A 72,089-nucleotide genomic window follows, 5' to 3' on the forward strand; every position below is an offset into this window, starting at 1 on the left:
CCTTCTCAGAAACTTGTTTATCTCAAATTCCACATGTTCAGAGTTCTATCATTTCACTTCTTGCCTAATCAGCTACAGTAAAAAAAAAAAAAAAAAAAAGGTAATTAAAATAAAAACATCCTGCATCCAGTTTTTAGGCTAAAAGTATATTTCTTTTGAGAGTTCGCAAGCAGGTGGGGCCTCCCTAAAAAGTCAGAAAGCATGTGGCCCTAGGATCTGAAGAGCAAAGCAACCTCAGAGCGTCTCCAGGTTGAAGGAGAGGGAGCACAGCGCCTGCAGAGCTCTGAGGCCAGGGCCTGACTCCCTGGGCAGAGCTGAGCTGTTCGGCCACCTGCGAAGAGGGAGCTGCTGCTCCGGGACACATCCCAAAGGGGAACAAGATGGATCAGGCTGCACGGATGTGCTTTAAACTCAAAACTGCAGTCGTTCTACGATCTGCGAGTCTTAGCTTTGAAAAGACCTTGGAAGTGCGAGTGGCTTCAAAGAGAATCTGAGTGCACTCCCTTCTTTTCACGTTTGGGGCCAAAAGACTTAGAGAGGGGTTGGGGCTGACCAACGCTCACACGGCAGACTAGTGACAGAGCCGGCGGGGCAGCCATGGCGAAGCCTGTTTCGTGCCAGTTTCGTGCCTGTGAGCTTGGGCCGCCGTGCACTTGCTCCCTGTCTCCTCGGCCCACCTCCTTTCCAGCAGAAGCCTCTGCGAGGTCTCTCTGCTTGTTCACTTCCCTCGTGACCCTCCAAGAAAGCTCATTCTCTTCCGCTCTCAGAGAAGCTCTCAAAAAATCGTTTCTTAGAATAAACTAGGAGCTGCTTCTCCTTGGGCAAAACGCTTCAGATCGGCCCTGAGAATGGCTCCCTCTGTCCCAGAGCAGCTCAGAGCTTTGCGCAGCATCCACACGGCCGCCACGAGCCCCCATCTCTACATCACACGTCCTGCTTTCTTGCAATTCTGTTTTTGTGTGTTTGTTTGTTTTGGGCCTGCTTTAGAAGCTGGGAGGAATGTTAGATTCTATATACAATTAACTAGTTAAGGTTTCCTTAAGTCTTCGGTGGCCAGAAGGGAACGCAAATGTGATGGTTAATTTTATGTGTCAACTTAGCGGGGCTATGGTAACGAGGTACTGGGTCAAACATTTCTGGGTGTTGCTGTGAAGATATGTTTTCAATGAGATTGACTTTTTTTTCCTTTTTTTTTTTTTTGGCCAAGCCTGTGGCACACAGAAATTCCTGGGCCAGGGATCAAATCCATGCCACAGCAGTGACAATGCTGGATCTTCAACCGTGAGACCGGGGGGGGGGGGACTCCTGAGATGGACATTTTAATAAGTAGACTCCGTAAAGCAGATAACCCTCCACAATGTGGTGGGCCTTACACAATCAGTTGAAGGCCTTAAGAGCAAGACTATCTCTGAGGAAGAAGAAATTCCACCAGCAGAGGGACTTTAGGTTTGAGCTGAACCATCTACACTTCCCTGAGCCTCTAGCCTGCTGGTAGATTCTTTGCTTGTTTGATTTTTTGCTTTTTAGGGCCACACCCCTGGCATGTGGAGTTTCCCAGGCTCGGGGCTGAATCCGAGCTGTAGCTGTCAGCCTACACCTCAGCTCAAGGCAACGCCAGATTCCCAACCCACTGAGCAGGCCAGGGATAGAGCCCACATCCTCATGGATACTAGCCAGGTTCGTTACCACTGAGCCACGACAGGAACTCCCTGGCAGGTTCTGAACATGTCAGCCTCCACAGTTATGTGAGCCAACTCCTCCAAATCAATCGGTCTCCCTCCCCCATCTCTTCTCAGCACACACGGACCCCGGAGAGTCCTGAATAATGCAGTGCTATCAGGTGTGACCTTTAGGCACAACACAGACCTGGAAAGACAAGTCTTGGTCGACCTCTTGGCGTCCATCGTCCAACAGAGGAAGCGTTACTCTGCCCCGGGTGCTGGTGATAGAAAGGCGAACAGGGCAGTGAGAGCTGTGAACCCAAGGCCTTAATACAATCAGACCCTCGCCAAGCCTTCTACAGGTTCGCATCTGGTTTTACAGAGTTGTAAGATGCCTGGACCCTAATTCGCAGTGAATAGCACATCGACATTATATATTTCTAGGGAATCAGGATCTTCAGGTGGGTTTGTCAAGTCACGCTCTCTTGTGATGCTGACAAGACATCTAGTTATCCTTTTGGCTTCGTTCTGGGTAAGCTTTCTTATCAGCACACCTCTGATCACAAACTTCAAAAACTACCGATGATCTTGAAAATGGCTGATTTCATTGTATATTGGGGTTATTTGACCTGATTCGTTTGCACAGAAGCCTCGTTGTTGTCTGGTCAGCAAATCCAGAGCACCTGGTGCGTGCTGAAGAGCTACTACAGCCAGAGGATTCCTTTATGTCTGGAGATTTCGCAAGGAGCTAGGATGGAATGTTCATTTCCCACTATAATTCTGAAGTTGTCTTGGATAATTTGGTTGAGATGTAATTCGCATATCATGCGATCCATTCCTTCAAAGAGCGCAACCCATGGTTGCTCAGCATGTTCACAGAGCTGTGCCACTGTTGCGACCTCAACTTTAGAAGATTTTCATCATCCCCGAAAGAAATCCCTGCTCTTGAGACGTTGCCCCCAATCTCCTTTCTACCCCCAGCCCTGGGAAACCATGAGTCTTTTCAACTCTCCTGATTTGCCTTGTTTTGATAGTTTATGTAAATGGAATCATATCATGTATGATCCTTTGCGGCTTCTTCCATCCAGCGTGAAAGTTCCGAGTGCACGCTCAAGTCTTGCTGAGTCATAGTCCACCGCATGGGCGTGAAGATTCACTCCTAGGACGGCCTCTCGGAGCTTTACGGTTTTCACTCTTGCGTTAGTGTCTTTGATCCATCTTGAATTTCTGTTTCTATGTGTCGTGAGCTAGGAATCCACCTTTATTCTCTGGCACTTGGATAACCAGTTGTCCCACCGCTGTTTGTTGAAGGGACTCTTCTTTCCCCACTCAATTGTTTGGACACCGTTGTAATCAATTGACCATAAATGTGAGGATTTGGTTCTGGACTGAGTTTCATTCCACTGTTCTATGCCTCCGCTCATTCCAGGGCTGCAATGTCTGGACTCTTGTATCTTTGTATGCTTTGAAATTGGAAAGTGAGACTATTCCAACTTTGTTTCTCTTTTTAAAGACTGTTTTGGCTACTTTAAGTCCCACACATTTTCATGTGAATTTAATTTATGAGTTTGTCCATTTCTGCCCAAAAAGGCACAGGGTTTTGACAGAAATTGCATCAGATCTGTGTCTGTTGAGATGATCAAGTTATTTTTGTCCTTTACTCTCCCAATGTGGCATATTACATTGACTTTTGGATGTCAAACAGCCTTGCATTCCTGGGGTAGGTCCCACTTGGTCATGCTGTGTGTGTGGCCTTGTTGCTAGATTCACATATGTTCATAATTTCCTGATCCACTGACCCATTATAAAACATGCCTCTTTATAATAGTTAGGTTTATAGCTGCTATTTCTTTTTTGTTTTTTATATATCTCATATGTATTTTTTTGTTCTTTTATCTCCTCTAGTGTCTTTTTTTTTTTTTGTCTTTTTGCCATTTCTTGGGCCCCTCCTGTGGCATACGGAGGTTCCCAGGCTAAAGGTCGAATCGGAGCTGTAGCTGCTGGCCTTCACCACAGCAACGCGAGATCTGAGCCTCGTCTGCAACCTACACCACAGCTCACAGCAACGCTGGATCCTTAACCCACTGAGCAAGGCCAGGGATCGAACCTGCAACCTCATGGTTCCTAGTCGGATTCGTTAACCACTGAGCCATGACGGGAACTCCTGTCTTCTTTTGTATCAAGTAATATTTTATAGGGTTCCTATTTCAGTCATTTAAGGATTGATATTTTAAAACTGTTCTTCTTTGCTCATCTATTCCAGTACAAGGAAACCAAAGCTAAGAAATTAACTTCCATCAGGCTTTATATGCAGTCTCTAAAAGTAAGTGGCTTCACTTTTCCTCAAGGTTCCCAACATTTGCTGAGGTTGCTGACCTGCCAGCAGCTGCCATTCTTCTTGTCTCCCTGGCACCATGCTGGGCCCTGTAAGCTGGAGAACATGCTAACCAGACAAGACTCCCCGCAGGGTTTCATAGCTTTACCAGGATGGACAACTTTGTTCCTTAGCAGTATTGATCATATTTTCTCAAATATAAAAAAAAAAAAACTCTTTGGATGTATTTGTTTGTATAATATACTTGTCCAAGTGCATCCCGATGAAGCTTAAGAGTAATTTCTTTGAATCGTGGCAATTACTCTTTGCAAATAATTACATTGCTGGGGGCTCCGTGAAAGTATGTGTTCAAATTCCGAAGGATCATTGGGAACAAAATGTCATTTAAAAATATTTCCTTTTAGGAGTTCTCTTGTGGCGCAGCGGGTTAAGGATCAGCTTTGTCACTGCAGGGGCTTGGGTCACTGCCGTGGCAGGGGTGTCATCCCTAGCCCAGGAATTTTCACGGGCTGTGGGTGGAGCCTCCAGACAAATTCCTGTTAGTCTGCATAAGCACAGCTTGCTAAACTAGAGCTAGATCAAGAAGAAGGCAGAAGAGAATAAAAGCACATCCTCGGAGGCACAGCAAATATAAAACCGTGAACAGAACAATAGTCTCAACAAATAACCAGAGTCCACAACCACGTTCCCTCACTAGCATACTCGCTGGTGCAATTTACCCCCGACTCGCACATCCCAGGTCCGTAACGTCCTCCCGTAAAGCGTCCTGGCAATCCTGACTCCGTACTCCGGAGAGTGATGCCTGGATTCCGGGTCAGCTTGAGCAGCCCAGCCCCAGGCGACCGTGCCAGGTAAAGCCACTCGGGGGGGGGGGGGGCCTTCCCAAGTCCCTGGGACTGTCCTTTGTTGGGGCCTTGAGGCGAGCACGCCGCCAAGTAAAACTACCTGATGCTGATGAGAAAGAAGCCTCTGCTAATTTACTAAACAACTACATCAGAATAAAGGAGAATGAAATCCTATCGGGTTGTGGGTTTTGTCAGCGTGGCCTCAAGGCTAAGAATATGCTGTGGACATGGAGATACTGACAAGGCTATGTTAAAAGAGGAACATAGGGAAGATGGAACTTGTTATTTTTTGATAGGACAGCGTATCCTATTTTGTGAGCTTAATATAAATGCATATCTTACAATACTATTAAGCCAATTAAGAAATACGGAGCATGGCAGACACACCAAATCAATCTACTGTCCCTCCTGAATTTGAAGGACAATGGGTAATCAGGTAAGAAGGCAAACCTTTGGTATTTTAGGCATCCAGGAAGCAATAAAGATGGTTTGACGTTTAACCGCACAGTAACAGTCACATTTTTAGAAACCACAGACAGATCTGGAAGGTGGTATCAAAAAAAAGTTTTTGAAAAACCATCAGTAGTTTAAGAAGAAAGCACCGCTCTTTGCTGCATCTCCTGCGAGGAGCAAGAGCACTTGGAAAATGCTGACCCGGCTCTGAAAGGACAGGGCCCAGAGGCACCGAGGAGGGACCTCAGCCACGTCACGCAGAACTCAGTCTCCTTGGCAAGGAGGAGAAGGGCTGCGCTGGACGAGAGGCGGGAAACAAAGGAACGGGCTCCGCTTGGCACCGTCTGAGGCCAGGAGCAGAGCCGGATGGAGGCGCCGCAGGGCTCCGCTCTGGGGGAGGCTCTGTGCGCTCACTTCCCCATCAACGGCGTCCCTCAGGAGAATGGCTCTCTGATTGAAATCCGAATTTTGGGGGGTGAAAATACACCCACAGGGTTCGGATGAGGCCAGGGGTTTCTTGTTGGGCATCTCAAGGCCAGAAAGAGGAGCTGATTTGAGAAGGAAGCGGCACTGAACTTGTATCAAATCAACTGCTTTGATTCAGCAAACCACAACAGTTAAGAACAAGGATATCAGAAAAATTTTGGATGGTATCTGTTTCTGAAAAAGGAACAGTTCAGCAGGCTGATGAGTAAGATCGGAGTGGTCCCAGCTACAGAAACAGCAAGAAGCCAGATGATTCTTCAGCTTCATTCATGATGTTTTGCGATACAATAAAAAGTCTATTGACTTAGGAAAAAAACCCCAAAAACAAAACCCAAAAAACAACAAAAAAAGAAGCAAGCACAGATGCCTGGGAACAATGAATGGTTATAGCTCAGCTACCTATTAACGACAAGCGGTAACACACTATACTAAATAAACATAACTATAGGTATAATTATAAGGAACTTCAGCTATTTAAGAAATGAGGAACTTTTGCTATTGTTTTGTTTTGAAATAATCAAAAGCATGACAAAATCAGCAGAAAGTACAGACAGTTCTTCTGCTCAGATGTATAATATCTGCTGTTTGGGCAAATTACACAGAGGTTAAGAATAACTTTACTCGCTCCTGCTAAAGAACAAATTGAATATTCCAAGACTAGTTTGTCATTTTAGCATTAAAAAAAAACCCCAAATTCTACTCTTGCATTAATACAACACGTGGCAGCAAAGACCTTTTTAACAAGTCTTATGAGTAAGCCCATAGAAGCAGAGCTAACTTTGTCAGATTTTTATTTTATTTTATTTTTTGCTTTTTTAGGGCCACACATGTGGCAGATGGAAGTTCCCAGGCTAGGGGTCGAAGTGGAGCTATAGCTGCTGGCTTACACCACGGCCACAGCAATGCCAGATCCAAGCCGGGCCTGTGACCGACACCACAGCTCATGGCAATGCCGGATCTTAAACCCACTGAGCGAGGCCAGGGACGGAACCTGTGTCCTCATGGATACTAGTCGGGTTTGTTAGCGCTGAGCCACAATGGGGACTCCCAATTTTGCCCAAAACTTTAACACATTTCATTGCGTCTTTAAGGCCTATTATTTTGTAGGATTGTAAGTCAAAGAAGACAAAGTTTTGTTTTCTGCAACCTTCTACAACCTACGCGCTCAAATTTTGCCTCTTTCTAATCTCTCACGTTCTGGCACGGTCAGTCATTTATTTTACTTCCAGATAAAACTGCTCTTTTTACCTTGACGACAAAACCACACTCATAATCCTACATACGCATTTATGTTTCTTTGCTACTTCAATTCTTAGCATAGTCTCCAAGGCCCATGCAAAGTAAAACTCTTTAAAGTGTACACATTTATTGGAAGAGAATTGGCACTGTCACTAGATTTTTCTTCTAGGAAAGATATAGGTCCACGCATTTGTTCATATCTTATTTCACGTAGCTCAAAAAGATTTTTCTAGTTTACATCTTACTGAACAAAGTCGAGAACCCAGAAACCCACACACACACACCTACGATCAAGTGCTGTTTGGCAAAGGAGGCGGAAGACGCCACGGAGACAAGGCCGGCTCTTCAGCAAGTGGTGTCGGGGGGCTGGACGGCCTCTTGTAAACCAGTGAAAGTAGACCACTCCTCACCCCAGACACAAAAGTAAACTTAAAATGGCTTGAAGACTTAAACATAAGCCGCGACACCACAGCACTCCTAGAAGAGAACACAGGCCAAATATTCTCCAACACAAATCGTAGCAATGTTTTTTTTAGGTTGGCCTCCAGAAGCAATAGAAACAAAAGCAAAAATACACACACGGGACCTAATCAAACTTTAAGGCTTTGGCACAGCAAAGGAAACCTTCAACAAAATGAAAAGATAACCTACAGAAATGGAAAAAAATATTTGCAAATGACGTGACAATTAAGGGCTGCATTTCTAAAATATACAAACAGCTCATACAACTGAATATAAAAAAAAAACCAATCAAAAAATGGGCAGAAAATCTAAATAGACATTTCTCCAAAGAAGACATACAGATGGCAAAAAAGCACAAGAAGAGATGCTCAACATTGCTAATTATTAGAGAAAGGCAAATCGGAACCACAATTAGGTATCACCTCACACTGGTCAGAATGGCCATCATTTAAATTTCTACAGATAACAGGGACTTCCTGTTGTGGCTCGGCCGTAGTGAACCCAACTAGTATCCATGAGGATGAGGGTTCAAGCCCTGACCCCGCGCACTGCGTCAAGGATCTGACGTTGCGGTGAGCTGTGGTGTAGGTCGAAGACGCGGCTCGGATCCTGCGTTGCTGTGGCCGTGGTGTAGGCCCGCAGCTGTGGCAACGATTTGACCCCTGGCCTGGGAACTTCCTTATGCCGCAGGCGCAGCCCTGAAACACAAACAAACAACAAAGTCTGCAAATAACAAATGCTGGAGGGGGTGCCCAGGAAAGAGAACCCTCTCACCCTGTTGATGAGAATGTAAACTGGAGCAACCACTACGGAAAGCAGTGTGGAGGTTCCTCAGAAAACTAAACATAGAACGACCCCATGACCCAGCTGGATCCAACCCAATATGCCACATTCTTTCCCACAACTAAGTAAATGGACATGTGCAAATGAAACATATACGACAGGAAACATATCGAAGAGGAAAACTCTTCCGCAGATGTGATTCACAGAGAGGGCACCTGAGACCGGGCGCATCCTAGTGGGGGCCGTTTAGACGGTGATTTAGCCTGGAAGCCACATGTCGTTAGACTTAGGACCCCTTTGATTCGACTTCCCCCGCTCTCGGGGGAATCGCGCAGTAAATATTCCTCATTTCTTTCAGTGTCTCAGTGTTCCCTTTGGCATACTTGTAATGGAGGAGCAAGAAACTGAACTGTGAATTGGGCCCTGATTTTTTTTTTTTTTTTGCCCTTTCTTGGGCCGCTCCCTCGGCATATGGAGGTTCCCAGGCTAAAGGTCGAATCGGAGCTGTAGCTGCTGGCCTTCACCACAGCAACGCGGGATCCAAGCCGCGTCTGCAACCTACACCACAGCTCACAGCAACGCCGGATCCTTAACCCACTGAGCAAGGCCAGGGATCGAACCCACAACCTCATGGTTCCTCGTCAGATTTGTTAACCACTGAGCCACGATGGGAACTCCTTGTGCCCTGATTTTTGTTCTAACAAAAGCTTGTTGCTGAAATTGGCTATTTGCCTCCTCCTGCTGCCCGACAGCATCCGCTATTCTTCCTGCCCAAAGCCCTCTTGGCCAAGTCAGCCCAGCTGGGACACCAGACCTGAGTGGGACCTCTCCCACAGGCTATTCAAATTTCCTCTTCGGCCTTGCTTTTGGGGTGCCAGGGCAAGCTGGTGCTAAAGAGAGACAGAGAGCCTCTCAGTGGGAAAGCCAGCTGGCTCCACCCAGGGCCTCGGCGATCCTGCCGAAGGAAGCCAGTGTTCACAGGACACGTGGCGTTGATGTGATGCATTTGTAAACTGTAAAATGATTACACCACACGGAGAGGTAGGCCTGGGTCTTGCTGTACCTGCCTGGTGGGCAAAGGAGAAAACCGAGGCACGAATGGTCTCCCCAAGGCTGCACTGACCCTCAGGGCCACGCTCCTGTATTTCCCAGTCGTTGAAAGAACACTGGGCCATTGAATACATTTTGCAGGGGCCAAGACGGGGCCAGGAGTGGTGGGTCACAGAGGTGCGCAGGGGACTGCAGAGCAGGCACTGACCTGTGGAAACTGGGCTGGGGACTAGCAGGGCCTGGGAGGCCTCTCCCAGGCGGGCCTCCGATGGGCCTTCGACTGGGTCTTTTCACCGCCATCGCGAAACCAACGGGAGGCTTAGAAGAGGCGCGTTACAGCCAAGCAGCTGCAACTTCACGCGGGCCCTCAGGACAGGACGTGGAGGCAGGAGTCAGGGTCTGCAGAGAGTGCGCGCGGCCAGCAAGGCCAAGCCTCTGGAGAAGCATCCAGGGCCCCGGGCACCACCAAGCCGGAGCTTTGCGTGTGTCGGGCTCCTCCGTTTGAGCCTCCTTCCAAACCAAACTCCATCCTAACGAAAGGCCGGACTCTCCCACGTGCAGGGCTGCCTCTGGGAAGCATCGCAGAGGGCACACTTTAGGTCACCTCTCTCGGTCTGCTAACACAGGAAGGTGGGGACCCTGGACTGGGGCAGGGGTGGCTCCAGGGTCACCGGGCGAGCGCGTGAGGACCCGCCCGCCCGGGGATTCCAGGACTCGGTGTCTTCTTTCCGCCGGAGGCTCCTGCCCCCGCGGCCCGGGGGAGGGGGCGGGGAGGAGCCCAGCGGGGCTGGGCGGCCGGGCCGGCGTCCCGGTGGCGGTGCCTGGCGGCTGCGCCCTCCAGAGCCACCCGTGTGGAGCCGCGCGTCCCGGCCGCTGCGGGCGCTCCCTCCCGCCTCCGGCCCCAGGGGCCCGGCACGTTCCGGGCCGCGATCTCCGGTTTGCCGGCCGTCCCGCCGCCGGACCCGTGCCATCCCGGACCCGAGGACGCACTCCGGCCGCCGCCGCCGCCGCCCGCGGGAACTTTCCGCAGACCCGACACGAGCCCGCGGCGGTGCGGACCCAGGGTGAGTGGGGTCTTCGGGCGTCGCCGGCTTACGCGCTGCCGCTGCCCAGAGCCCTCCCAGCTGCCCTGCCTTCATCCCCTCTCCTTCCTCCTTTCCCCGCCTCCAGCGCTTGGGCATCTCGCTCTTCTCCCTCCGGCCGCCCCTGGGCTCCGGGGGCCTCCGGCGCTCGGTCTGGGGCCGCGGGGAAGCCGGAGCTCGGAGGACGGGGCTTCTCGCCGCGTCCCTGCTCGCGCCGTCGGCCTCTGCCGCCCCTCCGCTCTCCAGGGCAGCGGCCGGGCCCGGGGCCGGGCCACCGCGCCCCGCCGCGCGGGAGCAGCGTGTTATCTGTCCAACTTGGCAAAGCCTCGCGGGGAAGACCGCCAGGAGCTGGAGTCGGGGGGTGGGGGTGGGTCCAGCCTGGTCTGTCACCAGCAGTTTCTCCAACTGTGAAGACAAACAACCTTTGCCTACACATCAAATGGAAAAAGGCATCTGCCCAGAGTAGCCCGGAGCCAGGCCGCCCTTCCAGGCTCCCTCCTCCTCCTTCTGAGGACTTGGAGGTTTCAAAGGCCAGTCCTCTTGCACCCCTCGCTCCCTCCACAAGCCCCTTCCGGTTAGAGGTTGTCCCTCACCCTCGGCGCCTGGCTCCGCTTACTGAGCCCAAGAGGGAGCCGTTTGAACCATAAAAACCCCAACCCCGACGACTCTGGAGGTTGTTTTCGGATCGAGTGGCCAGGATGGGCTCTTGTTCGTTTGGATCCCCTGGTTCCTTCCTGATTCTTTCTCGTCCTGGTGGCGCCTGGGGGCGCTTCAGTCTCCCGTTTGTTTATATAGTCCCTTAGAGCTCTAGGCTGCAGGGCTGAGAGCCCTCAGTCCCTCAGGCATGGCAGAGGCCCCGGTCATCTGCTGGGATCCCTGGTCCCACACGGTAGGTAAGTGGGCTGCAGGCCTGAAGGAGGTGAGCGCCTGAATGGTGAGTTACCTTGAGGATTTCGCTAATGGACCCTGCCTTCCCTGCCAGCAAAATGAGGAGGTGGCGGCGGAACATTTGGGTGTCTGAGCTTGAGTGAGAAGTGCTTTTGGGGTCATTCAGGCCACCCAGCAATCCTCTGAGCACATGGGAGCCGGGCCAGCTGAGCATCAGGACATCATGTGCTTCCGTAGAAACAACCCAAAAAAAAAAAAAAAAAAGCAAGAAAACGTGCTTCTCAACTGCAGCCAGGGCCTCCTGTTCCCAGCTGTCTTGGGGTTTAGGGTTCTGAGTCACGCCGGCAAAGTTGCAAGTCATACCCTGTTAGCCACACTGACCTCTCAGAGCGTCAGCACTGCGGGCTCCGCTGCACAAAGGGTCTGGGGACTCCCCGCCTCTGGCCCAGCCCGAGAGTCACTGAGCTGCAGGGAGGTGTTTGGGATGTAGCACAAACCAGAGACTCCGCAGGCTGAGCGTGGGGCGCCAGGCCAAGGGGGTAAAGAGAAGCTACAGCCTCAGAGCTTCCCAGCCATATCCTGATCCTTCTAAGAAAAGTGCTCCAGCTTCCTCTCCAGGGATTAAACATACAAACACAAGAGCTACTTCCACGGAAAGAGGCTCCCGGCCTTGACTGGTCTTACACTGCCTCCACTAGCAGTGGTGTGAAAGACACACATGTGCACTTACACGCGAGCTGCTAGGAGCAAATGCTGGTGCTGCCGCATCCCGCTGCCCCCGCGCTGATGGGCTGGTGCCTGAATGATGCCATAACAAGCGCACCTGACACTGACTGAGCGCTCGCTCTTAGCCAGGCGTTATTCTAAGCATTTTACATGTATTAACTCATTTAGCCTTTACCACAGTCCTTTGAGGTAGGGACCATCATTGCACCCGTTTTATAGATGAGGAAACTGAGGTCTGGACCAAGTAAGTCACACAGGATCACACAGGGAGTGGCAGAGCTGCCATGTGAACCCAGGCCATGTGGCTGCAGGGCCTATGCTCTGAACCTCGCAGGATTTGAGGGGATCTGGGTTCAGATCTGGCCTCTGTCACCTACTTAGTGACCTGATGGCGTTCGATGAGAATTTGCCAGCCACTGAACTAGTGAATCACCAGGGTCCCTAGCACCTTCCAGCTCAAAGGAAACCAGCGAGGATGGAGCAGAGCCAGGAAGAGGCTAAGCCTTAGGGAGTCTGGAAGGGCAGCAGACCAGAAGCACAGGTGTCTGGTATATTAAACAACAGACAGACTCAGTGGCTAAATCGTGTCCTCTCAACGGCTTAGTTGAGTAGAGATGCAGCTTCCTTACTTTTGCTGAGTTGGCCTCTGGTTGGCAGATTGGGCACATGGATTGCTGGTGACACGCTACGCAGGACCAGGGAAAAAGAAATGGAGGGGGGAGGAGAGGCAGAGAGAGTGGAACTCGGCTCCCAAATCAGATCCCGTTAATGACGACACACATCTGGACACACGTCACTCGTCCTAATTCCCCGCCCCAGGCTGACACGGCTCATCAGGACGCCTGGAGGGACCTCCTCAAGAAGGGGGATCCGTCTTGACTCAGGGCTCTGGGCAGCCTCTGCTGACGGCTGCCCCTGTCCAGCCCTCCCGGAGTCCCCGCTTCGTCCCTCTTGGGTATGGCCAAGGACTAATGGACCCCAACAGGGGACTTTCCCTTTGAGTGCCCTGGGTGGCATCTTAGGAGACACCCTGGAGCCTTTTAAAGATTAATTTTCTCTTTCCCTCACTCTCTTCTGTGTTTTCTTTAACGGTTTGCAACCCAGCACCATCTGGAGGTGGGGCAGGGCCCTGGAGAGGTAGGGCGTCAGAAGGGCAGAGTCCGTGTTTGAGAGCTGGCGGCTCCTGAGAGGCCCCCTTGCCCATGCTCCCGGGCTGGCGCATGGGAAGCCGAAGCCCACCTGGAAAGAGGGACTTGGGCTGGCACCAGGCCTTGGTTTCTAATGCCGTAACAAATGTCCACAAACTTAGTGGCTTTACAAATGATTACAGGTATTGTATTATGATTCCAGCCATCAGCAATCTAGCGCGGGTCTCCCTAGAATCGAAGCCAGGCGGCATCAGCTTAGGCTGCACATGTCTGTGGGGTCCTCAGGGGAGAAGTGGTTCCCTGCCTATTTGAGTTGCTGGCGGAACTCGGTTCGTGTGGTTGTAGGACCAAGGTCAGTTTTCCTGCCGGCTGCTGCGTTCCTTGGCTCATAGCCCCCTTCCTTCATCTTCAAAAGAAACAACAGTGAGTCACAGCCTTTCCTGTCATATTTCCCCAGCTCTTCTGCGTCCTCTTCACTTGAAGGACTCATGTGATGAGCCCGGCTCACCTGGATAACCCAGGCGATCGCCCATCTCAAAGTCCTTAACTGTGACCACATCTGCAAAGCCCCTGCGCCTCCCTCTCTCGGCTCCGCCCTGAGTCCTGCTTCCTGTCTCACATTCAGGACGTCTGTGAGGGCCGTTACTCTGCCCAGCACGCAGTGTGACGCCCACTGTGGGAGAGTGACTGGTTCTGGACCACAGAGCCGGGCAGGGGAGTGGCACCACGGTGATGCCCTTGCAGCTCCGTCACTGATGCTGCGACACCCCCGCCCCCCGACCGCCCGCCACATGGAGAGTCTCCTTTGTCAGCCCAGCAGCGGCAGGCGCTCAGTCACCGGCACACACCGATGATGGAGAGTAGAGGCTGACGCAGGATGCGGGGGATTCGGCCCAGGCTCTGTGGCTCCCTCTCGGCGTCTCAGACTCCGCGATTGGCCAGGTCACATGGTACGTGCAGTCTGGAACAGCTCTGGCTGCTTTCTGATCTCTGAAACATCCTGGTGTTTTTCCATTTTTCCACCCACAGAGGCGTAGAGAGACACTCAGGCAGGGAAGGCGTTTCTAGGCTGCTGGGAAGTTTTGAGGAGGCAGAAGCCAGTTGCGCTTCGAGGAGGACAGGGAGCTTCCTCAGGGACCTCGGGTCATTGCGGAAAGTCCTCTGATTGGACTTATTTCACATTTTTGATAGCTGTAGGCCCTTTCCTTCCTCTGCCCTCCTCTTTGGAACAAAGTCCCTGATGAAGGGGCTCCTTGTGAGCTGGGGAATGCTCACGGCCTACTAGTGCGTGATTCTGCTGCTGAGAGTAAAAGCGAGGCGGGGGCGGCCCACAGCGGACTTGGCACGAGAAACCCCTTCGCTTCCGCCGCCTCTCCGGCCTCTTCTGAGACCAGAGAAAGGAGGGTTCCTCCTCTGGGCAGCACCTCCTCCAGCCCCGCACCCACCTCGGGGCCCAGCTCCTGGGCACAGGGAGTCAAAACTCTGTTTGAACTCAGTGGCCCAAGCCGACAGCAGGAGGCAATCTCGGAGGACGAGGAGGCAGCGTCCTCTGCCCGGTACGCTCGGGGTTGGGAGGGACAGGGCCATAACCTCCACGCGTGCACAGAGGTCGGGTCAGAGGAGGCCGCTTTATCCTCGAGGTGAGGTTCCGACTTTAGGGTCCTCAGACTTCTGCGGGGGTGAGGAGCCTCTCCGGACCTCCCCCACCACTAAGTTCCAGGAGCCAAGCTCAAATCCAAAGTTCCCCCGTCTGGGAGTCTGGGGTTAGCAGATGCAGACGGTTGCCTTGGGAGCGGATAAGCAGTGAGGTCCTGCTGTACAGCACGGGGCACTGCATCCAGTCACTCGGGATGGAACGTGATGCAGGATGAAGTGAGAAACAGAATGGACACATATGTGCGACTGGGTCACTTTGCTGGACAGCAGAAACTGACAGAACACTGTAAACCAACTGTCACAGAGAAATAAAAATCTGTCAAAGATCAGTGGGGTCCCCCAGTCCGTCCCTGCTCATTTCTTCGTGAAGCTAATGGCCACGGGGCACTTAGTCGGTGCCAAGACCCGTGACGGACGCTCAGGGAACAGCAGTGAGCAGGGAGGACGCCTTGTCCTTGCGCTGGAGTGGGCAGAGAGGGCCACCGGAAACAAGCAAGCAAACAAAAAAGCTCGGTTTCGATGGCGGAGGATGCATGAGGAAAAGACGTCAAGGCCGAGGTGGAGGCTGGCTGGTGGGCGCGGGCGGGAGTTTACCCGGGCGGGTCTGTAAAGGCTTTTCCAAAGAGCGGCCGTGGAAGGTGCCATCAGGGCTACTGCGGCCCCGGATGCTGCAGGCAGATCTGGGGGAGGAACATTCTGAGAGAGAGGAGCGCAAAGGTCTTGAAGTGGGACCCGCCCCTGGGACGGAGGTCATCAGGTGCCCCAGCCTACGGGGTGGCCACTGGGGTCCCTTTTTGTACCTTGAGCTGCCCTCTCTGTCTGGCCTTCGTGCTCCATTCTTTTCTGACAACCTCGCCGGCGCTTTCTGAGCCTAGAGCCTTAGGAAGAGGTGCCGTAAACGGGGCCATGCCCGTGAACCCCCGAGCCTGCTGCCTGTGGACCATCGCCTCCTTACTCACACTCTGCAAGGTGCTTCAAGAGACAGCCCTTCCTCGGTGGCTCAGAGCTGGGTCCGGCTGCCTCCTCCCTGCCTCCACGTCCCCCGCTCAGAGCTCTGGCAGTGCGGGCCTAAGGCCACGCCTGCAGGAAGCCAGCAGCCTTTATCAGCCTTTTCTCCCAATCTGGCGTAACTAAGCTTGCCTGCCACCAGAAGTCGTTTCTTTTATTGCATTCTTCCTCCAAGAACTCCCTGGTGGTAAGACCGGTTAGATAACCACTGGCAGTCTCTGGAAAGTTAACTGTTAGCTGCAGCTCAGATGTGGCGAGTGTGCATGTCTGGGGGAGATCAGAGGATGTTTGTTTATGCAGCTATCACTGCGGTTTCTTGGGTCAGACGCAGAGCGGTCCTGGTGCCCAAACAAATGGTGGGGCCTCTGAACTTTGCGTGACTGGCGGAGCTATGCTGCGTTCACTAGATCCGGAACAGTAACATTTATGAAGCTGCTACTGTGTGCCAGGCATTGAACTCAGGGGTTCTAAGTAACTGCTTTGTGTGCATGCTCATTTAACTTCCATGGTATCCCAGTGAAGAGGTTACTCTATGAGCGATCACGCGTCCCATGTCACAAACGAAACTGGAGCTTTAAATGCTTAAGCTTCTTAGAAACAGACTCATAGACTTCGAAAACAAGCTTTCGGTCACCAAAGGGGAAAGGCTGGCGGGTGAGGCACGGATTGGGGGTTTGGGACTGGCACATGCACACTGTGCTACATGGAACATGTGGCCAGCAGGGACCTGCCACATGGCACCAGCAACTCTAATCAACATCCATGGTGACCCATAGGGGAAAGAATCTGAAAGAATGGCTGTGTGTGTATGTATAGCTGACTCACTTTCTTGTACAGCAGAAATGAATACAACACTGTAAATCAACCACCACACAACTTTTAAAAATGAAAAAAAAAAAAAGGGCTAAGCTTCTTACCAAAGCCACCAAGACAACCTACGCTTCCAACACACCAAGGACCTCTTGGCCTCTGGGCTCTGCTGATGGTGTCTCCTCTAATAATTTCTTCCTTTTGAACCGCTGCGTATCGCCAAAGCTCGTATCAAAGGCCCTCTTTTTGGGGTAAAACCTTCTAGGTAGAAAGCAAAGGGTTGAGGATTAGAATTGGAGCGTGTGCTGTTTTCCACGCTCTGTACACATGACCTCACTTTGGCCTCACGATGTGGTGATGCTGCGTGGCTTTCGGTGCCTCTGTTTTAGAGATGCGAAGACTGAGGTTTAGAGCGTTTCAAGAACCTGTCCAGAGTCACACTTCGAAGCGGGGAAAGCGGGATTCGAACTGAGTTCTTGCCTACTCCTCCCCCTTTGTGGTCAGCCCCTCCAGGCACTTCTCCGCCTGGTGTCTCATTGCCACTGCAGGTAAGGCCTTTTCCTCCAGAGAGCCTGAGCTCCTTCAGGGCAGACACGGTGTGTAGCTGTCTCCACACCCACTCCCCAGTGGCAATCACGGTGCCATAAATGTTTATGGAATCAGGCTGAATTGCTAGTCCACCAGTTTCATAGTCGGACTAGAGGAAGCGGTCAGATTAATCAATCCTGCTGTGGGTTGATTTTTTTTTTTTTTGTCTTTTTGCTATTTCTTGGGCCGCTCCCGCGGCATATGAAGATTCCCAGGCTAGGGGTCCAATTGGAGCTGTAGCCACCGGCCTACACCAGAGCCAGCAACGCGGGATCCAAGCCACCTCTGCAACCTACACCACAGCTCATGGCAACGCCGGATTGTTAACCCACTGAGCAAGGGCAGGGACCGAACCCGCAACCTTATGGTTCCTAGTCGGATTCGTTAACCACTGCGCCACGACGGGAACTCCTGTGGGTTGATTTTTTAAAAATCATGAATATGGATTAAGCATCTATCATTTTTGTTGATGAAATGAAGACATAGTCCAAGTGAGGGCATCCCCATGTTTCCTGTAAACATATACATATTTATATTTTGTTTTTACTTTTATGTGTACTCTGATACTCTTTGTTAGTGTGGGTTTAAATCCACTATCTTTTTTTTTTTTTTTGGCCATGCCTATAGGATGTGGAAGTTCCTGAGCCTGCGCCACAGCAGTAAGCAACCCACAGCAGCAGCAGTGCTGGATCCTAGCCTGCTGAGCCACCAGGGAACTCCCTAAATCTACTGTCTTTTTATGTGGTTTCTGTTTGCCCCACTGGTTCCATTTCCCCGCCTCCTTTCCCTGTTTTCTCTGGAAATTACGTGCCCTTTCACTACTTTTAAATGGCTGGAGATTGCAGTATACGTCTTGGATTTAACAAAGTCCAGTGTTACTTAGTTCTTTCGCCCTTTCTCAGACAATGCCAGAAAATCAGAGCACTTTAATTCTGTTTCTTCTGCTATTTATTTACTGTTTTTAAATATTTAAATTCTGTATTTTTGCCTGACATTTTTTTCATCTTAATTCTTGTCCGTTATTTTTGTTCACTTTAAAGATAGTCCACTTTCGAGACGCCATTGTTTCTGTTGAGAAGTTAGCTGTCAGTCTAAGTGGTCTTCGTTTGAAGATAGTTTTTTTTTTTTCTCTTATCTTTGGTTTTCAAAAGATTTACTATTATGTACCTGACTATGGATTTTCACTTTATTTATCTCACTAGGATTTCGTAGGGCTTCTTTAGTTTGTGAATTGATGTCTTTCATCAGCTTTGGAAAATTCTCAGTTACTTCTTATTCTAGTGATTGCTGCCCCATTCTGTCTTCTTTCTTTCTGGGGTGCCGGTTGTTGCATGTCGCATCGTGCCACTGTTTCCTCTATGTCCCTATCCAGTTGTTCGTACTGTCATCCTTTTATTTCTCTCTGCTTCATTCTAACTTTTTTTCTCTTGGATTAATACTCCAATTCACTAATTCTTTTTTCAACTATATTTAATGTGCTGTTAGACCATGCACTGAATTTTTAACGCCAATTGTCATATTCTTCAGTTCTAGAATGTCTATCTGGTTCTTTTAAAAACATCTTTTGTGGGAGTTTCCATTGCAGCACAGTGGAAACGAATCCAACTAGGAACCATGAGGTTGTAGTTCGCTCAGTGGGTTGAGGATCTGGCATTGCCACGAGCTCTGGTGTAGGTTGCAAACCAGCTTGGATCTGGTGTTGCTGTGGCTGTGGTGTCGGCCAGCAGCTGAAGCTCCAATTGGACCCCTAGCCTGGCAATCTCCATATGCTGCTGGTGCGGCCCTAAAAAAGCAAAAAACAACAACAAAACCAAATCTTCTGTGTTTTCTTATAGTTTCCAGTTCTCTCTCAAAATTCTCCATCTTTTTTTTTTTTTTTCCTCTTTTAACGTGTTAATCAAGGCGACTTAAAGTGTGTGTCCATCTGGCCACTCTGACGTCTGGATCCCCTCTAAATCTTTTTCTACTGTCTGTTGTTTCGGATGGTTTCATTCTTGTCATCTTGCTGTTTTTCCACTGCTGCTTGCTTTTGGTTATGATTGGACATTATATTTGAATGAAAAAATTGAAATATGACTAAAAGTTTGAGATGTGATGCTGTTGCCTTCAGAGAAGATGTAGGTAGCTCCTGCCGGGCACCTGGAGTCACTGGCGATCTGGAGCAAACTTATTTCAATTTCAGGGTCTGTGATGATTCACGGCTGGGGCCCAGCCTCTGGGACTGGTATGCTTCCAGTTCATGCTTAGCACTAAGGACGCTCTTTGACGTCCAAACTCAAAAATGTGGGGGTTTGACTGTGTCCTGGCAGACTTGTACTCCGAGTCTATCAGAAACACTGCTAAGCCTCCATCCTCCACTAGCCTCTAAGGGAAATGCTGCCTCAGTGCCAGGCTCCCCTCCCTGGATTTCTGTCTCCTAGATCTTAGTCTGGGGATTCTTCAGCGTTTTACTTCTTAGTGCCTTTGGGGCGATCATTTGGGGTTTAGTTTTTAGCCGCGTCCTCCACAGGAGATGGTCAAAATGATTCAGTTTGCCGTTACCAGAAGCCAAAGTCTGGACTTGGTAGACTGCGTCTCTCTCTCTCTCTTTACTGAGGTGTAATGGGCACATAACCTTATGCTCATTTCAGGTGTCCAACGCAGTGACTCAGTATTTGTATTTGTTGCAAAATGAGCACCACAACAGGCCCTGTTATCATCCGTAACAAAGTTATGTGTTTTTCTTGTGAAGAGAAACCTCTGATCTGCCCAGCACCCTTCAGCCATGCAGTCCAGTAGGTGGTCCCCATGCTCCACCTTAGAGCCCCCCGACCTACCTTGTTACTGGAGGTTTGGCCCCCTTGACCCCGTAGCCCATGCTGCCCACTCCCGGACCCTCCTTCCCCTCTGGTGACCACCCTCTGTTCTCAGTACCTATTGGCTTGGCTTGGTTTGGTTTGACTTGTTCACTTGTTTTGTTTTTCGTCTTCCACACACAAGGGAACGTCTGTGCTACTTGTCTTGATCTGGCTTGTTTCACTGAGCAAAACGCCCTCAAGGTCCTTCTGTGTTTTCACAAATGGCAGAATGTCATTCTCTTCACGGCTGAGTAGGATTCTGCTGCACACACCCCTTCTTTGTTCACTGAGCCACGGAGGGATACTTAGGTTATTTTCGTATCTCGGCGTTGAAATGCTGCAGTGAACACAGGGCTGCATGTGTCTTTTCAAATTCGTGTTTTTGTTTTTTTAGGACAAAGACCCGGAAGAAGAATTGCTGGGTCACAGGGTAGTTCTGTTTGCAATTTTCTGAGGAAATTCCACACTGCTTTCCACAGTGGCTGCACCAGTTTATATGCCCATCAACAGGGTACAAGGGTTCCCTTTGCTCCACATCCTGGCCACTACTTATTTCTTATCTCTCCCTCCCTTCCTTCCTTTCTTTTTTCTTTTCTTTTCCTTTTCTTTCCTTCCCTTCTTTCTTCCTTTCTTCCTTTCTTCCTTTCTTTCTTTCTTTCTTTCTTTCTTTCTTTCTTTCTTTCTTTCTTTCTTTCTTTCTTTCTTTCTTTCTTTCTTTCTTTCCTTCCTTCCTTCCTTCCTTCCTTCCTTCCTTCCTTCCTTCCTTGCCACACCTGTAGCATATGGAATTTCCTGGACTAGGGGTCAAACTGGAGCTGCAGCTGCAGCCTACACCATACCTACGGCCTCATAGGATCCAAGCCACATCTGCAACCTATGCTGCAGCTTGGGGCAACTCCAGATCCTTAACCCACTGAGCAAGGCCAGGGATTGAACCCACATCCTCAGAGAGACAGTGTTGAGTCCTTAACCCGCTAAGCCACAACAAGTACTCCTGTTTCTTATCTTTTTTTTTTTTTTTTTTTTTTTTTTTTAGGGCTGCACCTGCAGCATACGGAAGTTCCCAGGTTAGGACGAATAGGAGCCACAGCTGCTGGCCTACACCACAGCCATAGCAATGCCAGATCCGAGCCCCGTGTGTTGCCTACATGACAGCTCAGGGCAATGCTGGATCCTTAACCCATTGAGCCAGGCAAGGGATCGGACCTGCATCCTCATGGATACTAGTCGGATTCATTACAACCTCCTCAGGATGATTTTAACGTAGTTTCTTAGACAAACTTCTACAGAACATATGTTAAAGTTTATTATTCATTAATGAGGTAACCAGCAGATAAAGTATGCCAGTATGACAAGAATTGGGGCCTGACGGCTGTCCTAACCTCCCACGGTCATAAAAACATCGTATTTCTTATCAGTAACAAGGTTAAATTTGTGACATGAATGGCTTGTACCGTATTCCAACAGGACCCATTAACCAGAAATCACAAGTAATAACCCTGCAAAGCAAACAATAAGCTGATTGTTCTATAGCTTGTTATTAATTCGCTGGGCAGAGGAACAGAGTTTGATGCTCTCACAAGGAGCCCGTCACCCAGATGCCAGATGGAGGTCAAACGGAGGTCAGGGGCCGCAGCTTCCAGTTCTGCTTTTTCTCTCGGCCGGATTCTCCCAAGGCTCCGTGATCGGTGCTGGACACGTGGCTTGAGCGGCACTCACGTGGGGGAAATTTTCCCTTTCGCCGCGGAGCGAGGTGGACGTGACTGGAACCTCTGCTCCCCGGGAAGGAGCAGCCTCGGAGCACACATCCGAGGACCTGGACGGGTGGCCCCCTGGTGCTTGGCGACGGCGGCTGGCCCGCGAGGCCTGGGACAGCCGCTGCCGGGGGCCCTGGGAGAGCATCACAGCGGATGGTTTTCAGCCTGTGTTTTGCGGAGCTGAGCAGCTGTGCTGTAGGAAGCGAGGCTGTGCTAAGTGGGGACACCAGGAAGACAGCTGGGACAGGTGACGACCCCAGATTTCCTCAGTCAGAAGGAAAAAGAGTCTTGAATGGCACCGTGACACGTCCATTTGGGGGCTGCGGTTCGGTGCTGCTCTGAGTTTGAACCGAAAGAATGAAGGCGCCGGGGCCCCTGTGCTGGGTCCTCAGGCCGCCTTCGAGACTGACTTCAGCTGGATCTGTCCTTGTGACCAGGCCTTTAAACAACCTCCGGTGTGAGACGAACGGTGGGCGGTCTGGAGCCCACGGTCCAGGCCGAGCTTTACTTATGCATCTGCTTGTCCGGTTTTGTTTCCGTCTGGGCCAGTGGCCTGGTCCGACTGATGTCCCCGAGTGGTCATTCTGGAGGGGGCTGGGCTTGAAGACGGGGGCGACCTTTGGCCCCCGTTTGCCACCTGTCAAACGGGGCTAGTTCTGGCTTCACTGTTCCATGGCTTGACTGTGGATGAGCCCGGGGCCTGACTGCTGGTAAATGACAGGGTTGCCTTCTGAAAGCCAGCCAGGGGGATTATGTATTCCTAGCAGTGGAGCCACAGAGGCGGTTTCATGTTAATGGGTTTACGGAAAGGGCTTTTGTGGGGTTCTTTCTGGCCCTGGCGAGCTAGCTATTGATGTAATCAGGAGACCACAAAGCCTGACTTCCCCGCCCCCGTCAGCCTGCGTCCCCTGTGACTCATGCTTCCGTGCCTGAGGCCTTGGAGAAAGTGACCAAGTTTCCGGGGCTGAGCCCCCGCCCCCCACCGCCCGATAATCCTGTGACCCCGGGGGTCCTTCGGGTCACAGAGAAACAGAGGAAGAGGCCCCTTCCCCTCCTCTCTTGAGTCAGATTCGCTGAGTCTGTAGTGGGGCCTAGAACCGCACTTTGTAAGGAGGTGACTCTCAGCACAGCATGTGGCGTCTGGTGACCACGCATCTGCTCTCCCCCTTTATTTCTGATTTGGCTTCGAAACTGTATGTGTGCGCATTTAGTCTTTTTTAATATAGAGAAGTATAAAGAAAAACAGAACAAAAAGCCCATTTTTCCCATCAACTGGTTGACTTCAAAAAACTAAGACATGCTCATGTTCAGAAAACTCAAGCATATAAAAAAAATGAAGACTGAAAACCAAAACCTTCTCCCGCTCCTAGTCCAGCTCCCACAGGTGAGCTCATCAATTAACACTTTCCTCGGCTCCTGCTCATAAACGACTTCCCGTTTATGCGTTTCTTCACCCACCTACCCACTTGATGTGACCACACCTGAACCAAAGGGCTCAGCCTGTACTTGCTTTGCTGCACTGTGTTTATTTTTCCCACTCCCACTATTTTGGAGTTCACCGCCGATCGTCATTCTTTTAATACTAACTATTAAGTCAGCTAATGTTCGGAACACAAGCCCTTACTGTCTGTTAGAGAAATGGGTGACACCTGCGGCGTGGCGTACTCCATTCCATGCACACACTATCCCATGTTTCGGCGGGTCTGTGTTGGTGCTGGAGCCAACAGTGCACAAACAAGCACCCCTGCGGTACCCCCTGCAGACTGTGCCTCGGGTATGGGAGCCAGGAAATGTGCCACGCTGGACGTGGCACCAAAGGCACTAAAATGAAAAGTTACTGACTGAGGCAAAAGCAGGAAACAGGACAGGAACTGGGCATTTGGCCGGGGACCTAGACTCCCAGAATGACAGATCTTAGCTTTGGAAGGAGCCACGGAGGAGTGTGCAGTCCAGCCTCCTGGCTTCCGGGCAGGGAGGCTGTTACACCTGGGGTACCCTGGGGAGCCACGGGGAGCTCACTAGGAAAGGGGGTGTCTGGCGGCTGTGGGGTCCTTAACAGTTTGGACAGGACTTTTGAGAAGTGACACCTCTCAGACACGGTGCAAACTACCATCGCAGGACAGCTTACAGTGTAGCATTAATCAGACCACGACCCCCTTGGAGATGCTGTGTTTCGTGGCCATGAGGCAGCAAGCCCTGCAAGCACGTGGACCGGGCACAACAAGGGAGCATGGCGTCAGCCCAGACGCCGCCAGACTCGGAGGAGCTGTGCCCTGCCTCACAGCGGCACGTGCCCCCAGGACATAACTGGCTAAGAGGGAAATGCACATTTTTTCTTTGGACCTTTATGTGTTAGTTTTTCAAACAGCTACTAACTTGTTGGGACATACATGCTTATTAAACCTAATGACGTAATAAATGAAACTGCTAGATAGTTCTTTCCGCCTGGAGTGCCGTGAAAAAAGTTCTGAGACACCAAGGGAGCTGGGCATCATAAAAGTTTGGGAACAATCCATGTGTATCTTTATCCATCAGAAGTCTTTTAGCTGCCAGTGAGAGAAACCAAACTGACACTGGCCTCAGCGAAGCCAGAAGGGCAGTCGCCTCTGTTCCTGGAATGTCCAGGCTGCAGATGGCATCAGACTGGCTGCGTTCGGCGCTCACACGAGGGTGTCAGCGCTCTAATTCTCTTTCCGTCTTTGGGGCAGGCTCTCCCAGGTGGGCGGGGCAGCCCCACACCCACCCTCTCCAGGCCTTCTTCCTTTCGGTTTAGCAGTCCCAGCAGAAAGAGCCATCTCTCCCAACGCCGGTGCGTAAAAGCCCCGGGAGGACTCTGGCTGACCTGGCCTGGGTCTCCTGCCTGTCTGGGAACGGAGGCTAAGGAGACTTCCAACGGCCAAGCCTAGGTCACACGGCCCTCCCTGTGCTCGGGTGAGGTAAGGGAGGTTCTCCAGCAAAGAGGAGATCCTGTCACCAGGAGGATGGGAGAACAGCTGCAGGACCAAAACCAAGGAATTCCCATTTTACAGACGCTGTGATAGTTGAACAGTTAAGCACGGAGGCTCTGGCTTCCCTTCCTTGGGCAAAACACTCCATCTCCATCTTTTAAAGTCTTAGAACCCTCCTCTCTAAAATGGACACAACTGTAGATAAAGGCCAAGAAACAAAAACCCTGACCACGGCCGCCCCTGTTGGCGGCTGAAGTGAGGGCTGAGTGGGCACAGGTGCTTAGCCCAGGGCCTGGCACGTAGGAAGCCCTCAGTAAATGAGGCCGTTATAACTGTTAATCCAGCAACCTTGACCAGTACCCAGCTGCTAAATGACCCACCTTCTGACTCCTGGGGCAGGTTTCCGTCCAGCCAGGGCACAGGTGGCAGAGGGCCCAGCGCGGTGACGTCCTCTTTGCTGTGTGTTGCAGAGCGAAGCAGCATGGACGCCGTCAGCCAGGTCCCCGTGGAAGTGGCGCTCCCCAAGCACATCCTGGACGTCTGGGTCATTGTCCTCATCATCCTGGCCACCATCGTCGTCATGACCTCCTTGCTGCTGTGCCCGGCCACGGCCGTCATCCTCTACCGCATGCGGACTCATCCTGTGCTCAGTGGGGCCGCCTGAGGCCTCGCGAGCGGGGAGGTGAGGGATGAGGCCGGCACCCCTGCCCCCGGCCCCGTCCCTTTCTCAGAAAAGCAAAGGAGGGACTTGGGAACGTGGACTCTGCAGCTTGATGTGTGAGGGGATCGGAGTTCTGCTTCGGATTCTGCCACCGGCCAGCGCTGGGAATTCAGTCAAGTGACCTAATGCCGCGAGTTCCTGGTTCCTCGTCGTCCGGGGGGATCACGATCCTGCCCATCCTACCTCATGGGGCTGCGAGAACCGGTGACCTAGGGGAGGTGACCACTGTTAGCGAGCAGGTGCAGGTGTTGCTGCTGAAAGCTGGGCGCTTTGGAGAACCCAGGACCCGGACGGCCGGTGAGGCCAAGGGGGAGGGGGAGACGCGGGGGCAAAGCAGCCTCTGCCAGGGCGCCTCAGGAGAAACCCAGCAAAGGCATCCTGTCCTCACGCCAAGGGACCAACAACAGTGGCTCAGGGTTATTTTCCTTGAGGTGCCACTCCCTCGAGGTCGCTAATTTGGGAGGGAATTGAGCATGGCATGGGGAGGGAGATGGGTGGGTCTTCCCAGAACCTTCTCTGCATCAGAATCTGTGCCCCTGTGCTGTCTGGGAGGGGCCCCCATTTCTTGGCGGTGCGGAGGGACCTGGGGGCGATAGGCTACCTTCTGCACGGGCATCCCATGGCTTGGACACTCAGGCACTGTTGGCAGAGGCAGGGTGGCTGAGTTCCCTGGCCAGCTCTCAGCATCTCCAGCCTCTGCCCCCCGCCCACCCGTGCCCCCGTGCCCCTGCTCCTGCTATAACTAGCTTCACCGCATGTGTATCCCCCCTCCTGCCCTCCCCCCAGCGCTGCAACCATTCCAAGGTACAGACTTATATGTTAAAAGATGTTCCTGGCACTTCTGGAACTGACTCAAACAACAACGTTTGTTTTAAATGCTATGATTTATATTTATATGTAGAGAGATTTCTGGACCACTTAAGCTCTTTGAGCAAAATCAGAAGAATCTGGGGATTTGTTAAATTATGTAAGAAGATGGCACAGATATCAAGATATTATTGTGTAAAAACAATGCTTTTACTCTGATCTAATTTCATTGATGTACTCAACTAATTTCCAATAAAGTGCTAGAATGAGCGTGTCTGAAGCCTTTCTTTAAAGAGCACCTCTGGAGTTCCCATCGTGGCGCAGTGGTTAGCGAATCCGACGAGGAACCATGAGGTTGCAGGTTCGATCCCTGGCCTTGCTCAGTGGGTTAAGCATCCGGTGTTGCCGTGAACTGTGGTGTAGGTCGCAGACACGGCTTGGATCCCGTGTTGCTGTGGCTGTGGTGTAGGCCGGTGGCTATAGCTCCCATCCGACCCCTAGCCTGGGAAGCTCCATATGCCGTGGGAGTGGCTCAAGAAAAGGCAAAAAGACAAAAAAAAAAAAAGAGCACCTCTTGGAGTTCCCGTTGTGGCTCAGTGGTTAACAAATCCGACGAGGAACCATGAGGTTGCGGATTCCATCCCTGGCCTCGTTCAGTGGGTTAAGGATCTAGGGTTGCTGTGAGCTGTGGTGTAGGTTGCAGACGAGGCTTCTATCCCGTGTGGCTGTGGCTGTGGTGTAAGCCAGAGGCTACAGCTCCGATTGGACCCCTAGCCTGGGAACCTCCATATGCCACAGGCGCGGCCCTAAAAAGACAATAAATAAGTAAATAAAAAGTAAGTAAATGAATAAATGACGAGCACCCCTTAAACTCAGGAAGAGAGTTCCACTGAACCTGTGGCCTTAGGAACGTGTCAACTGCAGGAGGAGAAAAATAGATGACTACCAAACCCACTTCCAGGGGGTGAGTTCAGCAAGCGGGCGACTCTTGTGCGGTTTACACAGTCACCGAACATGCAGGGAAGAGCTGAGCTGGAAATAAGATGCGGATTTGCTGGGCGGGCCTTTACGTTGGGTCTGAGGTGCTCTGCCTGTGGGCACTTTCGGGATGCGGCTGCTCCTTGGGAAAGATTTTACGGTCCTCTGTAAGTGGCATCACGGGCCAGGGCAGGAGCACCCAGGCAGGCGTACGGAGCGGGAGGAGCGAGGTGCTAACGCAACGTGGGGAAGCCTTAGAGGAGTGGAAGCGGGGAGGGACGAGGCGAGGAGGCCGGAGAGGTCATGTGACGTGGACGGCTGATGAGAAGGATGCACGTGCGCTCTGGGCGAGAAGGAGGGACGGAGTGGAGTGGAGGCAGTGGAAGCAGACGCCTGTCCAGGGACGGAACTAAGAATTAGAAGAGGGTTCAGAAAAAAATGGCCAAAGGAGAAGCATACATGATGCGATTCTGATTGGTTTGCTGGGTGTCTATTCCATTTTTTTTTTTTTTTTTAAGATGACATCCTAGGTGGCAGAGGCTGGAAAGTGAAAAACTGCTGAATATTGAAAATGCCCACCGTCCCAAATAAACTTCGGCCAGAGACTCAGACGTGGCTTAGGCTTTGCTCGTCGGAGGCACGCGCTGGAGGCTGGGTTTGGGAGACACTGCAAGGAGAGGTCATTCCTGGTGCTGGTGTGGCTCCAATTAAAAGCAGGGGACGGGGCGTCTGGACGTGGGGCCGAGGCCGAGCGTGCTGCCCAGCCTTCCAGAGCCGGATTCCTGGTCTGTAAGGTGGAGGGTGTCAGAAGGAAATGAGAAAACATGTCCACGGGTTTAGAGTGGGAAAAGGGTGAGACTGAGGCAGCCCACGAGATGGTGACCCAGCTCTTTTTGACACGGAGCAAGCCCTTAACTCCCAGAAGTTCCCAGAGCCAATCCTACCACAGTGCCAGCAGCTCAAGAGTTTATGTTCAGTTCTAGTTTCAGAGACTCTGGAGGAAACCCAGGGACCACCCAGTCCAGCCTCCCCTGTGATGAAGAAAAAGCCCCTCTTTAACAGTGGGGGGGCCACTTGTTGCCGCTTTGGTGGTTCCCGGTTAATTTAGGTGTAATTAACATACAGTGGCAGAGACTTCAGGTGTTCAGTTTGATGAGTCTGATAATTGTATAGGCCTGTGTAAATACCATCTGGGAAAAGACAGCAAACATTTCTTAGCACCCCAGAAAGTTCCTTGGGGCTACTTTCCGGGGAGTCTCCCTGCCGTCTCCCCAGCTGGCCACCTTTTTATTTCTATCACCATAGATTAGTTTGGTCTGGATTTCAAGTGGAATTACGTTGTAGATTCTCTTCTCTGTCCGGCTTCCGTCTTTGAGGTGTGCCCATGGTATTGCATGTACCGGTGGTTTGTTCTCTTCCATGTTGTGAGAAATGTTCTCTTGTGGGAACATGCTGTCATTTGTTAGCCGCATCACTGTTTATAGACAGTTAGGTTGGTTCCCACTGGGGGCTATTGTGAACTGGGCTGCTAACGTTTGAATCTTTTGCGAAGGCACTTTCTCTTGGATAAATGCCTGAGCGAAACTGTTTGGTCAAAGGGTAAGACGTAAATTTAATGGTATAGCCAGGTGCCAGACATACCTCCAAAGTGGCTGGTGCGTTTTAGCCTCCCACCAGCCACGCACGGGGGTCTCAGCTGAGTTGTGGCCTTGTCAGTGTTTGGTGTAATGAGACTTTTTATCGTGGCCATTGCGTTCTGTCCATCAGTGTCATCATTTTTGTGAAGTGACATCTCTTTGCGGTTTCAACGTGCATTTTTCTCTGTTGCTCGAAGATACTGAGCACTTCTTCTCAAGTTGATCAGTAAAAGTGTGAGGTTCTTTTCTGAAGTATCTGTTCAAGGCTTTTGCCTGTTTTTAAAAATTGGGCTTTTTGTTGATGTCTGGGGATTCTTTTTATAGTCTGTGCAAGTTCTTTGTTAGCTAAGTGTTTTGCAAATATTTTCTCTCCGCCTTGGCTGGTGGCTTTATCTTTTAACTTTTAAGTGGTGTTTGGATTGGTGGACAGCTCCAATTTCGATCAAGCCTAACTGAATAATTTTCCTTTTACGGTTTGTGCTTTTTGTGTTCTGTCCAAGAATTCTCTTCTGTCCCAAGGCTGTGAAGATATTCTGCTCTTTCCTCTTGCAAGGTTTTTGGTTATGACTTTCCCCTGAGGTCTGTGATCCATCTCAAATTGTATCTTGAAGTCAAGTTGTGTACATCTTCCAACTTCTTTTTCAAAACTGTTCTGGCTTTTCTACATCTTTTGCATTTTTACATAAAATTAGAAATCAACACATGAAAACACCCAGCCAGGATTTTGATGGGGATGACACTCGCCCCTGCTTTTCTCCCTGGTCCCTCTCATGGCGTGTGAGATGGGCAGGCCCCTCTGCCTCCAGCAACAGAATCCTGGATTCTGTAGAGATGGGGGCCTGGCGATTGGGGGCTTTCGTCGTTTTGTGTCAGTGGAGAACGTTTTCATAGAATGGAAATTGTTTAAGCAACATCCACACAAGGCCTATCTTGTTTATAAGCAAGTGCCTCTCTCTGGTATTGTGTTTGAATGGGCTGGTTTTCTTCACTGTGCTTGGGGACCCAAGGAAACACGCTGCCCCCACCCTGTCATCTCTAAGTGTCCATAGATGTCTCTGTATCAAATTAAACCTGCAGACTGAAGACAAAAACCGGCCCGTGCCCAGCCTGGTCTTCTCCCAGGGCTCTCTTCTGAGCTTAGGACCTAAACCCGGGGGACATCTGTGCCTCCCTGAGCCCAGCACTGGAGGGGCTTCAGGCAGTCCCTGCTGTTCAAAGTCTGGGCCTGAGGGCAGCGAGTTCTGCAGCAGGAAGCTGCTGGAGCTTTTCTGCAAAAGGCCCCAAAGTCCAAGCCACTCCTTATTCCTCCGCCTGTGGAGGTGGGGGGACCTGCTTCTCTTTTCGCTGGCTGTGTCCCGGCACTTTGGACCAGAGCGGCTGCCCGCAAAGTGGCTGCTGTTGCGCTGTCTCCCTGAGCCTGTGCGCTCAGCTCAGCGACCTGCGTCCTTCACTCCCAGGTCACAAAGGACTGCAGGGGTCAATGCTGTCCTTGTCTCGGGACAGGGAAGCGAAGGGACTCCTGCATGATGACCTGGGGAAAGTGGCCTTTCCTGAGTCCCCGAACATGCGAGCTTTCAGATACTGAGTCTGCTGCGGCGGGGGCACTCAGAGGAAGGCCCCGGACCAGCCCCTGAACGAAGCAGAGCTGATGAAGGGACGGCTTCGGCCAGGCCTGCAGCCAGGACTGATGTTTCTTGGATCGCATGAGGCTACGTGGTGAATTCTGTGGATAATCACGCAACACAGAGAGCTCTTAAGGCAGCACGTTCCCCAGATGTGACCAGACGGGACCGTCCGGCCCCTCACAGGAGGGTGGGGTGGGGGCTCGCAGCCCTGTGACACGGAGGTGGCTCTTAAAATAGAGACAATTCAACTGCAGCTGGCCTCCCAGATGGTAGCGGCTGAGGGGAACCACCACAGTGTCCACCTCTGAGAGAGGATGGGATGCAGGCATCTGTCGATCTAAAATAAAAGCGATGGTACGAATAGGACGAGACTCTAGAGGGCGCCTGTGAACATGCTTCACGAGACAGTCACATAAGAGGATTTAGGAGAACGACTTGCATGGAGTCCCTGTGCCAGCATCCGCGGTTTTCTCTGCCACACCCGACCCGTCCTTTTCCAGGAGCTCAGACAGGTCCGGCTGTATTATTATTTGGTTCGGTCACTGCAGACAAAGAATACTTTGCTGTTTGTCGGTTGTCTTCATCAAAGGAAGCACCCCAGGGGAGCAATTTTGGTTGCAATGTTAAAACAGAAGTCGCCGGATCAAAAGTAGAAGAAGGAAGTTTCAGAATTGATTTTGATCTTGCCTCGTGAAGCACAGTCCCCTCGCCCCTGACGCCAACAAGCCTTCCTCAGCCAGCATTGTGGAACGACTGTCCTTGGACCAGGGAGTCCTTCTTCCTCAAAAGCAGAGACGGGGAGGAGGGTGAGGACCAGGCGGTGGCGTAGACGGACTCAAGCTCGCATCTTCTGGCGAGAATTACTTGGCCCTTAAACCGCTGCAGAGAAACTAGAGTGAACAGAGCGCACGGTGCACCCATGACCACGTCCTGGCTTCGCCCCTTTGCTCTCCGTCTTTCTCCCACTGCCTCTCCTCCGACTCTGTTCCTCTCTTCTCTCTGTTATCTTCCGCTTTATCTGCGCTTCCCCCATCTTTGCTATTAAACTTCTGGAATTCCTAAGTCAATGAAACTCATTCATTTGAGCAAGGTACTGAGCATTAACCACGTGGAAGGAGCCGAGCAAATGCAGCGCTTGATATGTAATCACGAATGAGGCCCAGCCTTTGTGCTCCTCTCCCGCTCCCTGCTCAAGACAAGACTCTAGGGCGTTCCCTTCGTGGATCAGCGGTTAACGAACCTGACTAGGATCCATGAGGATCTGGGTTCCATCCCCAGCCTCGCTCAGTGGGTTAAGGATCCGGCATTGCCGTGAGCTGTGGTGTAGGTCACAGAGGTGGCTCAGATCCTGCATTGCTGTGCCTGTGGTATAGGCCGACAGCTGTGGCTCAGATTTAACCCTAGCCTGGGAACCTCCTAATGCCTTGGATGCGGCCCTAAAAAGCAAAAAAAAAAAAAAAAAAAAAAGAATATAAAGAGGGAGGACAGGTAAGCGCGTCACCAATGGTGACGCAGGGTCTGTGCCTCACGCTATGAACAGGTGTGTGCAAGCTTCTGCAGAGAGACAGAGGCAACGTCTTTGCATGCGATGGGCCAACGTGTGGGAACGCTGTCCAGAAAAAATGACTGGACTCGAATTTTTAAAACTGAGTAGTAATTAACAAGATAGAGACAAGTGGGAAGGGCCTTCTAGGCAGAAGAGATAGCAAGTCTGAAGGCCTAAAGGTATCCAACATTATGGCATGTTTACACAAAAAGTTACTTTTTGGCTAGAGATAAAGGAAAACATGAAACTGGGGTAGTCACGGCTCAAGTTAGGAAGCATCAATACTACGAAGGACTTCATGTTATAAATCACAGAGTTTGGTTTTAATATTTAAATCAGAAACTACTTATTCAGTGACGTGCAAGCTCAGTGAAACCTGGGCAGCTGCTGATCCAGGTCAGCCAAACGGTGCCAGGTAGGCCCAGGGCTGCCAGGCCACCGGGAAGGAACTCCGGAAGGAAAGTAAGACAGAATTGTCAAATGCTGGTCACTAAGTGATATGTCGGTTATCAAGAGATCTGTACCCCACTTCATCTCTGTTACGCAGCAGGAGCCACAGAAAAGCCTAAGGTTCTAGAAGATCAGGTGGGGTGCAGTGCGCCGGGCACCCGCCCTCTGCAGCCAGCTGGGCAGCAGGCAGGTCAGTGAGGAGAGGCTGCTGGCACCCTGGGGGGAGGGCGGCGGCGGCGGCGGGGATGAGGGCAGAAGCACTGAACAGTGACCACCGAGCAGAATATGATGATGTAGCGCCCCGTACTTGAGAGAGGATGTGGGTTATTCTCAAGACGATGGGACGCTCAGTCAGACGGGTCAGGGTGTGGTGTATGCTGCGGTAAGGAACAGCAGCAGAGTTTGGTGGGAACGAGTTCGGTTGTGAAAACGGGACGCTCTGGTGGCTCTCATTAATCCGACTGGAGAGGTCTTGGACATACTTAAGCCGGATCTTATCAAAGAGATCCCGGCTAAGGATATAGTTTCCGATTTATTAACACGTTACTTAAAACTTTTCATGGAATTCCCTGGTGGCCTAGTGGTTAAGGATTCAGCATTGTCACTGCTGTGCCTCAGGTTTGATCCCAGGCCTGGGAACTTCTGTGCACCAGGGTGCAGCCAAAAAAAAAAAAAAAAAGCTTTTATTTTTTAAAGTTTTATTAGGGGTACATATTATATTTGTTTCAGGAAGAAAAAGAGATCCTAGGCTAGAAGACTCAGGGTTTGGGGGGAATACATGGAAGAGCAGAAGCATCACACAAAACGAAAGACTGCCTGAAAAGGATCCATGAAAATCAAGTGAGAGCTGACACACAGAATCCAATGACGGCTGGTCTTAAAGGAAGTAGAAGCATGAAATATCTAAAAAAGATGGAGCAACATACGAGGAAAAGGCTCAGGGCTTTTGTGCTACTAAGGTAAGTGGCGAACTTAGAATGTTTATAACGACTACAATTAGGAATGTAGAAGAACTCTGAGAGAGGTGGAATTCTCTAAATCCACGGAACAATGTAGAAACTGCCCTGCGGAGAGTTGGGCAATGAGCCTAGAAGGACGTATGGGCTGTGAAAACCATAAACGGGCAAATAGGTTGAAACGCCTAACGGAAAGCTCTTCAGGTAACAGCGGTATCATCATCTCAATACAACAGAAATAAACCCGCACACCTACCGTGAACTAATCTACAACAAAGGAGGCAAAAATACACCGCGCAGAAAACAAAGTCTCTTCACCGAGTGGTGCTGGGAACACTGGACAGCTACATGTAAAGGAATGAAATTAGAACGGCCTCTTACACCACACACAAAAGTAAACGCAAAGTGGATTAAAGGCATCTTGGTAGGGACGTCGATACTGTACAACTCGTGCAGTTCTCCTACAGGCAGAACACTCTGAGATCAATTAGGGCAACATTATTTTTGATCCCTTCTGAGAATAATAAAAACAACAGCAAAAATAAACAAATGAGACCTAATTAAACTTAAAAGCTTTTGAACAGCAAAGGAAATATCCGTAAAACGAAAAGACAATCCACAGAATGGGAGAAAATATTTGCAAATGAAGTGACTGACAAGGACTAATTTCCAAACTATACAAACATCTCATATAGATTTATATATCTAAAAAAATTCAAAAAATGGGCAGAATATCTAAATAGACATTTTCCCAAAGACAGGCAGATGGCCAAAACACACATGAAAAGACGCTCAAATCACTCATTATTAGAGAAATGCAAATCAAAACTATAATGAGGTATCACCTCACACCAGTCAGAATGGTCATGGACAGGAAGTCTACAAACAATAAATGCTGGAGAAGCTGTGGGGAAAAGGGAACCCTCCTACACTGTTGGAGGGAATGGACAGTGGCGCAGCCACCACGGAGAACAGTACGGAGATTCCTTCAAAAACTAAATATAGAACTACCATTCGATGCAGCAGTTCCACTCCTGGGCATCTCTCTGGAGAAAACCAAAACTTGTAAAGACACATGCACCCCAATGTTCATTGCAGCACCATTTACAACAGTCAAGACAAGGAAGCAACCTAAATGTCCATCAACAGAGGACTGGATAAAGAAGACATGGTACGTATATACAACAAAATAATACTGAGCCATAAAGAAAGAATAAAATAATGCTATTTGCAGCAACATGGATGCAACTAGGGAGTCTCATATTAAGTGAAGTAAGTCAGAGAAAGATAAACACCATATGATATCACTTACATGTGTAATCTAAAATATGGCACAAGTGAACCTACCTACAGAACAGAAACAGACTCACAGACACAGACAACAGACTTGTGGTTGTCAAGGGGGAGTGGGGAGGGAGTGGATAAGGAATGAGAGCCTGCTGTGCAGCACTGGGAACTACATCTAATCACTTATGATGGAGCAGGATAATGAGAGAAAAAGAATGTATATATGTATGTGTGACTGGGTCACCTTGCTGTACGGCAGAAAATCGACAGAACACTGTCAACCAGTTATGATGGAAAAAATAAAAATCATTTAAAAAAATAAACATGAACAAACTGAAGAATCAAAACCCTATGGTCCTCTCAGTAGATGCGGAAAAAGCCTTTGATGAAATCCAACACCATTTCTGATAAAAACCCTTCAGAAAGTGGGCATAGAGGGAAGCTACCTCAACATAACAAAGGCCGCATACGACAAACCCACAGCGAACACCATTCTCAGTGGTGAAAAGCTGAAAGGATTCCCGCGGAGATCAGGCACAAGACAAGGATGTCTGCTCTCACCACTACCCTTCAACATGGCGTTGGAAGTCCCAGCCACGGCAATCAGAGACGTAAAAGAGATAAAAGGAAATCGAAATTGGAAAGGAAGAAGTAAAACGATCACTACTTGCAGATGATACTCTATCTAGAGAATCCTAAAGACTCGACCAGAAAACTGTTAGAGCTCATACATGAATGTGGCCAAGTCGCAGGATACAAAATTAATACACAGAAATCGACGGCATTTCTATACACCAACAATGAAAGATCAGAAAGAGAAATTAGGGAAGCAATCCCGTTTACCACCACATCCAAAAGAATAAAATACCTAGGAGTAAACCTACCTAAAGAGACAAAAGACCTGTACTCTGAAAACTATAAGGCACTGATGAAAGAAATCAAAGAGGACACAAATAGACGGAAAGACATAACATGCTCTTGGATTTTAAGAGTTAATACTATCTTAGTGGAAATTACGAATGCAGAACAGAAAAGAGAAAAAAGGTTGAAAACAAATGAAGAGAGTCTCAGGGAACTCTGGGACAATGTTAAATGCACCAATATCCGTATTATAGGGGTGCCAGGAGAAGAGAGAGAGAAGGGGACAGAAAAAATATTCCAAGAGATAATAGCCGAAAATTTCCCTAACATGGGAAAGGAACCACTCACTCAAATCCAGGAAGCACAACAAGTACCATATAAAATAAACCCAAGGAGGAACACCCGAGACACATACTAATCAAACTGACCAAAATTAAAGACAAAGAGAAAATCTTTTTTTTTTTTTTGTCTTTTTGCTATTTCTTTGGGCCGCTCCCACGGCATATGGAGGTTCCCAGGCTAGGGGTCCAATCGGAGCTGTGGCCACTGGCTTACGCCAGAGCCACAGCAACGCAGAATCTGAGCTGCATCTGCCACCTATACCACAGCTCACGGCAATGCCAGATCCTTAACCCATTGAGCAAGGGCAGGGACAGAACCCACAACCTCATGGTTCCTAGTCGGATTGCGCCACAATGGGAATTCCAAAGAGAAAATCTTGAAAGCAGCTAGGAAAAAGAAACAAGTAACATACAAGGGAACCCCAATAAGGTTATTGGCAGATTTTTCAGCAGAAACTCTGCAGGCCAGAAGGGAGTGCCATGATATACTTCACGTGATGAAAGGAAAAAACCTCCAACCAAGATTACTTTACCCAGCAAGGCTCTCATTCAGATTTGAAGGAGAAATCAAAAGCCTCACAGATAAGCAAAAGTTGAGAGAATTCAGCAACACTAAACCAGCCTCACAACAAATTCTAAAGGAACTTCTCTAAGCAGCAAAGAAAAGACAGCAAAAGGAAACAAAAATGCCACACATGACGAGGCTCACCAGTAAAGGTCTATATACAGTAAAGATACGAAATCATCCACACACAATTATGCCACCAAAACCAGAAATCATGAGGAGGGTACAAATGCAGAACACTGGAGATAAACTTGCAATTAAGAGAATAACAACTTAAAACAACCTCATATACATATAGACTCATATCAAAACTTCAGAATGACTGCAAACCAAAAATCTACAATTGATACACAAACAAAGAATCTCTGGAGAAGAAATATATCTCATAGTAAATAAGTGCATAATCCACCATAAAGGGAGTCATTTGTCATCATTCTTGGAATGCTGAAGTCTTCTTAGATCTGATTGTGATTTCCTCTCCATCAAAGAATTTGTGATAATTATAATTAAATAATGCAACTGTAATATAGTTCTACAATTGTATCATTAATAACCATTTCTCTCCATGGTACAATGTAAGGTCTATAATGTCTTGTTTATCACATCACCTAGAATGGTTGTAATGCCTATATTGAAGAATCAATAGGATGTAACAAATTGTGAGGACATATTTATATAGTTACACTGGTTTTTTTTTTTTTTTTTGTCTTTTTGCTATTTCTTTGGGCTGCTCCCACAGCATATGGAGGTTCCCAGGCTAGGGGTCAAATCGGAGCCATAGCCACCGGCCTACGCCAGAGCCACAGCAAGGAGGGATCCGAGCCGCGTCTGCGACCTACACCACAGCTCACGGCAATGCCAGATCCTTCACCCACTGAGCAAGGGCAGGGACCGAACCCGCAACCTCATGGTTCCTAGTCGGATTCGTTAACCACTACACCACGACGGGAACTCCCTGTTTTTTAACCAATTTATGCATTTTATATTTTACTTATTTTCAAAGGGTGTATTATTTTTGTTATTCTTACCAGTTAAGTTATTATTTTTATTATGTTATATAAAATATTTAATGGTATATAAGGCTTTCTTCTTTATAAATTTTAGTTGCAAAATATAACAATTTTAATATAATGCTAATTGTTAAAGAAAAATTGAAATGTACTAGATAATACTAAATAGTAAGGATGAAAGCCATACAAAATGGGATAAATTATAGAATAAATTTCCTATTTGTCTCAGCATATTTTCCATTCCACTTCTCCAGAGGGAGGCATTTAATCTGTTTCTTTCTTTCTTTGTTTTTTTTTTTTTGTCTTTTTGCCATTTCTTGGGCCGCTCCTGTGGCATATGAAGGTTCCCAGGCTAGGGGTCGAATCGGAGCTATAGCCACAGGCCTACGCCAGAGCCACAGCAACGCAGGATCCGAGCCACCTCTGCAACCTACACCACAGCTCATGGCAACGCCGGATCGTTAACCCACTGAGCAAGGGCAGGGACCGAACCCGCAACCTCATGGTTCCTAGTCGGATTCGTTAACCACTGCGCCATGATGGGAACTCCTAATTTCTTTCTTAAGATCCATGATATAATAATCTGTGTGAATATAATTGTGTTTAAATGTATGTATTTTATTCCGTAAAAGAATAAAATAAAATAAAATTTCAAAAAAAGTTAATATTATCAAAATGATCATACTACCCAAGGCAATCTACAGATTCAATGCAATCCCTATCAAATTACCAAGGACATTTTCCACAGAACTTGAACAAAATAACTTAAAGTTTGTTTGGAAGCACAACATACCCAGAATAGCCAAAGACATCCTGAAAAAGAAACATGGAGCTGGAGGAATCAGGCTCCCGGACTTCAGACTATACTACAAAGCAATAATCATCAGAACTGTATGGTTCTGGCACAAAGACAGAAATATAGATCAGTGGAACAGGATATAAAACCCAGAATTAAACCCACGCACCTACAGCCAACTAATCTGTGACAAAGGAGACAAGAATATACAATGGAGAAAAGACAGCCTCTTCAATAAGTGGTGCTGGGAAAACTGGACAGCCACATGTAAAAGAATGAAATTAGAACCCTTCCTAACACCATACACAAAAATAAACTCAAAATGGATTAAAGACCTAGATATAAGACCACATACTATGAAACTCTTAGAGGAAAACATAGGCCAAACACTCTCTGACATAAAGGACAGCAACATCTTCTCAGATCCACCCCTTATAGCAATGACAGTAAAAACAAAAATAAACAAATGGGACTTAATTAAACTTAAAGGTTTCTGCACAGCAAAGGAAACCCTAAGCAAAATGAAAAGACAACCCACAGAATGGGAGAAAATCTTTGCAAATGAATCGACTGACAAGGGATTAATCTACAAAATTTATAAACATGTCCTACCACTCAATACCAAAAAAACAAACAACTTCATTGAAAAATGAGCAGAAGATCTAAACAGACATTTCTGCAAAGAAGACATACGGATGGCCAAAAAACACATGAAAAGATGTTCAACATCACCCATTATCAGAGAAATGAACATCAAAACCACTATGAGGTACCACCTTACACCAGCCAGAATGGCCATCATCAAAAAGTCTACAAACAATAAGTGCTGGAGAGGGTATAGAGAAAAAGGAACCGTATTACACTGTTGGTGGGATTGGAAATTGGCACAACCACTGTGGAAAACAGTGTGGAGATTCCTCAGAAAACTAAACATAGAACGACCATTTGATCCAGCAATCCCACTCCTGGGCATCTATCCAGAGAAAACCATGACTCAAAAAGACACATGTACTCCAATGTTCACTGCAGCACTATTTGCAATAGCCAAGACATGGAAACAACCTAAATGTCCATTGACAGAGGAGTGGATCAAGAAGATGTGGTCCATACACACAATGGAATATTACTCAGCCATTAGGAGGAATGAAATGCCAGCATTTTTAGCAACATGGATGGACCTAGAAATTATCATGCTAAGTGAAGTGAGTCAGACAGTGAGACACCAACATCAAATGCTGTCACTGACATGTGGAATCTGAAAAAAGGACAGAATGAACTTCTTTGCAGAACAGTTGCTGACTCACAGACTTTGAAAAACGTATGGTTTCCAAAGGAGACAGTTTGGGGGGTGGGGGGAATGAGCTGGGGGTGTGGGATGGACATGCTGTAAAATTGGATTGTGATGATCATTGTACAGCTACACATGTAATAAATTCATTGAGTAAGAAAAATAAATAAATATATAAAAAATAAACAAACATATCTTCCAATTATTGACAAGTCAAGAAGATTAGAACCACAGAAGTAATCTTATTTTGATCTAATAAAGATATATAGACATCTGTAACTAGCAATTAAAGAACACACATTCTACTCAAGGCTATAAAATGCATTTGCAAAAATTGATTTTGTACTAACTAGGTCATATAACTCATCTTCACAAATTTAAAAAAACAGCCATCATTACAGATCATGTTTATTGCCCACCATGCAATTGGAAGTTAAGATGAGTTTAATCCCTAATATATCTGCAAGTGAAAGGCACATTTAATAATAACCCATGGGTCAAAGAAAAAACTCATAACGATTAAAATATTGATAAATTAATGACTATAAATGAATCATATATCAAAAAATTGGGGGGTTTGTAGATTTTAACATATACTTACGGGTTATTACATTAGGAGTAGAGACCGCAGAGTAAGTTCAAATAAAGATGGTAAGAAACATACAACAAAATTACGCCAGATAAAGTAGTGGGAAGGCACTGAGAGTAGATTAAGAAAACAAGGGAGACCAATGAAAATGATTAAGAAAACAAAGGTAGGAGTTCCCGTCGTGGCTCAGTAGTTAACGAATCCAGATGAGGAACCATGAGGTTGCAGGTTCGATCCTTGGCCTTGCTCAGTGGGTTAAGGATCCAGCGTTGCCGTGAGCTGTGGTGTAGGTTGCAGGTGCGGCTCGGATCCCGAGTTGCTGTGGCTCTGGCGTAGGCCTGTGGCTACAGCTCCGATTGGACCCCTAGCCTGGGAACCTTCATACGCTGTGGGAGTGGCCCAAGAAATGGCAAAAAGACAAAAAAAAAAAAATCCAGGAAGAAAACAAAGGTAAAATGGCGAGAATCAAAGTCAAAAGACAGTTCTTGGAGAAGAGAATTTTACAAATACACACATGTACTAACCCAGTAGAGATTAAAACATAATGTGAGACTACCAGCAGGTAATTTATATTCAACATCTTAGATGAAATGAATGTTTGAGAACTATATCAAGAGTATATCAAGATTAGTAGTTCCCATCATGGTTCAGTGGAAACAGATCTGACTAGCATCCATAAGGACACAGGTTCAATCCCTGGCTTTGCTCAGTGGGTTAAGGATCCAGAGTTGCTGTGAGCTATGGTGTAGGTTGCAGACACGGCTTGGATCTGGCAGTTGCTGTGTCTGTGGTGTAGGCTGATGGCTATAGCTCTGATTCCCCCTGGGAACCTCCATGTGCTGCAAGTATGGCTTTAAAAAAAAAAAGCAACAACTATATCAAGAATGAATAAAAACTAACTAATCCTATAATGATTAATTAAACTTCAAAAATATCATCTCTTAGAGGAAACACAAGTACAATAAGTTATATAGGCAATTCTCCAATAAATTCAGAGTAGAATTAATTCCAATCCTTCACACAATGTTTCAGTATAGAAAGAAGGGAACCACATCTCGATTTATCCTGTGAAGATAGTTTAACTTGACAACAGAGCCAGATAAAGACAGGATAAGAAAGGCACATTAGAGTGACTTTTCACCTATGAATGTAGATATAAGAATTAAAACAAAATATTGGCACAATAACTTCAGCAGCCATTAGATTTTTTTTTTCATTATGACAAACAAATGTAAGTGGAGTCCCACAATGAGAAGAAATAGAGAACAAGCTAGAGGAAACACTTGAAAAGCTAATGATTGAGAATTTTCCAAAAACAATGAAAGATTATCACACCGAAGGTCCGTGTTTGGAAAAGTTCAGGCAGAATAAATAATGATCAGTACAGACAACGAAGCCCCAACTAACCAACCAAACAACAACTCTGTCTGCAGATCCAAAGTCATCATGCTTGAACAGTGGACAGTCAACGATAAAATCCTGACGACCTCCAGAAAGCAAAGACATTAAATCAGAGGACTAAAGATAAGGACTGTGTGTCACAAAGCACAAGCTGGAAGATAAAGGTGTAACATCTTTCCAGTTGTGAATCTCAAAACTGTCAGCCCAGAATTCTATTCATAATAAACATACCTTTCAAAGTCAAGGTGTCAGGAGCGCAGCTGAGCTAGGCAGGGCTGAGCTGCCAGATGTTGCCATGTTTATTAAGACAGCAAAGCAAAATGAAAAGAGCAATCAAGTCTTTAATCACTTACTGTCATAGCACAAGCAAGAAGCTAACAGGAGAAAGCCTTGATTCCTCCATTCCTTTTTCTTGTGTGGAACAGTGCATTGGTTACGGGTCAGGTGGCTTAGCACAGATGCAGGGGTTGTCTCCCTGCTGAAGGAGCCCTGATCAGAAAGCTCCTGCAAGTTTAACGATCTGGAAGCTAGGGGCAGGAGTAGGAGGGCTGGTCCCGAGTGCTGAGTCAGTGTGGCCTCAAGGCTCCCTCCCCTCTTCCCAACAAAGGGGTTTCCGTGGAAATGGCTGAGGAAGGCCTCTGCCAAGACTCCCCCATAAAGAGGCCCCACAGGTAAGTGAACTAGGAATGCAGATACACAAAAGAGCACAGGCAGCCTGTGTCATCAAATGCAATTCCCTTCAGAGACTGCAATGCACCGGCTGTGCACCAAGTCTGGTGTGGGGAGGGCGGCCAGATAAAGCTATAAAAAAATTAATGAACAGAAACCTCAACTAGATGGAGGTGGGAGACCAGCAGGGGGAGCTCCAATGTCCAGTGACAACTGCAAAGCCCAATAGGAAGAAGACTCCTCTTCTTTCCTGGCAAGGACTCAGCCAACGAAAAGCCATGGACTCTTGGTTACCCACACCCTCCCAACGTCCTTCTCCCCCCATAAAAGCATTCCCTTTCTTTTGCTGTGTGGATATTTGCATGTGGCTCCCCATGGTTGCAGATCCCAAATTGTAATTCTCTGCTGACCCTGAATAAACCCACCTTTGCTGGAGAAATACCTGGCAGCCTCTTTGTTTCAGGTCAAACTCTTTGTAATTGCCATGGCCAGATCTGGAAAAAAAAAAATTGTACATAGGTTTTTAGTCAGGATCAGGTCTCCTTGCAAGATAAAATGGAGCTCTACAGACAAAGGAAAGCCGAGAGAATTCACTACCAGCAGAATGTGCTACAAAAATGTCAAGGGCATATTCTGTAGGAATCGACACAAAAGAGGGAGAAGCCCTGGAAAGGGTGAGAATAAACGTAAATACAGAAACCTATTTTTTCTTTTTAAAAATCGATCAAAAATATAATTAACTGTTTAAAGGGAAAATGTTGACGTGGGGTTTATAACATGTATAAAAATATCACGAAGCAGTGACAGCACAAAGGATGGGACGGAGGAGGTGGAAGATGCTGTTGCAAGGCTCCTGCTTCATGTGTGAAGTTACCCAAGTCCTTAAAATAAGCCTCTCTCTCTACATATGCATATATATATACTATTTGTTCTTTCTCTCTCTACAGTATATATACTGTACTATTTGTGCTCTCTCTCTATATGTATATATAGACTATTTGTTTTCTCTCTCTCTCTATATATATATACTATTTGCTCTCTTTCTCTCTCTATAGACTATTTGTTTTCTCTCTCTCTATATATATACTATATACTATTTGCTCTCTTTCTCTCACTCTATATACTGAACTTATTTCTCCATATGTCTTATCAGTTGTTGAGAGAGAAGGATGAAAACCTCAAGCGTAATTGTAAGTTTGTCTGTGTCTCTAATTTTGCACGTGTCGGCTTTCTACATTTTGCAGCTATTTTACGAGCGCATATGCACTGAGACTGCCAGTTGCTTTCCTATATGAACAATATGCAACTGATAAACAAGTAAACTGGAAATTACAAACACAGCACTATTTATGTTAGAACTCCAAAAGTCAAATAGCTAAGTATAAATCTAACGAAACCGTGTTTAAGATCTATATGAGAGATCCAGCAGTCCCACTCCTGGGCATCGATCCAGAGAAAACCATGACTCAAAAAGACACATGTACTCCAATGTTCACTGCAGCACTATTTGCAATAGCCAAGACATGGAAACAACCTAAATGTCCATTGACAGAGGAGTGGATCAAGAAGATGTGGTCCATACACACAATGGAATATTACTCAGCCATTAGGAGGAATGAAATGCCAGCATTTTTAGCAACATGGATGGACCTAGAAATTATCATGCTAAGTGAAGTGAGTCAGACAGTGAGACACCAACATCAAATGCTGTCACTGACATGTGGAATCTGAAAAAAGGACAGAATGAACTTCTTTGCAGAACAGTTGCTGACTCACAGACTTTGAAAAACGTATGGTTTCCAAAGGAGACAGTTTGGGGGGTGGGGGGAATGAGCTGGGGGTGTGGGATGGACATGCTGTAAAATTGGATTGTGATGATCATTGTACAGCTACACATGTAATAAAATTCTCTGCGTCTTGTAAAATAAATAAATAAATTTTAAAAAAGATCTATATGAGAAAGATCAAGAAACGCTGACAAATAAATCAAAGAACTAAATAAATGGAGAGACAGTCCATGTGCATGAACAGAGAGGCCACAGACTGGGAGGAATATTTGCAAAAGACACACCTGACAAAGGACTGTTACTCAAAATACACTGAAAAAGCTTAAGACTTAACAATAAGAAAACACACCTCTCACTTAAAAAAAAAAAAAAGGCCAAAGACCTGAGAAGACACCTGACTAAAGAAGATGTACAGACGGCAAATAAGCACATGAAAAGATGTCCCACATCCTATGTCACCAGGGAAAGGCAAAACCAATCAGGTACCACCGCATACCTGACGGGCGGCCAAAGGCCGTAACTCCCACAACACCTGAGGCTGACAGGCAGGTGGAGCAATGGGAACGCTCAGTCACTGCTAAAGCCGCTTTGGAAGACAGTCTGTCAGTGTCTTACAAAACTAAACTTACCCCTCCTTTTTTTTTGGCTGTGCTCATCGCATGCGGAAGTTCCCAGGTCAGGGACCGATCCCGAGACACAGCAGTGACAACACCAAATCCTGAACCGCTAGGGCACCAGGGCACTCCCCCTAAGCATAGTCTTAACAGAGTCCAGCAGTTGGGCTCCTTAGTATTCGCCCAAAGGAGCTGAAACATGTCCACACCAAAGCATGCACATGGATGTTTATAGCATGTTTATTAATAACCGTCAAAACGCAGAAGCAACCAAGATGCCCTCAGCAGGTGCATGAATAAACCATGGTGCATCCAGACAATGGAATATTATTCAGCGCTAAAAAAAAGAAGTGAGCTACGAAGCCATGAAGAGACATGGGAGATACTTAAATGCATATTACAAAGTGAAAGAGGCCAATATGAAAGGACAATTTACTGTATGATTCCCACAGTATAACGTTCTGGAAACCAAGGAGACAAAAAAAAATTCGTGTTGTCAGGGCCGGGTTTCAGGGATAGGATGCATAGACAGAGCACAGAGGATTTTTAGGGCAGTGAAAACGCTTCTATGACGCTATAATGATGGGTGAACGTCACACGTTTGCTCAAACTCACAGAAAGAACAAACCAAGAGGGAACAGTAACGTCAGCTATGCACCTGGGGCGACCACGATGTTCCATGTCGGCTCCTCAATCGCAACAACCGTGTCCCTCTGATGGGACATGTTGCTAATGGGGGGCTGTGCGTGTGTGGGTGGGGGGGTCTGCGCGAGATTTCTCTACCTTCTCTTCGTTTGGCTTCAAACATATAACTACCTTAAAAAAATAAAGTCTCACCACGCCCCCCCCCCAACCCAAACCACAGCTCTGGTCCTCGTTTACAATGTCACGGTCTTGAGTCGCTGAGCCTCGGGCGTCCCGCACACAGGCTCTCTGGCATCCTGCTTCCCGAGCCCCGCGGCCCCGCTGGCAGCGTACCGACACCCTCGTTAGACTCCGCTGCTCACTTACGAGCCGAGCGTTACTGCACAGAAAGCACAAGCTTAGCTCTCCTTGCACAAACACAACTTGAGCACCTGCTGTGCGCCAGGCACTGTGCTGTCGACTTTTCACAAATGGTCTGATTTAATCACCACCAGACGATCAGGCCGTAGGTTCTATTATTGTCCTAAGTCAGAGCTGAAAAACCTGAAAGACAGAGTGTTTTAAGTTCGTTCAAGCAAGGAGAATCAGCGCAGGGGTTCCGCAGGCCTACGCTCTGTGCCCCAGCTACACGGGTGCCTGAAAATGTGGGAATAACAGCAAAATACAGAGAGGAAACTAAAGCAATAAAGAGAGAAGAGCAGAAAACTGGAGCTTTTTCCACCTGGAAAAAATAAGATTAAACATGATTCATCTTATTTCAGGACTAGCTACCTTTAAATACTTCTGGCTTCTGGAAGGGAGAGCGGACGTGCTCTAGGTGGTGCCCGAGACCAGAGCTGACGGCGGCGGCTGCGTCCCTGGAGGTTTACTTGCCGCTTAAAGACGCGCAGAGGCCCCGGCATCTCAGTGGGCAGCTTTGGCGGGAGGTGGCCTCGTGGGCCAGGCTCACCGGAGTGTGCAGGGCGCCAAACAGAATCACTGCCAGTCAGGCATGCAAAGGACTGTGAGTCAGAACTAGGTGAGTGCCTGCTTCCCCTGTAGCTCCGTTTTGATTTCAGGACTCTAATACTACGACCTTGGCGAAGAAAGGTGTGAACTTCTCAAGGGACAGCGGGGAACCAATGGTCTCGGGCTCCATTTGAAAAGAAGCCACACCGCCATCTGGTGGTCACAACAATTATTATTATTTTATTCCGGCTCTGTCTGGAAGAAAATCGCTTCACGTCCCTCAGTAATTAAGATATAAAACTTCCCTCAACTTGTGGCATTTTCCTTCAGTGCGCTGTCTCTGTAACATCCCCTCAAAAAAGGTCTATTTTGCTTTTTCTTCCCTTAAGTAGCAAGTTTTTGCATCTATATCTCTATACAGTTGTCTGATCATTTCTTTGCAATACTTTCCGAAGAAAGGTGAAAGGTGATGCTGGGTCAAGAGGATCGTTTAACTTTTCCTCATTCGATATGAACTTCTAATTGTTCTGCTCAAAACTACTGTGCCAACATAACATCATTTTATAAGAATTTTCTTCTCCGCACCTTTACCCTCCTCTATAAAACCTTTAAGCTGTTTCTTTGCCCATATTGATTTATTTGTATGTGGTAGAATACCCTCTCCTGTAAGTTTGTAGTTTTTGAATACCATCTATGTTGAATATGCAGATGTACATTTTGTAAATTTGCTTGGCTTCTTTTCTGCTGGTAATTTAGCCTATTCATCTTTACTTATTGCTTTGAAAGAGCTCTTTATAAAATAAAAAAGTAGTACTTTATTTTAAAAAAGTGAATATCCTCATAGGCTAATCAGAGTACTGGTAAAGCACATATTTGAAAATAGCTTAATCTAGACAACCTCTATTTGAAAAGATACATGCACCTCTATGTTCACAGCAGCGCCACTGACAACTGCCCACACATGGAAACAACCAATATGTCCACTGACAGAGGAATGGATAAAGAAGATACAGCTCTGCACACACACAAACACACACACACACACACACACACGCACACACACGCACACACGCACACCCATGGAATCATTACTAAGCCATATAAAGAAGTAAATACTGCCACTTGAAGCAACTTGGATGGATCCAGAGATTACCATACTAAGCAAAGTCAGAAAGGGAAAGACAACACCAAGTGCTGTCACCTACACGTGACACCTGAAATGAGACAAACGAATATGTCCATGAAACAGACTCACAGATAGAGAGGACAGACTGGTGGCTGCCAAGGGCGGGGCGGGGCGGGGAAGAGGAAAGGACTGGGAGTTTGGGGTCAGCAGCTGCAAACCCCTATCACAGGCTGGATGAGCACCAGGGCCCCACTGTTGAGCCCAGGGAACGGTATTTCCTGTGATAACCCATCATGGGAAAGAGCACGTCTGTATAACTGAATCACTTTGCTGGGTAGTGGGAACTAATACACATTGTAAACCAACCGTACTTCAGTGAAATTTAAAACATAGCCCAGAATCTGCAGGAGAGCTTTTTTCTTCTCTACCCCATCAATATGCAATCAAAATTTAAAAAATTAACTGATATGTGCTGGTGATACATCCACGCCTTATCACTCAAGCACACCCTCTTATGTAACATGGGAAATAACCACAGTATCTTTATCAAACTGTTAAACTTTGCAGTGGTTCCAAGAATCGAAGGGAAAAGATTTTTATTGCATGATCAGGCTTTCAAACAAAAACATCTATTTTGGATCTCCTCTGTGCCAGTTACCGACCCCAAGCAAGCGATTTACATAGTTGAATAAAACAATGCCCATCTCATTACAGGCTGACGGTCTAGTGTGTTGGCTGCGGGGATCAGACATAGAAAGCAATAATAACAACTACTATTTATGATACAGCTAGGAATCAAGTATGATGCTTGTTACTTTTTTTTTTTTTGGTCTTTCTAAAGCTACACCTGCGACATACAAGTTCCCAGGCTAGGGGTCAAATTAAAGCTGCAGCTGCCAGGCTACACCACTGCCACAGCCACAGGGGACCCGAGCCTCCTCTGTGACCCACACCACAGCTCATGGCAACGCCGGATCCTTAACCCACTGCGTGAGGCCAGGAATGGAACCTGCATCCTCATGCATACTAGTCGGGTTTATTACTGCTGAGCCACGACGGGAACTCCTATGCTTGTTATTTTTGCTGCATTATTTCTAATCCTTACTGCAATTCTGAGGTGCGATTTTTGCCCCCACTGAAATAATGAAAGGCTAGAGTGAGATGGTGAAGCAGGACAGTTCAGGTAAAAGAGGGTATTTTTCCTGCAAGGAGAAGTTCAACCTGGATCCCGTGGAGGAGGTTTATGAGGGAAGAGAACGCTACCGACGCCATGACTGAAACTCTGCCTCCAACAAAGAGCCTGTGTGTGACTCTCCGGTGGGAGTGCAGGGAGGGAAGCATACAGTGGAAGCTTCGGAAATTTTCACCTCAGAAGCCATCAGAGTTGATTTCATATCCTCGGTGAAAGGCAACCTCCTTGAGAAAATTTTCTTTTATGTCTTCTGCCCTGACTCATGAATAAAAAAAAACTGTATTTATGGCTAAATAGGGAACAATAAGCTAAGTTTGCTTGTTCTCATGTGTCAAATACCACTACCACGACACACGCTCCAATTAATAAATCCTTAGAAGGACTAGAAAGAGAGAAACTATTCCGCAGGGATCACAAAATCCGCCTGAAGACACTGTAGACGGTTTGACATCCGACAACTTAGACGAAATGACTGAAAGCCTAGAGAACATGACTTGCTGAAACCAAAGCATGAAAAACGGAAAATCCCAATAGGTTTACCTATTAAAGCAACTGAATAAAACATTTAAAATCATCTCCTAAAGAAAGTTACAGGCCCACATGACTTTCATGAGGAATTCAAACATTTAAAATGGAAGAAATAAAAATCTCCCACAAACGTCTCTAGAGGACAGAAAACCATGGGCTACGCTCCACCCCCTTCTGTGAGGGCAGCATAAACTTGATGCCCGAACTCGACAGGACACTACAAGAGGTGAAGATGATAGGCTGCCGTAGTAACAAACCGAATCGATTAGCTACTGGTCTGTGTGTCACGGCCACACGAAGTTCATTTTCAGAATGCACCGCTGATGGATATCTGAAAACAAACTGTCGAAAACCACCACGATTAAGACCCGAAGGAAAAAGCCCCCTGATAATCTCCCCGGAGGGACTGGGAAGCGAGTACTTACTTGGTAGGTGGTCTCAGGTACACAGGCGAGGAAACCAGGAAAGTGAGACAGGGCGGGAAAAGTGCTAAAAAGATACATTAAGGAGCAGGTTCATACTGAGGGAGGGCGAGAAAAACGCCTCGGAATCACATGGCTAGAGGACCAAGATGCCAGGCCATTGAGCCACCGCCATCCCCCGAGGTGGACGCGGCCAGGGCAGATGGCTCCTGTGGTCAAGGCTGAACACAGGCGAGCCAAGCGGATAAGGAGCGAGGCCCGGACGGCACACGCTGCAGACTGCAAGGGGATGATATGAGAGACAGACAAGTCATGCACAAAATTTAGTAAACACTTGAAGAGCTAATTTTTCCTTGTCAAAAAGAAATACAAGGGTCAACCTAAATTATCAGAAAACAGTGACGCACCGCAGCAGATGCAGCTGCTTCTTTTTCCATCAAGGCAGCTACGGAAGGGTATTCGCTTTGGAAAATATGTTTGCCGTTTACTAGAATAACAGGTAAGATTAATAGACGTACATTAACTGGGCATTACCGTGAACTGTTTTGTGCCTGTGGTTTTTGAAAATGAACCCTCCCAATCCATCAGATAGCTGTGATCATTTTGCTGCTACCATCCCGTTTTACTCCCGGGCAGCCTGGCTCCAGAGCCAAGGCTTTTGGCCACATGCTGTGTTTTATCTTGAGATGAGGGAGCCAGAGCAAAATACACCACTGAGTCCACTGCATGTGAACAGACTGCACTGGTTAGAAGGAAAGATGATGAGTCTGAATAAGATACTCAACCACATGTTCCTTATGTGACGCATTAACTTAAATATAAAAAAAGCAAACTCAAATTTTAAGTTAACGTGTTGGGAGAAAAAAAAATGCGACGAAACGAAGGCTTGGGTAGCTGTGCCAAAACCAGTCAAAAGGAGACTTTATAGAATAAATAACTAGACTTATGAAGGGTACTTTAGAATTGTCAAACGTTGTATTCACTGGGAATATATAATTATTTCAGTCTAAATATCAGCAGCCGAATATGGATAATGGCATGTTCCTCTGTTTGCGACAGTACACTCATTTGCACTAAATCAATATTATCAAGGAGGTAAAATGCTGATTTCTGATCAAGAAAAGATGTCCTGAAGAGAGGCAGAGGCGTATCAGATGAACTCTGTCCTCCAGCTTAAGCTCTCTGTGATTCTGAGTTTCCACAGTGCTTGAGTGTCCAGTTCCAATCCTCGCCAAGGCAGGTGCTAAAGCCACTCTCCCTGTCCTGTCTGGAAACCCCACGTGAACCCCGTGGGGGAGAATTCATCACCCTGACGGCCGGAGACAGTGCACCTGCGGGCTGCCAGGACGACCAACCTGGGAGAAGAGGAGGACTTAGCAGCATGCACGTTTTATCCAGAGCCCTGGCCTATCCGGACGTGAGGCGCAAAATTGAGACAGGTTTGAGAAGTCTCAGAGGGCTGGAATGTGTCCCCGTGGCTTGACTCGGGTAACCTCGAAGTGAGGGTGTGACCACCTAACTACGGATGAGCCGGATGATGGTGAATGCTCAAGACTGGGCACAAGGATTGTCTTTTTTTTTAAAAAAAAAAAAAAAAAAAAAAAAAAGCTTGACAGAGATACTGCTAAGGAGCTAATGGAACCTTTACACAGCTCCTTACAACCCATCTGGCTGCAGAGACTCAGGTCAGGGTTGCTCCTCCTGAAGTCAGCTTTAGGGATACAGGCTCAGTATGCCCACTGCGGTCACTGCAGGGCTCTGAGCAATGCTGTGCAGACCTGAGGTCTGCTTTCTCGCACTGCCCACTCTGTGCCTGCAAATCACCCTTTTGTGTCCCCTCTGCTTTCTCATCTGCTCCATTTCTTTTTAAAATTTTTATTTATTTTCTCTCTCTCTTTTTTTGCAGGGGGTGGGCTGCACCCACGGCACATACAAGCTCCCAGCTAGGGGTTGATTTGGAGCTGCAGCTGCCGGCCACAGCTACACAGGATCCAAGCTGCATCTGCGACCTGAACCACAGCTCAAGGCAATGCCAGATCCTTAACCCTCTGAGCGAGCCCAGGGATCGAACCCACCTCCTCATGGATACTAGTTGGGTGCATTACTACTGAGCCACGACGGGAATGCCTCTTCTGCTCCATCTCCTTTCCCCTCTTGCATCTCTGCCCTTCTTGCCTCTGCTTCCCTTGACCCTTTCTCTGTTGCTAAGTTTCGGCCAACTCTTAAGGGGGCCTCCAGGGAGGTCTGGGGAGGGAGGGCACAGCATGGAGTTGGGGTCTTAATTCACCTGTCTGTTCTGCTTCTCCCAGAGTCCCGAATGGAAGGTTCTGAGAGCTCTGTGCCAGGGTGGCAGGCTCTAGTCCTGGCGCTGTTGTTCATTGACTATTTTACCGTCTCACCAAGGAGCCTCATTGCCCATGTATGGACCCATAAAAGACCCAGAAGAGCCAAAGACAGCTGGAGAAAGAACAAAACTGGGGGCATCATGATCCCCCAGTTCAAACCTTATTACAGAGCTCTAGTAATGGCAACACTGGGCTACTGACATGAAACAGACCTGGGTCAGTGGAAGAGACTAGAGAGCCCAGAAAAACCTCACACACACCTGGTCAATTTCTCTACGACTAGGGAGGCGAGAGTATGCAGTGGGGAAAAGACGGTCTCTTCAAAACACGTCGTTGGGCAAACTGGACAACCAGGTGCAAGAGAAGAAAAGGAGACCACATCTTACATCTTGCACAGAAATTAACTCGAAATGGGTGGAAGACGCTAAGATCCGAAACCACGAGGCTCCGAGGGGAAAACACAGGCAGTGAGCCCCTTACACGGGTGCTGGAGGAGAGTTTTTGGATTTGACATGAAAAGCAAAGGCAACAAGAGCAAAAATAAACAAGAGGAGCTACGCTGAATGAAAAATCTTCTGCGCAGCAAAGGAAACCACCAACAAAATGAAAAGGCAACCTACGGTGGGGAGAAGCTATTTGCAAATCACATATCTGATAAGAGGTTAATATCCGGCTCAGTCCTCCTCTCAAGAAGTATTTATGCACAATTTCTAGTGTGACCTCACGGAAAATTCTCTGCATCCAGTGGTGCATATAACTTGATTCCTAAAGAGCGTAATTCAGGAAGGACATGATTCTGGAGCTGCACTGTTCAGTTTGGAACCCTGCCCCCAACCCCTAACTGCGTGACCCTGAGGCAGCAATAACCCCGTCAGGGCCTCTGTTCCTGCGGGAGGCAGGCCGCCTACCTCCTCTTCCTCTCAGTCTGACACAACCCCATCCTCTGAATAACTTGCTTCTAACCAATAAAAACCATGAGTAGGAGGTAACACTTCCGTTAGGGTCCAACATTCTGTGACTTTCATGTTGCTGGCAGACTTTCTGTTTTTCTGACTTTGATGCGGAAAGCACACATGTCCAAGAAATTGAGAAAATGGAGGCTCAGAGGACTCGAAATGTAAAAATGGAGAAGCCTAGGATTGCAGCCTACGTCTCTCTATGTAAACTGTTCCTGGCAGCAGTCCACAAAAACTAATACGTGAAAACTGGCTTACATTTTTTTTTTTAACTTTATTTTAGACCTACAGTAAAGTTGCAAAAACAGGAGAGCGTTTCCATGTATTCCTCAGCCAGCCTCCCCTCGTGTTAATATTTTATATTCTGTCGTACAATGATCAGAACAGGAAGTTAACATTGGAAGCAACAGTAAGCTAAATACACTAAAACTTGCACTTGTATTTCATCAGGTTTCCCACAAGGTCCGTTTCTCTTGCAGGACCCCATCCAGGATCCCACACGCACGCTTTTTTTTTTGTCTTTTTTTGTTGTTGTTGTTGCTATTTCTTGGGCTGCTTCCGCGGCATATGGAGGTTCCCAGGCTAGGGGTTGAATCGGAGCTGTAGCCACCGGCCTACGTCAGAGCCACAGCAACGCAGGATCCGAGCCTCGTCTGCAACCTACACCACAGCTCACGGCAACGCCGGATCGTTAACCCACTGAGCAAGGGCAGGGATCGAACCCGCAACCTCATGGTTCCTAGTCGGATTCGTTAACCACTGCGCCACGACGGGAACTCCACGCACGCTTTTTTCCCATAATGATGTGGATACAGATAAGGTGCGTACCTTTTATTTTACTGAAATCTTTGATTTTATGATGCAGAATGTAAATGACACTTTGAAAATGGCTGTATGCACTTGGGAAAAGTGTCTACTTGCAAAAGCTGCTGTTGTGCTGCAGGCTGTGCCGTCGCGGTCAGTTAGGTGAAGGCGGTAGAGACATGAGTCTACTCTGTCCTCACTGGCTTCCCTTCTACTTCTTCTACCAACTACTGAGATGTTGTTACTGACATTTCTGAGTGTACTGTGGATTGACAGCTTCTTATTGCAGACTAATTAGATAACGAAGTTCAAAATACATGAAGCAAAAAACTGCTATATAAACAATTAGGATTGTCTTATCTGCTTGATAAACTGACTCCGTAGCATTCCTGTACGGTCCTCTATTCGGGTTAATTCTCTTTTTTAAATGGCTGCACTCGTGACAAATGGAAGTTCTCGGGCCAGAGACTGCATCCAAGTGGCAGCTGTGACCCATGCCGCAGCGGCAGTGCTGGATCGCTTAACCTACTGTGCCGGGCTGGGGATGGAGCCCACGCAGCCACAACAACCCGAGCTGCTACAGCTGGATTCTGAATCCACTGTGTCACAGCGGGAACGCCCCCTGACTATTCTGATACTCTGAAATCTAATTTGCTTGATATGAATATAGCCGTTTATACTTTCTTTGGATTGGTGTTATATTGCCATATTATTTCCTACCTTTTTACTTTTTAGCAATATTTTTATATTTTGGTTGGGTTAGTACAAGGACCATATTGTTGCGTCTTGTTTTTTCACCCCGTTTGACAGTCTGACAGGTGGGGGGGTCTCTATGCGGGACGTTACTGTGGACGAGTCCGTGCACAAGACCCTCTGTTTTCTCCTTGTCTGTGGTTTGCATTCTCCTCTTACTGTGGCTTATTTTTAATTGCCTTATAATTTGGTCTTATATCATGATGGATTCCCGGCTCAATATGCGTAGTACCTGTCTTTGATGTGCTAGAGACCGCCTTTTAGTAACATCCCACTTCTTAGCACTTGAAGAACTCGACAGCAGTACACTTCCATTTGCTGCATCTTTGCCTTAGTTCTATTCTTGCCACTTATTCTGCTTCTGTATGTATCATAAACCCCACACATTATTATTGTTGCTTTAAACAGTTATCTTCTGAAGAGATTTAAATCCTAAGAGGAAAAACACTTCGTATTTGTCTCTGTATTTGCCATCGTTCCATGCACTTCATCCTTGTACGAATCCAGATTTTCATCTGCTCTGGTTGCCCTGGGATGACAGGCCTTCCTTTCATGTTTATGGTGCAGCTCTGTCGGTAATAAATTCCTTCACCTTTTGTAGAGATGAATACATGTTTTACCTTTGCTTTAAAAGTTTATTTCTTTCTTTTTCTGGCGCAACCTACACACTCGCTGGATTCTTTGACCCACTGTGCGGGTGGAGGATCAAACCTGCGTCCTGGCGCTGCAGAGATGCCTCGGATCCCATTGCACCCCAGCAGCAACTCCTAATTCTTATTCTTATTACAGAGTAAGAATAATGGGAGCGCCTCTGTGATGCACTAGGCTAAGAATTTGACTGCAGCGGCTCAGGCCACTGTGGAGGTGCGGGTTTGATCCCCAGCAGAGCAGAGTGGGTTAAAAGATCCAGTGCTGCTGCCGATGTGGCTCAGATTCCGTCCCTGGCCTGGGAACTTCCATATGCTGCAGGTTTGGCCACAAAAAAGAAAACAGAAAAAAGAATAATGCAGAGTTCCCATCATGGCACAGTGGTTAACGAATCCGACTAAGAACCATGAGGTTGTGGGTTCGGTCCCTGGCCTTGCTCAGTGGGTTAAGGATCCGGTGTTGCCGTGAGCTGTGGTGTAGGTTGCAGACTCGGCTTGGATCCTGAGTTGCTGTGGTTCTGGCGTAGGCTGGCGGCTACAGCTCTGATTGGACCCCTAGCCTGGGAACCTCCATATGCTGAGGGAGCGGCCCTAGAAAAAAGGCAAAAAGACAAAAAAAAAAAAAAAAGAATAATGCATCTTTTTCTCTTTCTGGCTTTTACATTTTCCCTTTATCATTGGATATAAGTAATTTGATTATGGTATGACTTTGTGCAGTTTTGTTTTATTCATGATTCTTTTTTTGTCTTTTTCTTTTTAGGGCCACACCTGTGGCATATATAAGCTCCCAGGCTAGGGGTCCAGTTGAAGCTGTAACTGCTGGCCTATGCCATAGCCACAGCAATATCAGCCCCAAGCTGCATCTGTGACCTATACCACAGCCACAGCAACACAGAATCTGAGCCTCTTCTGCAACCTATACCACAGCTCATGGCAACCTGGGATCCTTAACCGACTGAGCAAGGACAGGGAATGAATCTGCATCCTCAAGGATACTCGTTGGGTTCGTTACTGCTGAGACATGATGCGAACTCCCCTTCGTGACTCTTATGCTGTGAGTTCATTGAGCTTCTTAGATCTGATGAATAGTTTCACTTTTCATCAAATTAAAAAATTTTTTAGTCAGTATTTTTTCGAAAAAATTTTAGCACTATCTCAATGCATAACAGTTAATCTACAAGCAAAGTCAAAGACGGATGGGTGATGCTCAGGATTACAAGGCACTACTCTGCACACAAGTCACGTATATCAGTCAAGACTGATGCTACAGCAGGTGGTTTATTACCGTGAACGACAGGACTGCCAGTGTCGGTGGTCGGGGGCCACAGAAGGCAGGTAATCTGTGCTGTATTCATTTGACATGGAAGAGAGTGTTGTTTTCAGACTTCTTGGGGGGGCTGCTCTATTGGTTTTACAGTCCCCCTCAACCTTCGGCATCCAACTGGAAATTTTCGCGTGATGTAAGGGGTTTCCTGGGACACGTGGCTCTCATTACTGAATCCAGTCTAGCCTCAAAGTGGGATGATTCACACCCTAAGGGCCAAACTTCTCAAAGCCTGGCTGGAGAGCACCGAAGCCACTCCAGGCATGTCTACACCCCCCCTGAGAGCCGATCCAGCCACAGGGAGCACATGGCTGAGGCTGGCAGGAACCAGAGGCTCACAGGTGGGGACGAGCTCAGAAAAAGACCCGAGAAGGGAAGAGAGAGAGAAGCACCTATATTCAAACTGGAATCCGTGTTGCTGAGGCTCTGACCACAGTAGTGGTTTCCACTGTGATTCTGCAAATAAACCCCATCAGGACCCTTTCAGTGGAATCAATTACCGCAGCGATGGAGACCTGACGATATCAACCTATTCCCCGGGAGACTTGCAGCCCACACGCTTCCAGCAAAAAAAAAAAAAAAAAAGATAGATAACTTTAAAAGAAAGCAAAAGAATCCGTATTTTCAACAAATGAGAGACAGGATTTGAATGGAGAACTCAGAAAGCATCCAGCAGTCTGAGTCCTATTTCCACTGATAACAGACATATAAATTGCTACAGGTAATAAGACGATACAAATGCGAAAAAAGAGAGGCCAAAGACTACGACAAAAATAACCTGCCGAGGAGTTCCTGTTGTGGCGCAGTGGTTAACGAATCCGACTAGGAACCATGAGGTTGCCCTGAGCTGAGGTGTGGGTCGCAGACACGGCTCGGCTCCTGCATTGCTGTGGCTGTGGTGAAGGCCAGCGGCTACAGCTCCGATTAGACTCCTGGCCTGGGAACCTCCATATGCTGCAGGTGCGGCCCTAGAAAAGACAAAAAATAAAATACACGTTTTGCTTAATATGAATCATTTGGCCGAACTGGCCAAACTAAGGACACAGAGTCTTCTTCATGGACGATGAACCCCAGTGCCAAGCCATGTCTTCCTGGGGGACCGCTGAGGATGGTGTCACCTATTGTCCAGGTGTCACCCTGGACAACCAAGTCACTACTGTGACATGTATGAGTCCAGAGCAGGGGTACCAGATTGAGGAGGAGCAGGATTAGGAAAAGGCAAGAGCCTTTTGAACACAGACTTACTCAGATCACGGAAAGAAGAAGAAAGTCTCAACTGGCAGCCGCTGCTGAACACGGCATCTCAACCCAGACTCGTGCTTGCCCGAGACAGACACCACGGCAGAGCAGGGACGGTAAGCCTGGAAGGTGGGTGTTCCGAAGCCCCATCCCACTCCTTCACTGGACTAAACTGGTCTAGGTAAGTGCCCTCAGACTTCACTCAGCGTTCAGTATGGGATTCAGCGCAGCCTGAATCAGGGGTCTCCTCTGCTCCAGGAATTTTGCTGGAATAAGACATTGTTAGGATTCCTACCACACGGGGGCTCCTGGTACAATTTCATGATTCTGTCGCAAGGAGATGGACTGTTGTTTTCAGACTTATTCACTCTCAGGCTGGAAAGCTGTAAATCCAGTCCCCCATCCATGCCAACTAACGTTCTTTGGTTTCCATGCTATGGGTGCCAACTGCAGAGAAAGCTGTCCAGGATGAGAAAAGGCGATGTCACGTGAAACAAGCAGAGCAAACCACGACAGAGGAAACAGGCCTCCTGAGGATGAATGGTTTCTGCTCTTCCTCATCCACCCTCACCCTCCAGTGTTCTCAGGTGATGCTTCCTGGTGGTTCTGCTCAGGAGGAGGAGAGCAGGGACCCAGCAAGGAGGTCCGACTCTGCACAGAACTCAGCAGAACATCTATTAAATGGTGTCTGGTGGAGTTCCCATCATGGTGCAGCGAAAACAAATCTGACTAGGAACCATGAGGTTGCAGGTTCGATCCCTGGCCGTGCCTAGTGGGTTAAGGATCCGGCATGGCTGTGGCTGTGGCATAGGCAGCTGTGGCTCTGATTGGACCCCTAGCCTGGGAACTTCCACATGCTGCGGGTGTGGCCCTAAAAAGCAAAAAAAAAAAAAAAAAAAAGTTTGGTTTATAGCTGAGCTCCTTAACCTTATACCTGATTCAGTGATGTGGATGGAAAGTGTAACCAGAAAAAAAATGATCAGATTCTCATTTTCCTAAACTTTTTTTCAGACAGATTATTATACATTCTTATTGTGGATAATCAAGAGGATCAGAATAACAGATAATAAAACAAATATCACCTATGGATATAAAAACCCCTCTAATTCCATCTTTTTTCAAATTATATATTTACTTTATAAAATTTGGACATTTATATAATTTTAACTTAATATTTTCCAAAATAGTCTTCCATGAAATTAAGTGCTTTTAGAGATTTATAATTTATATTACCATTTAATATCTCTGATCATTTTTTAGTAAAAGTATTTTAATCAGGTGGTTCCCCCAAACCTCTCCGGGTTAATATCTGGAGAAGGTGCTCTTCAGGAGAATGGTTGAGAAAGTTTAAAGCAGATTTCCTCACTCAAAAACAGGCTGTTTCTGTACTGTTGCCTTCTAACTATTCTGACTCTTTTTCTTTGGCTGCGGTTTCCAAAGTGGTGTCCCACACTTTACGATGGCATCTCACCTGCTCCACGATGGGAACGAGGTTCCTCAGGGCAGTGGAAGTGAGGGAAAGAGCCCTGTATCATTCCCACCTGAAGCCAGACTAGGGGAGGCTAAAGGATTAGGGTCCATGTGGGAATCTGTTGTACTGGGCAAATACCATCTTTGGCACAACAGAAACACTGAGAATGACATGCTATTTCGTACCAAGATAAAACCCAAATTCCCACCTGAAGCAGTGCTACCAAAAAATGACCCTTCATATCCATCTTTGCAAGCCTTCAGTCTCTTTCACATACGAGCCATTGAACTCTTTCATTAGCCTCTTCCCAGTCACCAGCTCAGTCTCCCAGCTCCCAACAACGGAGAGCCCAAATGATGGTCATCACACAGCCCAGCCCACTTGCTTTTAGATCTTCCTTGCACACAGTGAAAAAACAACCATGGAGATGCAGACCACAGTTTAAATAATAACCAAGATCAGTCACAGATTATTTCTGTCAAGAAGAAAAATACAGACATCAATTAGGGAAAGTGGCAGTATCTGTCAGTGACATACTTGCTTTCTCAAAAGAACCAGATATCTAGTCCATGCTGGCCTTCGAGCATTTCTCTGTGCCTTTTTTTTTTTTTTTTTTTTTGCTTTTTAGGGCTGCACCTGAAGCATATGGAGGTTCCCAGGCTGGGGTTGAATTGGAGCTACAGCTGCCAGCCACAGCCACAGCCACAGCCACGTAGGATCTGAGCTGCATCTGCGACCTACACCACAGCTCATGGGAACGCCAGATCCTTAACCCACTGAGCGAGGCCAGGGATCGAACCTGCAACCTCATGGTTCCTAGTCAGATTCATTTCTGAACTCCTCTCTGTGCCTTTTTTTTAAAAATAACATTTAAAAATTTTTTATTCAGGTATAGTTGATTTACAGTGTTCCTTCAATTTCTACTGTACAGCAAAGTGACCCAGTCACATATATGTACATTCTTTTCTTCATACAATCTTCCATCACGTTCTAACACAAGAAATTTTACAGAGTTCCCTGTGCTATATACAGTAGGACACTCTTGCTTATCCATTCTAAACGTAATAATTTGTATCTACCAACCCCCAACTCCCAGTCGGTTCCACTCCCTCCCCCCTCCCCCCTGGAAACCACAAGTCTGCTCTCCAGGTCCGTGATCTGCTTTGAAGATAGGATCATTTATGCCATATTTTAGATTCCACATATAAGTGATATCAGACAGTATTTGTCTTTCTGACTTACCTCACTTAGTATGAGAATCTTGAATCCATGTTACTGCAAATGGCATTTGTCCTTTTTATGGCTGAATAGCATCCCACTGTGTATATGGACCACAGCTTCTTAATTCATTCCTCTGTTGATGGACTTTTAGGTTATTTCCATGTCTTGGCTATTGTGAATAGTGATGTGATGAACATAAGGGTACATGTATCTTTTTGAATGAAAGTTTTGTCCAGATATATGCCCAAGAGTGGGATTGCTGGGGACTGGAGGAATCAGGCTTCCTGAATTCAGACTATACTAAAAAGCTACCGTCATCAAAACTGTATGGTACTGGCACAAAAACAAAAATAGATCAGTGGAACCGGATAAAAAGCCCAGAAATAAACCCAAGCATGTATAGTCAACTAATCTGTGACAAAAGGGCAAGAACATACTGTGGAGGAAAGACAGTCTCTTCAATAAGTGGTGCTGGAAAAACTGGACAACTTCATGTAAAAAAAAATGAAAACAGAACATTTTCCAACACCATACACAAAAATAAACTCAAAATGGATCAAAGACCTAAATGTAAGGACAGATACTATAAAACTCCAAGAGGAAGACACAGGCAGAACACTCTGACATAAATTACTGCAACATTTTGTTTGATCCACCTCCTACAATAAGGATAATAAAAACAAAAAAAATAAACCAATGGGACCTAATTAAGCACAAAACTTTTTGCACAACAAAGGAAACCATTAAAAAAAACAAAAAGTGGAGTTCCCGTCGTGGCACAGTGGTTAACGAATCCGACTAGGAACCATGAGGTTGCGGGTTCGGTCCCTGACCTTGCTCAGTGGGTTAACGATCCGGTGTTGCCGTGAGCTGTGGTGTAGGTTGCAGACACGGCTCGGATCCCGCGTTGCTGTGGCTCTGGCGTAGGCCGGTGGCTGCAGCTCCGATTCAACCCCTAGCCTGGGAACCTCCATATGCCACGGGAGCGGCCCAAGAAATAGCAACAACAACAACAACAATAACAACAACAAAAGACAAAAAAAAAAAAAAAGACAACCCACAAAATGGGAGGAGATAGTCCCCCAAATCTTTGCAAACAGTGTGACAGGGGTTTAATCTCCAAAACGTACCAACGGTTCGTACAACTCAACAACTAAAGAACAAACAACTCAGTTGGAAAATGGGCAGCAGACCTAAATAGATGTTTCTCCAAGGAAGACATACAGCTAGCCAGTAAGCACGGGAAAAAATGCTCAACATCACTAATTATCAGAGAAATGCAAATCAAAACTACAATGTGTTACCACCTCACAATAGTCAGAATGGCCATCATTAGAAAGTCAACAAATGGCAAATGCTGGAGAGGGTGTGGAGAAAAGAGAACCTCATTCCACCGTTGGTGGGAATGTCAACTGGTACAACTGCTGTGGAAAACAGTACGGAGGCACCTTAGGAAACTTAATAACATCTAAATTCTCTTCCGCTGTAGCCCCTGGGGGGATGGACTCATCCTAATCTCATCATCCTGCACATGTGTATGCCATTTTTTTTTTTAAGGGCTGCACCCACGGCATATGGAGGTTCCCAGGCTAGGGGTCCAATCAGAGCTACAGCTGCCGGCCTACCCCACAGCCACAGTAATGTGGGATCCGACCTATACCATAGTTCATGGCAATGCTGGATCCTTAACTCACTGAGTGGGGCCAGGGATTGAACCGCCACCTCATGGTTCCTAGTCAGATTCATTTCCACTGTGCCATGATGGGAACTCCCCACCACTTTTAAATCAACCAGTAAAATAATCTAAATAACTTCCTTGGTATCTCAAGACAAAACAATCATTTCAATGATTTTAATATAATTCAACTATTTACTATGTCATTGCCTAAATATTATGAATAAAAAAGATCATATGTAAGGATTAAGGAAATCTGGGAATTCACTGTGCTTCCAGTCAGTTTACTGTTAATAATTATTATATTCATTATTTAAAAATCAAGAGTTTGCTGGTGGCCTAGTGGTTAAGGATTTGGCATGGTCACTGCTGTGGCTCGGGTTCAACCCCTGGCCTGGGAACTTCTGCTTGCTCTGAGCATGGCCAAAAAAAAAAAAAAATCAGACTCAGCTAAGAAACCTAAGCTCAAGAAAGAATATTGTAACTTTTGAATTTCATATCACATCTCACTTATCAATAGGCTAGCAACTCTAGCCCAAGTAGGATCCTTTGGGGTTTTTTGTTTTTTTGGACCCACCGAGGCACGCAGAGGTTCCCAGGCCTAAGTAGGAACCTCTGAATACATTAATTCAATTTGGTACTGGAAGGCTGCCTAAAAAGTACAGTGCAGAAACTCAAACTGATTGTTCTTGCCATTAGAAATTCAACAATACCCAAGAAGCACAGCTTTTACAATTCTTCTCAAGGCAATGAGATATAAAAATAAAGAGACTAACCTGCCAACAGAAAGTTATTTTCTTCTTCTGGTTGAGCCTGGGGTTGAGGACCAAAGAGGGTACAGTTACCAGGACTGAAGACTCCATGGAGAACAGGTTATCTCCACCTGCTCTGTTTTTTTCAGTGTATGGCTTTAAATTCTGTCTTTAGAGATCTCCCCAGCTTGCTCAAGCTCTGGGTACCAGCCTGCAGCCTGACTAACCAGATAGACCGCTCCAGCATCACTGCTCTTGAGGACAAATTTGGGGGAACTCCCTAATCCCGTGAGATGTGAAGAGGGCAAGGATCTCAATTATGAAATCAACATCCAAACACTGTTTTGATCCTAGGTTTGAGTATATTTAACCAACGGAATGATTGTCCACTTTAGCGGACAAAGAAGATTCTTCAAACAATTTCCTCAGAATGAATGACAACCCTAAGTGATCAAAGGTAACAGAAAAAGGCAAGAGCAAGAAACCCTGAAGCACTGAGATATTAACAAGTAGTCAAGAAAAGAAGGTAATAATGAGAAGTTGAGTGTTAGGACTCACAGCAATCTCAGAAGCTTGTTGCAAGACACACTTGGATTAAGTCATTTCACTGTCATGGTTGAACTATCGAAGCAGATTCACAGCCAACACGTGCTGTACTTAACACCAAACCTGACTATGATTAGACAAAGAGAGAAAAAGCAAGGACAGAGACGGCAACACCCACCTCTGAAATGGCCTAAAATCATCTGATGTACTTTAAAAAGTCATTTTTCCACCCTGGGATGTATTTTGGTTTTATAGTAAAAGACGAATGCTAACAACGTATGTAGCATGTGTGATTTAAAAGTTAGAGTCTGAGAAAGCCACTTTAGAGTCTTAGTTTTTAAACTCCATCAGTCACACGGAGCAAGCTGCATGACTGACTTTTACTCTCTAGTTGTGCCGTATAAACCCTAAGTTCCAGTTTTATGTACAGTAAGCAATATGGAAAGACTAAGTATCCAGAGATGCTGTTTTAACTCTTTCCCAGTTATGAACGGGTGGCTCCATGCGCGGCCTTCCTTTTGGGACATGCGTGAGCTGCAGCCCTGGGAGTGGCCGGGACTGATCTGCACGTGGAAGAGCATCATCTACTCCCTAGACACCCTGCTGGTCACGGGCACCAGGCATCCCTTAGGACTCCCAATGGAAGCCCCTGACAGATTTCTGGTCATCTATGAGATGGATCTTTAGCTCCAATCAACGTGTCTCTGGCCTTCTTCTCAAACACTAAAGTTTGAGAACTATATGTCTAGATGAAAATCAAAATTTGACAACTTTAAAACAGAAATTACTGTGTATTACAATTCATTTGGCTCTTAACCATGAAATACTTTTATTCATGAAGTCATGATACTTGGCTTAAGAAAAACCCACATATCAGAGAATTCTCTATCAAAATACCAAGAACTAATCTTACTCTTGGGACATTTGCAGCTTAAGAATTCATCTGGACTTTACACACTTTACAATTTGAGTCAGATGCCAAATTCATTCTTTTAGAACCCCACAACTCGATGTACAGGCCCCAGTGTCCTAAGAGCCATCCCCTCAGGTCAGCAACTGCAGGTCTGATTCATGGACTTTTCTGGTCAACAAAGAGGGGAGGTAGCATGGACACAAACAAGTAATTATACATGTAAATAAACCCTCCACAATTAGTGGGTGCTTTAGACTTTCACTGTTGCTGCTGGTTTCATACAGAATTCACCTCTGAACCCCCAACCTCCACAGATGTTCACAGACAGACCACCTTCTTCCCCAAGGGCTGCCTCTGAGCTACGTGGAATCCCAGGTTTAGTTCCCTGCTCTGTCAAGACATATTTAAGTCACAGTAAGCTGAAGAGCTTCAGCTATCAAAATCTCCATATTCTCATGCTCAAATGCAAGAGATTTTATTTATTCAAATCATTTAGCAAATTATTTATTGGACACATATCCATAAAGTTTGTGCCCCCTCAAAATTCTTGTAAAAATTTTATTATAGTTGACTTACAATGTTCTGTCAATTTCTGCTGTACAGCAAGGTGACCCAGTTATACATATACATACATATACCTGTACTTTTTTCACATTATCCTCCATCATGTTCCATCACAAGTGACTAGATACAGTTCCCTGTGCGTAATGTACAGCAGATCTCATTGCTTATCCACTCCAAATGCAACAATAGTTGGCATCTAACCCCAAACTCCCAGTCCATCCCATTCCCTCCCCAGCTAGCCCTCAATATGATGGCACTTAGAGGTGAGGCTGTTGCAGGCTGATTGGGTCTTGGAGGCCTCATGGATGGAATTAGTGCCTTTACAGAGATGCCCCAGGGAGCTGCCACACCCTTTCTGCCATGTGAGGACACAGTGAGCAGACCACAGTCTGTGAACCAAGAAGAGGGCTCACCAGACACTGACTCTGGCAGTGTGGTGATCTGGGACTTCCCAGCCTCTAGAGCTGTGAGGATCAGTTTTTAAGCCAGCAAATCTATGGTATTTTTGTTACAGCCACCGGAATGAATTCACACATCTACTATGTGATAAGCCTGTTCCAAGCCTTAGGGAAAAGAGCAGTAAGGAGGCCCGTGTGGCTGGAGCACTGGGAGCAAAGTACGTTAGTCGTGGCTGTATTCCAGTTACTTTCCCTTCACATAAATCAAGTCTCTGTCACCGTCCTTCAAGTACAGCTGAAATATGACTGCGGCACACTCTCTGTCCTCTCTCCTGGACTCCAGTACAATTTAAAGGTGTTTATCAGGAGGCTGCGCACTCACTATAACAGGTTTTACCTTTAAAAAGCTTTTAAAATGCAACTCAAGGATTTTCAACATTCAGTTCCCTCTGTCTGTACCACTTTTCTCCATGCAGGCTCGCTGCTTCACAACCCTCAATATCTGAAAGTCATTAAAAGGGAACGTCTTTATAATGACAGTCCAGATAATGAGAGACCCTATATTTGCAGTGTGCAGCCCCCATGGACTGTCTATGTGCTTAAGAGTCCCAGGGTCACTAACACACACTGCCGATTTGAAACTTTTATTTTGGTCTTTATTTGCCAGACATTTTTTTCTGAGCGGTTTTTTTTAAGAGAGTCCTCTCTGACACCAGGAGAAAGGTGACCACTATCATCCTGACGTACAGTCGACAAAGCGGGGATGGGAGAGGCAAAGAGGCGTGCTCGCTGTCTTGGCAAAGAGTGGAAGAACAGGGATTTGGATGCCAGCTCTCAGCCAACAGATGGAAATAAATTGACTTCTACAGGAAAAACGACCAATCCAAACTGCCACCACCACCACCAAAAAACAAAACACCTAGAATTCTGGGATTCCATCATCATGAAAATAACTGGGTCTGGGGCTACTGAGTAGAGACTGACCGTGGCTTCCATCACAAGTGGGTGGGGCCGCCCATGTCATTGTCGGCATGGACTTTGCCTGCTCCTGGGTGCCACTCACAACGCAGTGTCATTTTCATGTTAAGTGGTAGAACTGCCATCGGAAAAGAGATGTGTCCCCTTGGAGGGAGAGTAGTGGAGAGTTGGGAGTGTGGGGGAAGTCTTTCCTGCGGTGGTGGTCCTTGGAGAGGAGGATCCCCACCCCAAATGAGTGGCCGATGACAATTGTCTCTAGAATGCAGCAGACTATGAGCCTGGCAGCTCCAAGGGCATTCAGGCAATAAGCTCCCAACCTGGTCACAAGACGGCTGCAGCAGTTCCAGCTGTCACAATCTCACGCCAATATCCGGGTGAGAAAACTGAAGTGTAGAACATTTAAGGTCATAAAATTAGTAAATTAGGAAGACAGGTTTTGAAATCAGTTGGACCCAATCTTGAACCCCAGTCTCTACCATTTCTAATTACTTGAAAAAGGTGTCCATTTTTCCCTTGGCAACACACAACAGTAGCAAGAACATGAGCATTTGAGGAGATGAGATTAAGATGGCGGAATAGAAGGACTGGAGCTCAACTTCTCTCCTAAAAGCAACAAAATTATAACCAAATGCTGAGCAACCTTCAACCAAATGGACTGGAAACTTTCAAAAAAAAATATCCTACTCCAGGAGACAAAGAAGAGGCCACACCAAGAGTGTGGCCTCTTCTTTGATTACATGGGGTGATTACATGATGTAAGCAACCTTCACACCTCCCGGGTGGGAAGACCCACAGACTGGAAAGGAACTATCACAGAGACTCACGCCTGGTGGTCTGGCACTGGGAGAAAGAGCCCCTGGAGCATCTGGCGTTGAAGGCCAGTGGGGCTTGTGTGCAGGAGCTCCACAGGACTGGGGGAAACAGAGACTCCACTCGTGAAAGGTGCACACAGGGTTTCATGTGTACTGGGTCCCAGGGCAAAGCAAAGGCTCCACAGGAATCTGGGTCAGACCTGACTGCAGTTCTTGCAGGATCTCCTGGTTTTGAAAACAGGGGGTGAATGTGGCTTGTTGTGGGGGAAGGGCATTGGAGGCAAAACTCTTGGGAATATTCATCAGCATGCTTTTCTCTGGAGGTGGCCATTGTGGGAAAATCTGGCCCCACCCTTCAGCACTGAGGAGCCCCAGGCCAAACAATAATCCAGTGGGATCACAACCCCACCCATCAGTAAAGAGGCTGCCTAAAGACTCCCTAGGCACACAGCTGCCTCTAATGTCACCCAGAGATGAAGCCCCACCCACCAGAGGGATGGGAACCAGCCCTACCTACAAGTGGGCAGGCACCAGTCCCTCCCAGCAGGAAGCCTACAGCAAGCCCCATACCAACTTCAGCCACAAGGGGGGGGAGCCATCAGAAGTAAGAGAACCTACAACTTTGTTGTCTGCAACAAGGAGACCACACCGAAAGCCTATCACAATGAAAAGACAGAGAACTATAACTCAGATAAGGGAGAAAGAAAAAACCCCAGAAAAACAGCTAAGTGATCAGGAGATTCTCAGCCTCCAGGAAAGACTTTAGACTGATGATAGTGAAGATGATGCAAGACATTGAAAATAAACTAGAGGCAAAGATTGATAATTTAAAGAAAACACTGAGCAAAGAAATACAAAATTTAAAACTTAAGCAAGAAGAGATGCAAAATACAATAACTGAAATAAAAAATTCATTAGAAGCAGCCAACAGCAGAATACAGGAGGCAGAAGAATGAGTAAGCGAGGTGGAGTATAGATTAGTGGAAATCACGGATGCATAACAGAAAAGAGAAAGAAGATTGAAAAGAAATGAAGAGAGTCTCAGAGAACTCTGGGACAATGTTAAACTCACCAACATCTGTATTATAAGGGTGCCAGAAGGAGAAGGGAGAGATAAAGGGACAGAAAAAATATTCACAGAGATAATAGCCGAAAACTTCCCTAACATGGGAAAGGAACCACTCACTCAGCTTCAGGAAGCGCAAAGAGTACCATGTAAAATAAACCCAAGGAGGAACACCCTGAGACACATATTAATCAAACTTACCAAGATGAAAGACAAAGAGCAAAATATTGAAATAAGCTGGGGAAAAGAAACAAGTAACATACAAGGGAACACTGGTTAGGTTATGGGCAGATTTTTCAGCAGATACTCTGCAGGCCAGAAAGGAGTGGCATGATATACTTCACGTGACGAAAGGAAAAAACCTCCAACCAAGATTATGACACTACCCAGCAACACTAAACCAGTTTTACAACAAATACTAAAGGAACTTCTCTTGGCAGAAAAGAAAAGGCCACAACTCAAAACAAAAATACTACAAACGACAAAGCTCACCAGTAAACGCATATATACAGTAAAGGTAGGAAATCATCCATGCATAAATATGCTACCAAAATCAGAAATCATAAGGAGAGGAGGGTACAAATGCAGGACACTGGAGATGCGCTTGCAATTAGGAGACCGACAACTTAAACCATCTTGTATATACACAGACTCCTATATCAAAACTTCAGGGTACCTGCAAGCCAAAAATCTACAATAGATACACACACAAATAAGAAAAATCAACTCAAATACAACACTAAAGACAGTCATTAAACCACAAGAGAAGGGAAGAAAAAAGAGCAGCAAAAGCAAATCCACAACAGCTAATGGCCATAAGAACAGACACATCAATAATTACCTTAAATGTCAATGGACTGAATGCCCCGACCAAAGACAGACTGGCTGAAGGGGTACAGAAACAGGGCCCATACATGTGCTGTCTTCAAGAGATGCACATCATTTCTAGGGATACATACAAACTGAAAGTGAGAGGATGGAAGAAAATACTCCATGCAAACAGTAGTCAAAAGAATGCTGGAGTAGCAATATTCCTATCAGACAAAATAGACCTTAAAGAGCATTATAAGAGACAAAGAAGGACATTACATAATGATCAAAGGATCATTTCAAGAAGAAGATATAACAATTGTAAATATATATGCATGCAGCATAGAATCACCTCAATATATAAGGCAACTGCTAACAACCTTAAAAGGAGAAATTGACAACACAGTAATAGTGGGGGACTTTAAACACTCCACTTATAGCAATGGACAGATCATCCAGACAGAAAATCAACAAGGTACGACAGGCCCTAAATGAAGCATTAGATCAGATGGACTTAATATTTATAGGACATTCCATCCACAAGCAGCAGAACACACATTCATCTCAAGTGCACACAGAACATTCTCTAGGATAGATCACATTCTGTGCCACAAATCAAGCCTTGGTAAATTTAAGAAAACTGAAATCATATCAAGCATCTTTTCTGACCACAATGCTATACGACTGGAAATCAACAAGAAAAAAACTGCAAAAAACACAAACATGTGGATACTAAACAACATGCTTCTAAACAACCAATGGATCACTGAAGATATCAAAGAGGAAATTAAAAAATACCTAGAAGCAAATGACAAGAGAGATACAACACTCCAAAACCTAAGGGGTGCAGCAAAAGCAGTACGAAGAGGGAAGTTTATAGCAATACAAGACTACCTCAGGAACCAAGAAAAAGCTCAAATATCCTAAATTTACATCTAAAGCAGCTAGAGAGGGAAGAACAGACAAGACCTAAAGTTAGCAGAAGGAAAGAAATCATAGAGATCACAGCAGAAGTAAATGAAATAGAAATGAAGAAAGCCACAGAAAAGAGCAATGAAACTCAAAGCTGGTTCTTTGAAAAGATCCACAAAATTGATAAATCCTTAGCCAGTCTTATCAAGAAAAAAAGAGGATTCAAATCAATAAAATTAGAAATGGAAGAAGTTATAATGGACATCACAGGAACACAAAGGATCATAAGAGACTACTATAAGCAACTATATGCCAATAAAACGGACAACCTAGAAGAAATGGACAAAATCTTTGAAAAGTATAGTCTTCTAAGACTAAACCAAGATGAAATAGAAAAGATGAACAGACCAGTCACAGGTACTGAAATTTAAGTTGTTATTTAAAAACTTGCAACAAACAAAAGTCCAGGACAGACAGGTCCACAGGCGATTTCTATCAAACATTTGGAGAAGAGCTAACACCTCTCCTCCTGAAACTATTCTAAAAAATTGCAGAGGAAGGAATACTCCCAAGCTCATTCTATGAGGCTACAATTACCCTGATACCAAAACCAGACAAAGATACCACAAAAAAAAAAAAAGAAAACTACAGGCCAATATCACTGATGAACAAAGATGCAAAAATCCTCAACAAAATACTAGCAAACTGAATCCAACAATACATTAAAAATATTAGACATCACGATCAAGTAGGATTTATCCGAGGGATGCAAGTATTCTTCAATATCCGCAAATCAGTGTGATAGGCCACATTAACAAACTGAAGAATAAAAACCATATGATCCTCTCAATAGATGCACAAAAAGCCTTTGACAAAATCCAACACCCATTTCTGATAAAAACCATCCAGAAAGTGGGCATAGAGGGAACCTACCTCAACATAGTAAAGGCCACATATGACAAACCCAGAGCTAAATGGTGAAAAGCTGAAAGAATTCCTGCTGTGGTAAGGATGTCCACTCTCACCACTACTATTCAACATAGTTTTGGAAGTCCCAGCCATAGCAATCATAGGGAAAAAAAGAAAAGAAAAAAAAGAAAAGCAATCTAAATTGGAAAGGAAGAAACAAAACTATCACTGCATGCAGATGACATGATACCATACCTAGAAAATCCTAAAGACACTACCAGAAAACCCTTAGTACTTATCAATGAATTTGGTATAGCTGCAGAATACAAAATTAATACACAGAAGTCAACTGCATTTCTATATACTAAAGATGAAAGATCAGAAAGAGAAATTAGGGAAACAATCCCATTTACTATCACATCAAAAAGAGTAAAATGCTTAGGAATAAACCTACCTGAAGAGACAAAAAAGACCTGTACTCTGAAAACTAAGACACTGATAAAAGAAATCAATGATGACACAAACAGATGGAAAGATATACCATGCTCTTGGATTGGAAGAGTCAATATTATCCAAATGACATACTACCCAAGGCAATCTACAGATTCAATGCAATCCCTGTCCCAGTTCTAAGGACATTTTTCACAGAACTAGAACAAAATACATTAAAATTTGTTTAGAAGCACAACAAAAGACCCAGAATAGCCAAAACTGTCCTGTAAAAGAAAAATGGAGCTACAGGAATCAGGCTCCCTGACTTCAGACTATACACAAAGCTACAGTCATCAAAACCATAAGGTACTGGCACAAAGACAGAATTATAGATCAGGGGAACAGGAAAGAAAGCCCATAATTAAACCTACCTACATTCAACTAATTTATGACAAAGCAGGCAAGAATATACAATGGAGAAAAGACAGCCCCTTCAATAAATGGTGCTGGAAAAACTGAACAGTCACATGTAAAAGAATGACTTCCTAACACCATACACAAAAATAAACTCAAAATGGATTAAAGACCTAAATATAAGCCTGGATACTATAAAACTCTTAGAGGAAAACATAGGCCAAACACCCTCTGGCATACACCACAGCAATATATTCTCAGACCCATCTTCTAGAGTTAATAAAAACAAAAATAAACAAATGGGAATTAAAGTTAAAAGTTTCTGTACAGCAAAGGAAACCATAAACAAAATGAAAAGACAACCCACAGGATGGGAGAAAATATTTGCAAATGAACTGACAGGGGATTAATCTCCAAACTTTATAACCACCACCTGCAGCTCAATACCAAAAAAATGAACAACCCCATCAAAAAATGGGCAGAAGATCTAAACAGACATTTCTCCGAAGACATACAGATGGACAAAAAAAAAAAAAAAATACATGAAAAGATGTTCAACATCACTCATTACAAAAATGCAAATCAAAACCACGTGAG

The 72,089-nt window shown here is 46.6% G+C and overlaps 1 protein-coding gene across 5 annotated transcripts; it reads left to right on the top strand.

Annotated features, from left to right (window-relative positions):
* Nucleotides 1-10,246: 10,246 nt before the first annotated feature.
* SMIM3 (small integral membrane protein 3) lies at nt 10,247-26,560 on the top strand. Of its 5 annotated transcripts, none has more exons than XM_047779081.1 (3): nt 10,300-10,378; nt 13,616-14,108; nt 25,233-26,560. In XM_047779081.1, the coding sequence occupies exons 2-3, from the start codon at nt 14,036-14,038 to the stop codon at nt 25,424-25,426; spliced, it is 267 nt and encodes an 88-aa protein (XP_047635037.1). In that variant the 5' UTR covers nt 10,300-10,378; nt 13,616-14,035; the 3' UTR covers nt 25,427-26,560. The 5 variants fall into 5 exon arrangements, with proteins under 5 accessions (XP_047635041.1, XP_047635037.1, XP_047635038.1 ...); XM_047779082.1 differs by having other exon boundaries at nt 10,306-10,378; nt 13,784-14,108; XM_047779085.1 differs by lacking the exon at nt 13,616-14,108 and having other exon boundaries at nt 10,247-10,378.
* Nucleotides 26,561-72,089: the final 45,529 nt, after the last annotated feature.

This window comes from Phacochoerus africanus, chromosome 4 (assembly GCF_016906955.1).
Source record: "Phacochoerus africanus isolate WHEZ1 chromosome 4, ROS_Pafr_v1, whole genome shotgun sequence".
Classification (NCBI taxonomy): Eukaryota; Metazoa; Chordata; class Mammalia; order Artiodactyla; family Suidae; genus Phacochoerus; species Phacochoerus africanus.

Excerpts from the sequence above, each read along its gene's own strand:
- SMIM3 (XM_047779081.1), top strand. The coding sequence starts at position 14,036 with ATGCGGGGGATTCGGCCCAGGCTCTGTGGCTCCCTCTCGGCGTCTCAG. Across the intron at positions 14,109-25,232 it reads GCGATTGGCCAGGTCACATG|AGCGAAGCAGCATGGACGCC; the intron begins GTACGTGCAGTC and ends TGTGTGTTGCAG.